Source organism: Miscanthus floridulus, chromosome 1, assembly GCF_019320115.1.
Source record: "Miscanthus floridulus cultivar M001 chromosome 1, ASM1932011v1, whole genome shotgun sequence".
In the NCBI taxonomy this organism is placed as follows: Eukaryota; Viridiplantae; Streptophyta; class Magnoliopsida; order Poales; family Poaceae; genus Miscanthus; species Miscanthus floridulus.
Genome location: NC_089580.1, coordinates 167,712,499 through 167,782,873, shown reverse-complemented (window position 1 = coordinate 167,782,873; position 70,375 = coordinate 167,712,499). Strand labels below are relative to the sequence as shown.

Below are 70,375 nucleotides of genomic sequence, written 5' to 3'. Positions count from 1 at the left end.
AAAGAATCTGCCAGCAATACCATCTCAAACATTAACTGGAGTGCATCTAAAAGGCGGTCTAGGAGACAATTTAGACAAGGAGGCACTGAGACTTCAACTCCAACCTTTGGGGGAAGCCCAGGCAAAGGGGTTTCTGGCCTCTCTATTGGCACCTTAGAGAAGAAAGGCACTGAAGAAACTCGCAGTGAGAACACAGGAGGCCCTCTCAGCATCGATGGTGTTAAGTCTGATTCTCCAGTACCTACTGCAGTAAGCCGTAACTACTGTAAACATGATTCCACAAATTTAGGGCTTTCTTTATCAAGTCCAGTAACAATCGCGCAAGGGCCACTCCCAAACTACAGCATAGACTCAAAGTCAAAAGAATCAAAAACAAGGTAAAAGATTAAGTCTTTTGTAACATTTAAGGGATCTTTCTGCAATAGCTGGTGAAAGGTGTTCTTTTACATGACATTTTGAAATGATACATAACCTACCTTTTCCTCAGGGATACCACTCTGCATCCACTGATTTTCAAGGAGGGTGGCCTTGCAGATAATACTTTGTTGACTTACAAGTTGAAGAGTGGAGAGGTGCTCTGGATATTTATGTGAACTATATTGGCTCCTTTTTCCGCAATTACCTGAATCTGTAGCACTCTTAAGAGGACTCATGCTTCACTGTTTTTTAGGCTCTAAAGCAAGGGTATAAGCGGGGAACAGGTATCATCTGTAACTGTTGCAGTCAAGAGGTACAAAACTAAGCAATCAGCGAATTTTGTTTCTTAGGGTCTAATTATTCTGCATGAGGACCAATTGATGTTTTTGCTGTTCTCTTTCGACTCCAGTTTACTCCTTCACAGTTTGAAGAGCATGCTGGCATGGGGAGAAGACGGCAACCGTAAGCACCACCACTTTTGGGAAGAAATTGTGCCTATGTGAACTTTATTACTCATAGAAGAGCTATAAGTTCAAAATGGCATTCAATTAACTTTTTGTAATAATCTAGACCTAAAAGAGTTCTTGGGTGTTTAAGTTCATCTAAGTGGTGAAAACTTTATGTTTCAGGTATCACAACATTTATACATCAGAAGGATTAACACTTCATAAGCTAGCTCTGCAACTGCAAGATCATCTGAATTCAAATGGATTTGACAGTGCTAGTGTTTCCAGCTTCAGTGACTACCCTAACCTTACTTCTTCATCAGGTAACTTAATGGGTATTTTGTAATGCGTACTCCAAGGTTCATTGTAATAACCAATACCTTATTTAGGTTTGTGTCTATTTCATCAAATTACCCAGTGCAGATTATTCGGTTTGCTGCATGTTGAGCGGTTATGGCTCATGATCTCTTTTGAATTAGCAGCTATGCCTGCACCCTTTGTGAATGCTCAGGCATATATTGGTTGATGTCTTTGTGTTGGTCTGTTTAAAAGTGGGTATCCTGCTGCAATGATGTACCATCAGTTCACCTTGTTGGAAGATGACTCTGTAGTTCCCTTGGCCATAGGACCTGCCTGCTAAGAGCCTAAGAGATTCCTTCCTTGTTTTTAAGGAATAAATTATTTGAAAGTTACATTCTATGTAAAATGACAAAGTAAAAAAAAAAAAGAGTTGTGGGGGGGGGGGGGGGGGGGGGGGGGGGGGGGTGAGGCATTTAAGTGCCTGCAGTCTTTGTAATGCTAAGACCATACCAGACTTATCTTTGCCCCATCCTGTTAACTAGCCCGAACCAGCCAAACTTTTGGAAATATTAATGATTGCCAGTTGTCATAACGAATTGCTTTCAAATGTCTGATTACTGCAGTATGAAGCTCAGTTTGTTGGGTTTTGTTCAACTTTTGTTAGAGATACGTAGATATTTATGTCTCTAACCATTCCAGTCGATGGTTTTGTGGCCTGGATCGTTGGGTTAACTAGAAGGATACCCCACGCGTTACTGCTTGACTCTCTTAGAAATGAAATAGTTGTATATATGAGTTAAATCATCTACATGTTCTTACATCCATTCTTATCAAAATTGGTTGCATTAACAGGTTGGAAGTTAGTGGGACATGGCTTTTAGTGGGAGATGATGTGGATAGTTAGTGGAAGATGATGTTGATGTTTTGCATGTTGAGATGGGACATGTAGTGGGGATTAGCTTTATAAGAGATATAGATTTGAGGAATTGGACTGTTTTAGGACTATGAGGATGATACTTGATGCCTTACGTAGATGGAACTTTAAGCATGGGGGCACTGCTGGTGTTCTCATGTTGAACTATTTGCACTGAGCACTTGCCATTCCTAAAGGATGGTAGGGGTAATAAGGTAATCCCCTCATGGAAGTTTTTCAAGGCAAGACATTAACTTGTGAGCAAAAAGTTCTGCAAAGGTCAGGGCATGGTACACACTACACAACAATCACACTTTACGAGGAGAATAGTATCTTTCTGCTAGATTCCCTCCTGCGGATTGGAAAGGTTGTATATCCTTACTCACAGGGCCTTTTGTCTAAGGAAAATACTTCTAGAGAGAAAAGGATGATGGGTAGTGACTACTGACTAAGCAGTGTTCCTGCGGCATCTTACCTGGCCATAGTGTTGAAGTGAAGGAGTTGTTGAATAGTGAAACTTTTTGGGATGGCGATGTGGTCTTCAAGCGAGGGCTCTCATATTCTTGGTGGATTTACTACTACCATCCTTCATTTGTTTTGCTTTACTACTACCATTCTTGCTGTACCCAGAGCTTGCAAAGTCATCTACTACTGTCTTGAGATGGATACGATATTGCTGTATATTGTTTGTTCTAGAGGGCGTTTTATCTGTATAAAGATTTAAAGTTTTTTTTTGGTTGAAATGAAGTTTCTTTTTCCTCCGCAATCATCGGTACCTCCTATCCTGGCTTCACAAAACGTTTTTTGTTTTTTACTTAATTGGTTTGATACAGTCTTGTCACTAAGTCTACTAAGTTGTATTATGACTTATGACCCCTGATTTGTTCCTTACCATCTTTGTTTTTTCACACTTGCATGAATGCACTGGTGATCTACTGTGTATAAATGATTCCTTCAATTTTCTGTTCTTGTGTGTTCAAAGTGTATAGTCGACTTGGTTTATGTACCTTCTGCAGATACAGTATTTTCCCAATATCTTTATAAGTGAGCAGAGTAATTATGCTTGGACTTCACACTGCCCTGTGAAAAGAACTGACTTGGCCTCAGTAGTCAGTAGCCCTTTTTTGTTTCTTTGGTCACATATAGATTTTTATTTGAAGGCTATGTTATTTAGATCTGATTGTATTACCTTTAGGCAACGAGGGAGTGATCGTTGAGCTTTATGTTTGCAAATAATTTAGAGCCTCTGCGTTGTGCCAATTGGTTTCTTTTATTACAGGTTGTGGCAGAGAACCTTCTACTACCAGTGGACCTATTGTTCCCCTGGAACGGACTTTACAAGAAAGAGTGGTCGAAACAGAGAATTGCTATTTCTGTGGGTAAGATACTACTAATAAATATTTTTTATCGATAGATTAATAGGATCAGTTGAGCTTTATATGAAAATTTGCATCTTTACATAATGTCAGGTATGGCCACACAACCATTGGAAATATCGATCCAGACACGATTATCTTCTGTAACCAGGTCTGTTCTGCTTAATGCTTATGCCCAAAGTATTGCCTTTGATAGATTGCTGGCTTGTGAATTATGCCTTGTTACTATTTGCAGTGCGAGAGACCATGCCATGTGAAATGTTACAACAATAGAGTTGTAAAAAAGAAGGTTTGTGACCTTTTCACTTATATGGGCGAAAGGAAGGCCTGCCATTGTGAATGATACATCTGAATGATTAAACTGAACATTTCAGGTGCCTCTGGAAATTTTGAAAGAATACATGTGTTTTCGCTTCTTGTGCTGCCAAGAATGTCAATCGCTTCGTGACCGTCTAGAAGAAGGATTGGACAAGTGTGAAGAGATTTCCTTCCTTAGACGGATAAGATCCAATATTTGTTGGCGGCTTTTAAGTGGAATGGACGCAAGTAGGGATGTCAAACTCTACATGCCTCAGGTCATTGATATCTTCAAAGTAAGTTGTTCTTTCGCTTATAAATTTTGCATCTGCCTGTCAGTAGCTTCTTGGCTGCTATAGTCTCACCTTGATCTCTGTACTTCATAGGATGCATTTGTGGAATCTACTGATGAGCACAGTGACATCTTCTCAGATATGGTTAATTGGTATGTTCTTGCTTATTTTGCCAACTCTTAAGTCATGTATGAGTGGGTTCATTGATCTGCGTTTACCTGTAGTCTTTTTTTTTCATAGATTGAAGTATGTAAACAATCTAAACTTCATTGTTGCAGCAAAAATGGAGACCAAGAGAAGGATTTTCGAGGAATGTATTGTGCACTGTTAACTGCAAGGTGGTTCTTTTCCGTGCCATGCCTTTCATTATTATGCCATTTTGTTCTTCTGGTCTTCATAGTGACGCCTCTATTATGCCTTCGATACTTGAATTTTTATGGTTCTGCGTGCAAACTTTACAATTTTTGTTGTTGCTGGTATTCTTACTTTTTTTCTCCTATTTTGATTTCATTGCAGCACGCATGTTGTGTCTGCTGCGATTCTGAAAGTGCGCATGGAACAAATTGCAGAACTGGTCCTTATTGCCACTCGTAGAGAGTGCAGAAAAAAGGTGGAATTGAACTTGAACCAGACACTCCATAGCTGATATTGTCGAATACCTCATGTAATATGATTCTACATGTCCCACTCCTAAAAAAAAAGAAAGCAATGCATAACTAGAGAATGTCGATGAGTCACTGACTACATTTTTTTCAAAAATAAAATGATTTGGAATATATTTAGTCATCAAGAATTAATTGTATCAGCAGATATTTTGGGTGCTGTTCCACTTTATGTTAATTCTCCATCCTTATATCTGATCCCTGGGTCCCTTCACCTACCCTTGTGTGAGTCCAATTTTTTTAAGGACTGGCATGCGATAATGTCGTTTTGTTTTGATAATTCCGAATGAAACCATTTCAGCTACTTTTACTATTGAGTCTTATTGTTTGGCATTTCTTTGTGCAGGGTTACTTCATACTTCTCCTAAAGTCAATCGAGGCAAATTTGAGAGCCTGGAATGTAAGCCTTCTTACTGCGCCTGTTGACCCTGAAATGGCGCAAATCTGGTCAGAGAAGCTCGGGTTCACCATTTTGTTAGCTGAAGAGGTAACCACATTATCTGTCGCATATTCTTATGGTTCATTAAATGGTGAAGTTATTTGATTAATTTTTTGAACCAAGACTAACCGAATATTACAAATTCTTTCCTTTGTTCTGCTAATGCTAACAGTATTACGCTCACTTGTTGTTCTGTTGACAGAAGGAGTCAATGCTGGAGTCGCAACCCCTGGTGATGTTCAAGAACCTAGTCTTGGTGCAGAAATCACTTGCTTGAGCAAATCAAACCTGTGTTTGCTTATACTACTTCAGAAATGGAAACCTAGTTTGTAATGTATGGAAGAGAATTTGCCTTTGTACATAATGTAGTTTAGTCTAGGAGATGATTCAGGGCATAACCTTTCTTGAGACGAGACAGTACGGACATGAGTTTGTTTATTTTTCTTATATTAGTACTCCTATGTAGTCTAGATGTGTACTAGGTGTGTTGTTAGTTGCGCGTGTGCAGGGCGTCATTTGCCATACAGCTTGGTGCGTGTGACTGCAGCAGGTGTTCTCACCTGTATAATCGAGTGATCACACGTGCTTATTATGACAATATAAGGCGGTCCGACACGTGCTTTTTAACATAAGGCAGTGCTGCCGCAGGAATTCTTGTGAGACAACACTGTAGAATGGCTGCCCAGCGCTGCTGTGATCAGCAGCCGCTGTCCAGCATAATCAACTTTGCATCACTCATCATCATGCGCTAGAGCAACGACGAGGATATCTTTGAATGAACACAGAAACAACGAGGCCAAGCATAGGAGAACTGTCCCCAGCTATCTGCATTGCCAGGCCATGCCATGCCAAGCCTACACTTTGGGTGTCTCTGATAGTATCCTCAAACCAGAGCTACTCTCGGGCGTCCATCATCCAAGTTTTGTGCCGTGAAAGATCAATCGCCTAGCCGCACCATCCTACGGTCTTGTTCGTCGTGAAGCCAGCATGCGAGGAACGGGTGTCCTGCTCAGGAAGTCAGGAGCGGGCTTTGGCTGCCTTGGCTTGGCAGGGTCAACGAAGATGACCCATCCATCCAGAAACTTGGCGTTCATCTCCTGCCGCGCTTTCTCAGCCTCTTCTATGGTGGCATATCTCACGAAATCGAAACCCTTTGACCTCCCAGAAACTCTGTCCGTCACTACTTTGGGTTATTTGGATCCACGCCATTATAATTCTTAAACTTTGTTGATCTACTATTACAATTCACCTATTCTGAAATTTGCCATTACAATTCTTCTTCTACCTGATACTTGCCATTTTCTACGTCTTCTGGGTGTCTGGGCCCACTGTTAGACCGTATACGTGTATATATCTTCCGTATGGACCAAAACACCCCCTGCCGCTTCTCTCCCTCCACTCACTGACGTGTGGGCCCCACACATCAGATTCTCCTTCAACCTCCAACCATCCTGGAAGGACGGCGTCCGGCGAGATGGGAGGGGCGGGCAGACACTTCGAGCCTGACCTCCCGCGTGGGAGCTCCGTCCAAGTCATGGCCGCACGGGAGCTTCGGGCAGGCCTCTCCCCGACGCCGACAGCCATGGCCCACGGCTCCTGCTCGCTAACCCACCGCTCGCTGCTTGTCGTGCTTGCGCGAGCGTGCCCTACTAACCCGAGCGTGCGCTGCCGCTGGCTGCTTGCCATGCTCCCGCAGGCGCGCGGGCGAGCAGCAGCAGCCGCCGCCGCCGCCCGCCGCGTAGATCCGGCCCATCCCTCGCGCCCTCCGCTCACGCGTCCCGGTGCGGCAGCCCTTGCTCGGGCGGCCTCGGCACGACGTGACGGTGGACCACCGCAGAAGGCCCCCGGCACAGCGGCCTCAGTCGTGGGCTCCCCGGTATGGGTGGGTCCCGGCGTGAGAGACCTCTCGTGTGGCTGCCCCGACGCCCCTCGGCCTGACGATGCACCGGCGCAGGCAGGCTCGTCAGTCTTGCGCTAATGGCCTAGGCGAGGGCACCCCTCAGCGCGGCGGCGCACTGGCATGGTGGCGCAGAGGCGTGGGTGGCCCTGGCTGTGGGCGACCTCGGCGCGGCGGCCCAGGTGAGGGCGTCCCCTGCGCGGGCAGCCCTCGCTGTGGCCATGGGCATGGGGCGTGGGTGGCCCTGGCGCGGCCGCACACCAGCGAGGGTTGCGCCGCTGCGGCGGCGGACCGGTGCGGCGGGATCCGGTGAGTGGATGGAGAGAAGCAACAGGGGGTGTTTTGGTCCATACGGAAGATGTGTACACGTATACGGCCTGAAGTGGGTCCAGACACCTGGAAGACGTAGAAAATGGTAAGTATCGGGTAGAAGAAGAATTATAATGGCAAATTTTAGAATAAGTGAATTATAATGGTAGATCTTCAAAGTTGAAGAATTATAATGGCGTGATCCAAATAACCCCACTACAAGCTTTTTTTACTGTCTCTCGTCTGGGTACAGCTGTAGCATCTGTTCGTACACACGCACGCCCACTACTCACACCACCCGTGTACAAACAAACCTATAACTACACCTAGATCAGAAGATCACGTCCTTCTTGAGATCACCATTGTGGCATCACGCGAAGCAGAAATCCTGGGCAACGGTGAGACACGCGAGTTGATCAGGGATCGAACTCAGGTGAGCTGCTCGCACATCGGCGCAGCTAGCCAACCGAGCCTTGCTCGGTCCTGTACTGGAAGAACGCTTTGTACCTTCAAGGAGCCTCCCGAAGGGAGCAAATGCACCCAGCTGCAGCTTCTCATCTGTCGTTAACCTTGAAAGGCCTGCGCCCAAGTGAATGTAAATCAGGAGCCTCAAAGCGATTTATTCTTATGGAAAACCTACAAGTGAATTGTTAGAATATAATAAGCCCATATTGGGCGTATGGCCCATTGGCCTGTGTACATTGTAACCCTAGCCTATTAGGCTATATAATGAAGGCCACCCCCCTGATTAGGGTGTGCGGTGTTATTCTACATGGTATCACGAGTTCTGGGGGCCTGATCCTGGGTCTTCCCTTTCCTTTTCCGCTGCCCCGTGTTCCTTCTCGAGGGGACGCGCAACCGCACCACAGGGCTGCCGCCGCCTCTGCCCCGCGCGCCCCTCCAGTCGCTGCCGGGCTGCCGCCGCCTCTGCCCCGCACGCCCCTCCAGCCGCTGCCCGCGCTAGCCCGCTCCAGCCGCTGCCGCCTCCGCGCGCGATTCACCGCGTCGCTCAGGCCGCGCCGCTCGCTACTGCCTTCAGCCGCGCGACGCACCTACAGGCCACCGCCTCTGCCGCCCGACGCGAGTTGCGCCGCACAGGCCGCTGCCACCCGCGCCCCTGCTTCTAGCGAACAGGCCGCGCGCGTCGACTTCGTCATGACGTCCTCGACGCTCTCCTCTGCTACCTCCGGCGCCATGGGGGACGGCATCGCCCCTGCCTTCTACGCCGCCTATGCCGCCGTCAACGTCAAGCAGCACGTCCCGATCGCCCTTAGCCTCGAGCGCCCCAATTACTCCAAGTGGAAGGCGTTCTTCACCGCCCTCTGCGCCAAGTACGGGCTGCTCAGCCACATCGATGGCACGGAGGCTGCCCGCCCGGCTGATCCCACGTGGTCTCAGCCCGACGCTTGCATCCGTGGTTGGATGTACGGCTCCTGCGACGACACCGTCCTCGACCTCGCCATGGAGCCTGATCAAGACGTGCGTGCCCTGTACGTCTCCATCGAGGCCCTGTTCCAAGCGAACAAGGAGCCTCGCGCTGTCATCCTTGGGCAGGAGTTCCATAGCATGCTACAGGGTGATCTCTCGGTCGATGCCTACGCCCAGCAGATGAAGCATACTGCTGACGCCCTGTGGGAGGTTGGTCACACCATCTCTCCCGCGCAGCTTGTGCTCAACCTCCTGCGCGGCATCAATCCTCGCTTCGCCACCACCGCCGACATCATCGCCAACATGTCGCCGCTCCCGGACTTCAAGGCTGCCACCAACATGCTCCGCGTCAAGGAGCTTCGCCTCGGCTCCGAGGGCAAGGAGGCTTCGGCATCAGCACTCGTCGCCTCCACCACCTCCTCCTGCACTTCGCCATCCCGCTGGCCCACTCCCGCGTCATCCAACCGTGGGGGTAGTGGCAAGGGCAAGGGGGGCAAGGGCAAAGGAGGACGTGGCGGCAACGGCAACAATAGAGGCGGCGGGCGCAACCAGCAGCATGGCGCCAACCAGGGCGCTCCAGGCGGACGTCAGGCTCCTCAGCCGGCCGGTCCTTGGGTCTGCTATAACCCTTGGCCCGTCCAGCAGTGGCCTCCTCAGCAGTAGCAGTGGGGCGCGCCATCCGCGCCTCCTCCACCACCGCCCCCCCCTCCGCAGGCGCACACTGCCTTCGCGCTGGCCCAGTACTCCACCGCATCGCTAGGGTACGGGTACGGCTCCTGGGATGCGACCAGCCTGATTGCCGCCCTCAATCAGATGGCGGTTCAGGGGTCTTCCCCCTAGGTCATGGACAGCGGAGCGACATCCCACATGTCCTCCAACGACGGTATACTCCTTTCCCGTCTCCCGTCACCACCGTCCTCCATTACGGTTGGTAACGGGCAATCTATTCATGTCTTTAGTCGTGGCACATCTTCCTTACAAATAGCTGATTGTTCTTTTCATCTTGATAATGTTCTTGTCGCTCCGCACCTCACCCATAACCTGTTATCTGTTCGACAGCTTACTCGCGACAATAATTGTTCAATTGAGTTTGACGCCTCTGGTTTTTCTGTTAAGGATCTCAAGACCAAGACAGTCCTCCTTCGGTGCAATAGCCATGGGGACCTCTACACCATTCCACATCGCATGCCACCTCGCTGTCACGTCGCTGTCGTCTCCCCGGCGCTGTGGCACTCCTGCCTTGGTCATCCTGCCCCTGCTGTCGTTGCTACTCTAAATAAGCTATCAGCTATCCAGTGTAATAAAGCAGCTCACCGCATTTGTCATGCTTGCCAGCTCGGTAAACATGCTAGGCTACCTTTTGCTAGTTCGGTCTCTAGTACATCAGCACCTTTTGAACTTGTTCATTGTGATGTTTGGACCTCTCCAGTTGCGAGTATTTCTGGTTATAAATTTTATCTTGTGTTAGTTGATGATTATACACATTATTGCTGGGCATTCCCTCTTCGTCATAAATCTGAAGTTCATGAACACATTGTTCAATTTGTTGCTTACGCTCACACACAGTTCAGTTTTTCTGTCCGCTGTTTTCAGGCAGATAATGGCACCGAGTTCCTCAACACTGCCACCGCCACCTTCTTGGCTGGCCGTGGCATTCTCCTTCGCACCTCGTGCCCCTACACATCCGCTCAGAATGGCAAGGCTGAGCGCATGCTCCGGACTCTGAACAATGGTGTTCGCACGCTTCTGATTCATGCCGCCATGCCTCCATCCTATTGGATCGAAGCTCTCTCCACCGCTGTGTTCCTCACGAACCGGCGGCCATCCTCATCCAAAAATAACGGTATACCATATCATCTTCTCCACCACAAGATGCCAGACTACTCCATCCTCAGGGTTTTTGGCTGCCTATGCTACCCCAACCTTAGTGCCACGACTCGCCACAAACTGTCTCCTCGCTCCACAGCATGTGTCTTCCTCGGTTACCCTCCATCACATAAGGGTTACCGGTGTCTTGACCTCTCCACTCGCAAGATTATCATCTCGCGACACGTCATCTTTGATGAGACTCACTTTTCGTTTGCGGCCTCCAAGCCTCGACCAGATTCTCTTGATTTTTTGTTACAGGACTTACTTCCCACGCCGGCCCCGTCTACCTCAGACGTTCGGCACTCGCGGACCTCGGTGGCGCCTGCCTCATCTGGCTCAGACGACGCTGGCGATGCCGGCGATCCCGTCGGCCTCGACCCTGCCATCCTGTGGCATGGCGCTGCTCACCGGCTGCCCTCGGCTCCTCGGCAGGCCGCGGCTCCAGCACCTCCTCCGCCAGCAGGTGTTGTCGCCCCTGCCCCTGCCCGGCAGCGGTTCGGCATCCACTACGGTCATCGTTTAGCTCCGCCGCCGGCGGCACCTTCGGTCCCACTGCAGCAGGCAGCGGCGGCACCTTCGGCCCCACTGTAGCAGGCAGTGCTGCCCTAGGCTCCAGCACCGTAGGAGCCTCTGAAAGGTCCTAATATGGCTAGAGGGGGGTGAATAGCCTATTTAAAAATCTACAAATCAACTAGAGCAATTTGATTAGTATGACAAATAGCATAATGCAAACTTGCTCTAGCTCTACAAGGGTTGCAAGCCACCTATCCAACAATTCTAGTTGCAATGATTACTTAGGCACACAAACTTGCTATGTAATTACTCACTAAGAGCTCTCAACCTTGCTACTCTAAAGAGCTCAACTAGATGAATATAAATAATAAAGCAAGCTCTCAATTCTAATTACACTAAAGAGCTTGTGTCAACTAGTTTGCAAGAATGTAAATAAGTGAGTAGAGTGATTATACCGACGTGTAGGGGATGAACCAATCACAAGATGAATATATAGCCAATCACCGGGAGAATGCCAAAGACAAGAGACAATCGATTTTCTCCCGAGGTTCACGTGCTTGCCAACACGCTACGTCCCCGTTGTGTCGACCAACACTTGGTGGTTCGGCGGCTAAGAGGTGTTTCACAAACCTCGTCCACACGATTGGACACCGCAAGAACCGACCCACAAGTGAGGTAACTCAATGACACGAGCAATTTACTAGAGTTACCTTTCGGCGCTCCGCCGGGGAAGGTACAACTCCCCTCACAATCACCGAAGGCGGCCACGAACAATCACCAACTCATGCCAATCCTTCACTGCTGCTCCAACCGTCTAGGTGGTGGCAACCACCAAGAGAAACAAGTGAAATCCGCAACGCAACACGAATACCAAGTGCCTCTAGATGCAATCACTCAAGCAATGCACTTGGATTCTCTCCCAATCTCACAATGATGATGGATCAATGATGGAGATGAGTGGGAGGGCTTTGGCTAAGCTCACAAGGATGCTATATCAATGAAAATGTGCAAGAGTTATCCCTTGAGCCGGCCATGGGGCTATAAATAGAGCCCTCATCAAATAGAGCCGTTGTACCCCTTTACTGGGCAAAACATGCTCTGACTGGACGCTCTGGTCATACAGACCAGACGCTGGCCCCCAGCGTCCGGTCACCCGATGGACGCCACGCGTCACCTGCTTCAAACGTTGTTTGTCAGATTTCAACGGCTACGAAGCTGACCGGACGCTCCGATCAAAACTGACCGGACGCTGAAGCTCTAGCGTCCGGTCGTTTCCAGTAAGCTCCCCGAGGCATATTTTTTCGACCGGACGCGTCCGGTCCACCTTGACCGGACGCAGACCAGCGTCCGGTGCTCAACCCCAGCGACTGTGCAGACCCGTCAGTTTGACCGGACGCAGAAACCAGCGTCCGGTGCATCTCAGGTCCAGCGTCCGGTGCAACACCGAAACTGGCGACCTCTCTACCAGCTCGACCGGACGCAGCCTTTCAGCGTCCGGTCGCTGAGTGACCCAGCGTCCGGTCAGTAGACCGACGCCAGCATCATTTCAACCAACTCCATTTCAACTCTAACTTCTTCACCCTTACTCAAATGTGCCAACCACCAAGAATTTTGCATCCGGCGCAATAGAAAATAGACATTTCATTTTCCTAAACCCATCTCAACCCTGCAAACACCTTGTGCACATGTGTTAGCTTATTTTCACAAATATTTTCAAGGGTGTTAGCACTCCACTAGATCCTAAATGCATATGCAATGAGTTAGAGCGTCTAGTGGCACTTTGATAACCGCATTCCGATACGAGTTTCACTCCTCTTAATAGTACGGCTATCTATCCTAAATGTGATCACACTCACTAAGTGTCTTGATCACTAAAATAAAATGGCTCCTACATTTTATACCTTTGCCTTGAGCCTTTTATTTTTCTCTTTCTTCTTTTCCAAGTTCAAGCATTTGATCATCACCATGCTATCACCATTGTCATGATCTTCGTCATTGCTTTATCACTTGGAGTAGTGCTACCTATCTCATAATCACTTTGATAAACTAGGTTAGCACTTAGGGTTTCATCAATTAACCAAAACCAAACTAGAGCTTTCAGCCTCCTACGCGGGCGACTCGTTCCCAGACGGGTTCCCTACCGCCGCCCATGCAGCGGTATGGCTTCACCGCAGCAGCCTCCGGTCTGGCTTCTCCGTTGCCAGGCAACTCTCACGGTGCGCTCGCCGATGCGAATTGGCGTGCGGCGATGGCTGAAGAATACAAGGCGCTCATGGACAATGGCACTTGGCGTCTCGTTCCTCGACCGCCTCGAGCCAACGTCATCACCGGCAAGTGGGTCTTCAAGCACAAGTATCATGCTGATGGCTCTCTGGCTCGTCATAAAGCCAGATGGGTCGTTCGTGGGTTCTTGCAGCAGTACGGCATCGACTACGATGAGACGTTCAGTCCGGTTGTCAAACCGGCCACCATCCGGGTCGTCCTCAGCATCGCCGCCTCTCGTTCCTGGCCGATCCATCAGCTGGACGTGAAGAACGCCTTTCTTCACGGCCATCTGAACGAGACCGTCTACTGCCAGCAGCCGCCCGGTTTCGTCGACCCGGCGGCTCCCGACCACGTCTGTCTCCTGCAAAAGTCCTTATATGGACTCAAGCAGGCGCCTAGGGCGTGGCACCAGTGGTTCTCCGGCTTCATTCAGCGGTCCGGCTTCACTGCTTCGACCTTCGACACGTCCCTCTTTGTTTACAAAGCGGGTGCCGACATCGCCTACTTGCTGCTCTACGTCGACGACATCATTCTGACAGCCTCGTCGACTACGTTTCTTCATCGCATCACCGAGCTCCTTCATTCTGAGTTCTCCATGACAGATCTCGGGGACCTTCATCACTTCCTCGGGATCTCTGTCATGCGTTCTGCTGCTGGCCTCTTCTTGTCTCAGCGCCAGTACGCTGTGGACCTGCTCCAGCGCGCCGGCATGGCTGAGTGTCACTCTACGGCGACTCCTGTTGACACTCAGGCCAAGCTCTCAGCTATGGACGGCGCTCCGGTGGTGGATGTCACTCAGTACCGTAGCCTCACCGGTGCTCTACAGTACCTCACGCTGACTCGTCCGGACCTTGCCTATGTCGTTCAGCAGGTTTGCCTCTTCATGCATGACCCGCGAGAGCCTCATCTTGCGATGCTCAAGCGTGTCCTGCGGTATGTTAAAGGCACCTTGTCTACCAGACTTCACATCGGTACTGGCAGCATCACAAGCTTGACTGCCTACTCCGATGCTGATTGGGCTGGCTGTCCCGACTCTCGGCACTCCACTTCAGGGTACTGCGTCTTCCTCGGCGACAATTTAGTCTCTTGGTCCTCTAAACGACAGACTACGGTCTCTCGTTCGAGTGCGGAGGCTGAGTATCGTGCTGTTGCACACGCTGTGGCTGAGACTTGTTGGCTTCGTCAGTTACTTCAGGAGCTCCATGCACCCATCTCTTCGGCGATGATCGTCTACTGCGACAATGTTAGTGCTGTTTACATGACCGCCAATCCAGTTCATCATCGTCGCACGAAGAATATTGAGATAGATATTCACTTTGTCCGTGAGAAGGTTGCTTTGGGACAGGTTCGGGTGCTCCATGTTCCTTCATCTCATCAGTTCGCGGACATTATGACCAAAGGGTTACCTGTACAGTTGTTCACTGACTTTAGGTCCAGTCTTTGTGTTCGTGACACTCCCGCTTAGGCTGAGGGAGGGTGTTAGAATATAATAAGCCCATATTGGGCGTATGGCCCATTGGCCTGTGTACATTGTAACCCTAGCCTATTAGGCTATATAATGAAGGCCACCCCCTGATTAGGGTGTGCGGTGTTATTCTACATGAATGAACTGGGAGCTACTGCTTGGTGCTTGCTGAGAGAAGTACTCGGTATTTATTACTCCTTCAAAGATGCAACCATGGGTTGCGTCCCTGAAAAAGCACTTCCCATGACTAAGTTTTCAGTGAATAATATTTATATTTATAGCTCTAATAAAAATATATTTTATAATTAATCTAATAATATTTATTTGGTATTGTAAATATTTATAATATTTTATCTATAATTGGTTAAATTTGATAGACTAAAATATAACACTGTGCTAGAATTGCATTCTTTTCTGGAAGGAGAGAGTACTGAGCAAAACCGCAAACTACAATCTAAATGGAACGAGGGTATTTTTACTATGATAAAAAGGAGGATTTGACGCCACAAGAGCTGCAGGATGGGATGTAAACTGGAAATCTGTAACAGGTTTAAATGCAGTGATTCATTGATAAAGCTCACTGGTTATCCCAGTTCCCCATTGGATTGCTCACAAACATAGCATAAAGGTATCCAAGTGCTCACAACAATAATTTATTCAAATTCACATAAACAGACCTGATTTTTTTAAAAGAGAAAAGGTTCACTGTGAAATTGTGTTCCCTTTTTATTTATAGTTATTGTGCAATGAGTTAGGCTAGGCGGGGCGGGGCGGGGCGAGGCGGAGAGACGTTACCGCTGATGAATAGCTTGGGTGTGGTGAGCAGTAGCATGTTAGCAACTGTAACAGAACCGACCAATTGTACGAAATTAAGTAAGAAAATCACCCGTCAGAGCAGGACGATTTAGCAAACTTAAGCCCGTATAACCCGGTAGTCCGTGAAATCACGAAGGATTTCAAACCAACTCACATACCAGCCAAGATCGTAATAAGTTTAGCGATCACCATCACATATTACATAAAAGTTTGCATCTCAGATACATCAGAGTTTAAACATAGTTATTACAAACGAGTTCAAATAAAAGTAACGGAAGCCATTTGTTCAAAATCACACACACTCACACGGAGTTCAAATACAGTGCCAGCTAATGATCATCTCCAACAAAAGCATTAGACGAGACATAAGGAATGACCATACCCATGGTCCTAAGCATCACCCATCGCAAGATAAAGGCAGTTGATACAGTAGCCGTAATACATCTGCCATCTGCAACAAGTGGGAATAAAACCCTGAGTACGAGAAGGTACTCAGCTAGACTTACCCGACATAACCGAAAATAAAATGACACCAAGGATTATGAAGAGCTTTATAGTAGGGTAGCTGACTCATTTGCAAAAAGAGGCATTTTTAGCATTTCAAGAATCTTTCCAAAAGCATTATTGTCAAGTTAATTATTATTAACCTGTCGACTATATTTGCACCTATACTAGAGCAAGCATGTGATTAAACAAATAATGATAACCAATGATCATTAACAACTTCCATAATGTCATATTCATTATAACTGTCCAAGTGTTCCATCAACATTACTACGATGAAGTCATTCAAGTCAAGTGCTCACTATCCAGGAGCGATGGCGATTCGAATCGATTCCTAACCAGCTGGTGATTTATTCCTTACACAAACCTCACTCACCCGCTAAAGTGAGGTATCGGTCACCGAGTCAACTATCCAAGAAATCTCGAGTTTGCCAGGAACCACATGTACCCGGGGGCCGACCGACTGTCCTTTGGTCTTATCATCGCGCCCCCGTGTCCTACCACACCTGCTTCGGCACAGTGCGCTGCGGGCAATCTACTCGGCCCGAATAATCTCCCAGCTTCGCGGTCGAAAGGTACTTTATTCGGCCAGCTAAATGTAAGGCATGCGTTCAACATGGCCTGAGGCCCAACAACGGTCGGTCCTTAATCGACACAGACGGAAAGCACTACAGTCCAAAACTCTGTAAGTCTCCGTCCGGTCTCAACTTCAAATTAACACTTAGTTATACCATGACTACATAGTTCTTCAAGCAGATCCAGGTAACCACATATAGCTCGTAGGTGACAGAAAATCACCCGACTTCTACCGGTCTAAGCCAGTTAAGCATTGACTCGACTGCGGATACCAGGGTAACAAGGATATAGTATAACAAAGGTAACAAGGTATAATGCAGCAACGGTTGCAAACAACTCCTGAACGTAATGCATTAATTAAAATAAAGCATTAATAAATAATTGCAAACCAGGGAGAAAAATGCTCCGGGACTTGCCTCTCTCGAAGGAGCTCGGACGGTGATCGGGGCACTCCAGAAGTTCTTCAACCTCCTCCTCGTCTGCTTCGGTCACTTCCTGCGGCTGCACCTCGAGCTGCTCCTCGGGCTCCTCGGGTATGACGACTGGGCTCTCGATTTGCGATCCTATATGATGCAGGTGTGTAAGTGCTTATGCAAAAGGTGCATCAGATGAAATGAACACAATGGATATGCTTGAATGCAAAGTAGTCAACATCATCTAAGAACATGTACTACAAGCACATGTCATCTACTGCATTCTCTTCTACTACTAATATGCTAAGTCAACACATCTCATTAAATGCTTCAAAGATACACCAAAGCTTCACTAATTTCTTAATCATACATAAAGCAACATTTGATTAAACCCTAATTAATAATAGGTTTGAATAGCAACATCTATTTTTATAGCTTAGAAAAATCTTAGAAAATTACCATAGCACAGTACTATCCTAAGTAGTCTACCATCAGATTTTTATGGCATTTGACTAAGTGGAGTAGCCTACACAAAAATGACAAGCTATGGCATAATTATGAACATGAAAATACTTTGTATTATGAAAAGTGTCAAACAACAGATGTAATATTTTTCCTATGTTCTATACAGTAAATAATCACTGCACAAAAATTATCACATGCATGTTTTATACAAATTTTGCTCTCTAGCAAAAATAACAAAAATAAGCCATTAAAGGCACTTGAAGTACACCTCACAATTTTTCTACAGGACATGCATGAAATATATTTTTCATAGGAAGTACATTATACAAGAAGAGTAACAAACTTGGAATCATATTTTTCTGATCTTTCTATGATTTATTATGACTTTCTCAAGAAAACAACAATTTCAATGATTAAATAAAACTCCACAAAAAAGTATCTCAAGAATGACATGCAATATTTTTATCATGTAGATCTGGTGACAAGAAGCACAACAAAATTTGTTTCACCATTTTTGGAGCCATATAACTGGAGATATACATTTTACAAGCTTTGTAAATCAATTTCTGAAATCATTTTCTTTAACCCTGAAATTCCACCGACCCAAAACCGCTAGGTGCACCCGATGCAATGCACCCAGAGGGGCTGCCAGGCGGGACCTGCGGGTCAACCGGCCCCGCTGGCCAGTCACCCGGAGATAGGGGACGGTCTTTGACCGGCCGGATCTCACCGACGATGAGGTCGCCGGCGGCGTGGTCGGCACCGTCGGACTCCACAAAACGATGCGCACACGCTGGTATGACTTTCAAGGCCAGAGGACCACCGGAGCGAGGTGGCCTGCGGCCATGGCGCGCGGCGGCGTGGGCTCGTTTCGGCGCACAGTGGCTGGAGCGATGACATCGACTCGTAACCGAGCTTCGCCATTGCGAGGCGGGCACGGTGCGCGCGAGAGGAGGAAGAGAGGGAGGCGGAGCAAGGCTAGCCACGGCGGCGTGCGCTGCGGGCGAGCGGCAGCGCGGAGGAAAACGCGCGATTGGGCCTCACCTCTGGTCGATTCGCGTGGCGAGCTGGTCGGCAGCGTGGTGCGTGAGGTGACGGTGCTTGTGGCGCGAGGAGGCGGCGAGTGGTGCGATGGCTGTGGCGAAATGCTGCGGTGAATGGTGTGGCGGCGCTGAGCTGCGCTGCTGCCGTTGCCTGCTGCTGCGGCGAGGGGGAGAGAGTGAGCGGAAGAGAAAATGGGATGGAGGAGGGGAGGCAGACGCTGCTCGGCAGATGTAGGCGCGCGCGTGGAGGGCGAGGCAGACCGGCTGCGACGCGCGGCGAGCTTCGCCGACGCATGGCGGCCACGCGGCGCGCGTGCTCTGTCGTAGGTCGGGCGCGGCGCGGGCGAGCCAGCGAGCGGGCCAGCGCGGAGGCAGGCCGGGCGAGCGGGCTGGGCCGAAGCGAAGGCGCGGGCACAGGCGCGGGAGGATTGCTGGGCCGGCTTCGGCTGGTGGGCCATAAGTGAGGCTGCGGCCCGTTAAAAGAGAGAAACAATTTTTCAAATTATGTTTTCGATGAATTTTCAAATATCAGTTTTCAAGTATCATTTTGAGCAAGAAAATGACTTCTTTTGACAATGTCCCAAAAATAAAAGTTGCTTAGAATTTAATCCTCTACAACTTTGCTTTAGGGACCTACTAAAAATTTTGCGTAGATTTTGAATTGGGAAGCAAAAGCTAAATAGAGAGGATTTTTGACCATTTTCAATAATAATTTCAAAAGCCTATTTTGTCAAAAGTTTGAATACAAACTTTGCTCCAAAAATTGTGCTAAATAATTCTAGATGATTTACAATTATAGCCAAACATGTTTTATTAACCTAGCAAGCATAATTAGGGCAAAAATAACTCTAAACAAGTGTATGCAACATTCATGTTTCACGAGCATGTTTCATATGTTTCGAAGCATGGTTTCAGTTATTATTTACATGATTAGGCATGGATACTTATGATGCTTGATGATGCACAATATGCATGATTTGCAGTGCCTAAATGCTTGCATAACACCAGGGTGTTACAACAACCCTTGGTGCTGTCGGCGATTATGGAGGACGGAGCAGACGGGTCGAAGTCGACGGAGGAGCAAACATCAACCACAACTCATACGAGCCACTTGGGTCACGTGGATCAACTTCACCCAGGCTATCAATAGGCTGGGGGGTGTTACAAGTCGCTACTTCGTCAAGGTTGTCGCCCTTCTTCACGACAAGCGGCTACGCCATGGCCGCGGCTGCTATCGGGGCAACGCTCGTGCGGGAGGGCGGTGGCCTCGCTGGATTTAGAGTAGAAGAGGCGCCGTGGACGGAGATGGCGTCGCGGAGATGGGAGCGCGAACGGAGATGGCGCCACAGAGACGGGAGTGCGAACATATTAGAAGAGTAGCCCCGTGAGGAGGACGGGCACAGGCATGGCGCGGCCAACATGTCTGCTCGAGCTCCGGCGGGCGAGGACGAGCAGTGAGGAGGGGCCGGAGCGGGGGTATGCTCGGCCGAGCTCCGGCAGGCAGAGACGAGCTGTGAGGAGGGCCCGAGGCAGCGGCCGAGCGCCGGCGACCAAGCTCGTCAGGCGAGTGGAGGAGCAGGAGATCTCCCGCGTGGAGGAGGAGCAGGGGATCTCCGCGTGGAAGAGGAGCAGGGGACCTCTGACAGCCAGCCTCGTCGGGAGCGTGGAGGAGCATAGGCGAGTGCCGACCGATGAGGGACACCAATGAGCTTAGCCAAGCCTGGTTCCGAAGAACGGCTGTCCATTGCGTTTTCCGGAGCCAGGCTAGAGGGTCGTTGGTGGCTTTCTCAAGCCTAGCTTCGGACTCCAAACGACCAATCAAACCATTTGAAGGTGGCTTCCTAGAGCCCGTCAGGGGTTAGTCACACGATCATCGCAACCCTTTAATTCGCCAACTTTAGCAAAAAAAAATTATTTTCCCCTCTTATAGAATACTATTAAATCAGTTGAAATGTATCAGGCGTTTACCTTTTTCTTGCTACGGTGATCGGTGAAGGTCTCCAGCCGTCCCCAACCTCCGTCCTCATCGTCCTCGTTCTACTCAACAGGAGCAGCTCACCTTTCTGTTCTCCATTCTGTCGCTGCCGCCAACCTCCTCTTTTTATCAATCAATGCAGAAAGTAACCAGGTGATCGTTCTACTACGCTCCCGTTTGGTTTCTACAGGATCTCCTAAAATTTCCATTATATCGAATATTTAGATACATGTATGAAGAATGAAATATAGACTAATTACGAAACTAATTACACAACTTACAACTAATTTGCGAGACGAATCTTTTAAGCCTAATTAATCAATGATTTGACAACGTGATGCTACAGTAAATATGTGCTAATAACAGATTAATTAGGTTTAAAAATTTCGTCTCGGAAATTAGTCTCCATCTATATAATTAGTTTTATAGCTAATCTATATTTAATATTTTTTTAATATCTAAATATTTGATGTCACATAAATTTTAGCAACAAACACCCCCACGGCGGCCGCGAATATCACTTGCGTTAAGGATCTACTGCCATTCTTCGATCGTACGGGTCACTTACGTTCTCGAGAAACAAAATGCGAGTACATCGAGTCACTAACAGTACGGGCCCCCTTCAGCCCCTGCGCCTGGACGGGGAGACGTGGTGATGCTGACCGAGGAGAAGGCCAGCTTGTGTCTGCCTGGTTCGAAGTGAGCCATTCCACTGATCGACGGCCTGTTTGGATCCCAGGCTAAAAATTAGCCCATCTTGTGACAATGGATTAAACATGAGCTAATTATGGGCTAATAGGGGCTAATGGACTCTAATCACAAATTAGCCCTCATTAGCTCTTGTTAGCCCAAAATACCCACATTTAGGTTCTAATTGGTATCCAAAAACATGAGCTAATTATTAGCTCTAGGATCCAAACACCCTCTTTGTAATTTCGTAGCGAAGGGTTAGACCTCAGAATCAGACTAGTATTTATGCAATTATTCCAGTCTTAGTCCCTTCTGCTTCTGTTTTTAAGCAGGGAAAACAGTTCCACAACTGAGTCGGACACTATGTGCGGCGTTGAAGGGCCTGCTGCAGAACAGATCAAAGATGAAGCAGGTGGTGACCATGTGATGCATGATGTTAAAGTGGGAGTGACAGAAACAAAGTATCAGCTAGACAGTGATCTTAGACATGTTAAAGGATTGCTGTCCACTGGACTTCTTGAAGGTTTCAGGGTGACCTACAGGAAGGATGAGGTGTGTGTTGTTCCTGCTGGCATTAGGATTGTTGATTCAGTAAACTGATTGAAACCTAGGGTTTTATATCTCAAGAACAACATTTATGCTTCATTTTGATTATCTTTAGGTGGAGAACGTTGGACGGATAAATGGACAGGGTTATTCTGGTGGCTGCCCACAGTGTAATTACAGTAGTAATGTAAGCTTTCTGGTACTGCTTGTGTTGCATCAATGATAAGTTCTACGCCTCTTTGTAAATTGTCTGATACCTGACCTCATGATGCCTGATAAATTTTAGATTATGAATGCATGCGAGTTTGAGGCGCATTCTGGTCAGTCATCTAACAACCAGAATGATCAAATCTTCTTGGATACCGGGATTTCTCTATTCAGGGTGGTGAAAGCACTAAAACCTTGTAAGTAACATGCTTGGGGATTTCATTGAAGAAAAGTTTGGTTTCCCTCCTAATTTTGATGAGTATAACAAGTGGAAAGGTATTTTAGCTTAGCACCTAATATAAGAATTTATTGGTTTTGTGTGTTGCTCAGAATGTGCTAATTCCCCCCCCCCCCCCCCCCCCCCCCCCCCCCCCCCCGTCCCATCTTCATTCTTGTTGATCATTTAGCTTCGTTTCAAAAGAGGAAAGATTATTTAGATGCTGTGGCTTCAGATGGTTGTTCGACTCAGAGGTAGGTTGCATTGCAAAATTTCAATAGGACTTAAGTTCAGATTTATAAATACGTTTATTCCGTGCCGTGCTATTTCAAGACCTATTTATCTTCCTATATTCTATATATGCATCCATAATTTTACCTACTATTGTTTTGGGGCTTCAGCCTCTGTATATGCTCGGTAAGCCCATAAACCTTGCAAGGATGGCTTGGGCTAGTGGGACGCATTTTCTGTGAGAATTGATTCTTAACATGGAAATGACCATCCCTATCCTTGCTAATTTATTGTTCTATCTCTTAACTGTTTTAGAAAACCATTTTCACCATTTCGATGAAGTGTACTGCCAGTTTGCAGTCAATTACATTTAAATCATCATCATTCTCCTCATGCTAACTTTACCTTGAAAGAATCTGCCAGCAATACCATCTCAAACCCTAACTGGAGTGCATCCAAAAGGCGGTTTGGGGGACAGTTTAGACAAGGAGGCACTGAGACTTCAACTCCAGCCTTTAGTGGAAGCCCAGGCAAAGGGGTTTCTGCCTCTCTACTGGCACCTCAGAGAAGAAAGCCACTGAAGAAACTCGCAGTGAGAACACAGGAGATTCTCTCAGCATCGATGATGTTAAGTCTGATTCTCCAGTACCTACTGCAGTAACCCCTAACTACCCTAAACATGATTCCACAAATTTAGGGCTTTCTTTATCAAGTCCTGTAAAAAATCGCGCAAGGACCACTCCCAAACTGCAGCGTAGGCTCAAAGTCAAAAGAATCACAAACAAGGTAAAAGATTAAATCTTTTGTAACATTTAAGGGGTCTTTCTGCAAAAGCTGGTGAAAGGTGTTCTTTTACATGACATTTTGAAATGATGCATAACCTACCTTTTCCTCAGGGATACCACTTTGCATCCACTGATTTTCAAGGAGGGTGGCCTTGCAGATAATACTTTGTTGACTTACAAGTTGAAGAGTGGAGAGGTGCTCTGGATATTTATGTGAACTATATTGGCCCCTTTTTCCGCGATCACCTGAATCTGTAGCACTCTTAAGAGGACTCACGCTTCACTGTTTTTTTAGGCTCTAAAGCAAGGGTATAAACGGGGAACGGGTATCATCTGTAACTGTTGCAATCAAGAGGTACAAAACTAAGCAATCAGCGAATTTTGTTTCTTAGGGTGTAATTATTCTGCATGAGGAGCAATTGATGTTTTTGCTGTTCTCTTTTGACTCCAGTTTACTGCTACACACTTTGAAGAACATGCTGGCATGGGGAGAAGACGGCATCCGTAAGCACCACCATTTTTGGGAAGAAGTTTTGCCTATGCGAACTTTATTATTCATAGAAGAGCTAGAAGTTCATAATGGCATTCAATTAACTTGTTGTAATAATCTAGACCTAAAAAAAGAGTTCTTGGGTGTTTATGTTCATCTAAGCGGTGAAAACTTTATCTTTCAGGTATCACAACATTTATACATCAGAAGGATTATCACTTCATAAGCTAGCTCTGCAACTGCAAGATCGTTTGAATTCAAATGGATTTGACATTGCTAGTGTTTCCAACTTCAGTGACTACCCTAACCTTACTTCTTCATCAGGTAACTTAATGGGTGTTGTGTAATGCGTACGCGGAGGTTCATTGTAACAACCAATAGCTTATTTTGGTTTATGTCTATTTCATTAAATTACTCAGTGCAGATTATTCAGTTTGCTGCGTGTTGAGTGGTTATGGCTCGTGATCTCTTTCGAATTAGTAGATATGCATGCGGCCTTTGTGAATGCTCAGGCACATATTGGTTGATGTCTTTGTGTTGGTCTGTTTAAAAGGGGGTATCCTGCTGCAATAATGTACCATCAGTTCACCTTGTTGGAAGATGGTGACTCTGTAGTTCTCTTGGCCATAGGTCCTGCCTGCTAAGAGCCTAAGAGATTCCTTCCTTGTTTTTAAGAATAAATTATTTGAAAGTTACATTCTATCTAATGACAAAGTAAAAAAAAAGGGGCATTGTCTGCGGTCTTTGTGAATGCTAAGACCATACCAGATTTCGCTTTGCCCCATCCTGTTAACTAGCCTGAACCAGCCAAACATTTGGAAATATTAATAATTGCCTGTTGTCATAACGAATTGCTTTCAAATGTCTGATTACTGCAGTATTAAGCTCGGTTTGTTGGTTTTTGTTCAACTTTTGTAAGAGATAGATATTTATGTCTCTAACCATTCCAGTCGATGGTTTTGTGGCCCTGGATTGTTGGGTTAATTTGAGGAATTGGACTATTTTAGGACTGAGGTTGATACTTGATACCTTACATAGATGAAACTTTAAGCATGGAGGCACTGCTGGTGTTGTCATGTTGAACTATTTGCACTGAGCACTTGCCATTTCTAAAGGATGGAAGGGTAATAAGGTAATCCCCTCATGGAAGTTTTTCAAGGCAAGACAGTAAGTTGTGAGCAAAAAGTTCTGCAAAGGTGCATGGTACACACTACAGAACAATCATACTTTATGAGGAGAATAGTCTCTTTCTGTTAGATTCTCTCCTGTGGATTGGAAAGGTTGTATATCCTTACTCACAGGGCGTTTTTGTCTAAGGAAAATACTTCTAGGGAGAAAAGGATGATGGGTAGTGACTAGTGACTACTGAATAAGCAGTGCTCCTGCGGCATCTTACCTGGCCATAGTGTTGAAGTGAAGGGGTTGTTGAATAGTGAAACTTTTTGGGATGGCGATGTGGTCTTCAAGCGAGGGCTCTCATATTCTTGGTGGCTTTACTACTACCATCCTTCATTTGTTTTGCTTTACTACTACCATTCTTGCTGTACCCAGAGCTTGCAAAGTCATCTACTGTCTTCAGATGGATACAATATTGCTGTATATTGTTTGTTCTTGAGGGCGTTTTATCTGTATAAAGATTTAAAGTTTAGTTTTTTTGGTTGAAATGAAGTTTCTTTTTTCCTCTGCAATCATCTGTGCCTCCTATCATGGCTTCACAAACCGTTTTTTTGTTTTTTACTTAATTGGTTTGATACAGTCTTGTTACTAAATCTATTAAGTTGTATTATGAGCCCTGATTTGTTCCTTACCATCTTTGTTTTTTCGCACTTGCATGAATGCACTAGTAATCTACTGTGTATAAATGATTCTTAATTTTCTGTTCTTGTGTGTTCAAAGTGTATAGTCCACTTGGTTTATGTACCTTCTGCAGATACAGTATTTTTCCAATGTCTTTATAAGTGAGCAGAGTAATTATGCTTGGACTTCACACTGCCCTGTAACAAGAACTGACTTGGCCTCAGTAGTCAGGTAGGCCTTTTTTCTGTTTCTTTGGTCACATATAGATTTTTATTTGAAGGCTATGTTTTAGATTTAATTGTATTACCTTTAGGCAATGAGGGAGTGATCATTGAGCTTTATGTTTGCAACTAATTTAGAGCCTCTGTGTTGTGCCAATTGGTTCCTTTTATTGCAGGTTTCGGCAGACAACCTTCTACTACCAGTGGACCTATTGTTCCCCTGAAACGGATTTTACAAGAAAGAGTGGTCGAAACAGAGAGTTGCTATTTCTGTGGGTAAGATACTAATAATAAGTATTTATTGTCGATAGATTTACAGGATCAGGTGAGCTCCTTTATATGAAAATTTGCATGTTTACATAATGTCAGGTATGGCCACACAACGATTGGAAATATCGTATCAGCAGATATTTTGGAATATATGTTAATTCTTCAATCCTTATATCTGATCCCTGGGTCCCTTCAGCTACCCGTATGGGAGTCCAATATTTTGAGGACTGACATGTGATAATGTCGTTTCGTTTTGATAATTCCGAATGAAATCATTTCAGCTATTTTTACCATCGAGTCTTATTGTTTGGCGTTTCTTTGTGCAGGGTTACTTCATACTTCTCCTAAAGTCAATCGAGGCAAATTTGAGAGCCTGGAATATAAGCCTTCTTGCTGCGCCTGTTGACCCTGAAATGGTGCAAATCTGGTCAGAGAAGCTCGGGTTCACCGTTTTATCAGCTGAAGAGGTAACTGCATTCTCTGTCGCATATTCTTCTGGTTCATGAAACGGTGAAGTTATTTGATTAATTTTTTGAACCAAGACTAACTGAATATTACAAATTGTTTCCTTTGTTCTGCTATTACTAACAGTATTACTGCTCACCTGTTGTTCTGTTGACAGAAGGAGTCAGTGCTGGAGTCGCACCCCTTGGTGATGTTCAAGAACCTAGTCTTAGTGCAGAAATCACTTGCTTGAGCAAATCTAATCTAAGTTTGCCTATACTACTTCAGAAATGACAACCTGGTTTGTGATGTATGGAAGAGAATTTACCTTTGTACATACTGTAGTTTAGTCTAGGAGATGATTCAGGGCACAACCTTTCTAGAGACTAGACAGTACAGACATGAGTTTGTCTATGTACCTTTTTCTTAAGTTAGATACTCCCATGTACAGTCTAGATGTATTGTGTACTCGGTGTGTTGTTAGTTGCGCGTGTGCAGGGCGTCATTTGCCACACATGCTTCCAGGTACCAGCTTGGTGTGACTGCAGCAGGTGTTCTCACCTGTATAATCGAGTGCTCATACGTGCTTATTATGACATGTAAAGCGGTCCTACACCTGAATATCTTTAAGCTGTGCGGCCATGTTACGCACGCTCCCACCATAATGATCCATTTTTATGCCTGGTCGTTTACGATGGTACGAGTTTGCAGTTAGTAACGTTTCTACATTTATATGCATCAATGTATATCAGCCTACGGAGTAGCTCTTTAGAAGAGTAGATCATCTCGACGTTGTGTCATTACTCATCACACTCCAAGTTTATCTACACTGAACTGAATGTTCCAACGATTGTGTTCTAGTCTGGAATATCAGCCAAATCTGTGGGTTAGTGTCTAATAAATTGCAAAAAACAGGTAACAGGACCGACGAGCAACCATGTAAAGAGAGGGTAGAAATAGCAGAGTCAATTTTACACTAATCAACATCGTGCGCTAGAGCAACGACGAGACCAAACATAGGAGAACCTGTACCCCCAGCTATCTGCATTGTCCGGCCATGTCCTACCAGGCCTACACTCGGGTCGGTGTCTCTGATAGTATCCTCAATCAAACCAAAGCTACTCTCGGGTGTCCCTGATAGCATCATCATCCAAGTTTTGTGCCGTGAAAGATCACGACAGTTCAATGCGCCTAGCCGCACCATCCTACGGTCTTGTTCGTCGTGAAGCCAGCATGCGAGGAACGGGTGTCCTGCTCAGGAGCGGGCTTTGGCTGCCTTGGCTTGGCAGGGTCAACGAAGATGACCCATCCATCCAGAAACTTGGCGTTCATCTCCTGCCGCGCTTTCTCAGCCTCTTCTATGGTGGCATATCTCACGAAACCGAAACCCTTTGACCTCCCAGAAACTCTATCCGTCACCACTTTTGCTGCACAAAGTAATAAAAGCACACTACAATTAGGAGTGAGGAACAGGATGAACAGGGGCCTTAATTTTCCCTCTTACTACTACTCCAAGAAAGCTTTCTTTGTACCTTCAAGGAGCCTCCCGAAAGGAGCAAATGCACCCTGGAGCTTCTCATCTGTTGTTAACCTTGAAAGGCCTGCGCCAGGTGAATGAAAATCAGGAGCCTCAAAGCGACTTATTTTTATAGGGAAACCTATATGTGAAATGAACTCGGACCAGCTGCTTGCTGAGAAGTATTTGTTACTGAGCATAGCTGCAAACTACTGTCTCCGTTCCAAATTATAAGTCATTCTGGCTTTTTTAATATAGCTTTTGATACATGCTATGTCTATATATATAACAAAAAAAAAAACAATGTATCTAGAAAATCAAAAACAACTTACAATTGGGAGTAGAGGGAGTACAATCTAAATGAAATGGGACAAGGCTATTTTTTATACAATGATAAAAAGGAAATCCGCACAGGTGCAGTAGGATTTGACGGGATTTGACGGCAGCCCGTTCGGCTGGCTTTAAGCCAGCCGGCTGGCTGGTTCTCGTCCTCACGAAATCACTGTTCACGTCCTGCCAGAACAGTATTTTTCTCTCACAACAATCAGCCGGAACAGTATTTTTCAGTCCTGCCGAACAGGAGAGCTGCAGGATGGCATGTAAACTGGAAGTCTGTAACAGGTTTAAATGCAGTGATTCATCGATATTGGATTGCTCACAAACATAGCATAAAGGTATCTAAGTGCCCGCAGCTCTAATTTGGGCAAATTCACATAAACATAAGCAGGCTGCAGGTCTGATTTTTTTTAAAGGAAAAGTTTACTGTGAAATTGTGTTCCCTGAGGCTCTCTTTATAAGTTTTTTATATAAATAATTGTGCAATGAGTTGGGCGGGGCGGGGCGAGGCAGAGAGACGTTACCGCTGACGAAGAGCTTGGGTGTGGTGAGCGGTGGCACGTTGGCGACCTCGGTGCCGTCGCCGAATATGGAGGACAGAGGAGACGGGCCGAAGCCGGCGGAGGAGCAAAAGGTAGCGCGCAGTACGGAGGAGGAGGCTGGGGTGGAGCGGCAGAAGATGCGGCGAAGCAGGGCCGGGGCGGCGGAGGAGCCGGCCATGGCCGCCGCCGGCAGCTAGAACCCTACCCGCGCTCTTGCTCCTGGTTTCGGGCTTTCGGCTTTTGGGTCGCCGGCGAAGGTTCCGCTAGACGCTGGCTCTGGCCTCTGGCTCAGAAGAGCCTGCCTGCTTGCCTGTTTGGGCTTGTCGGCCCGCCTATTGGCCTGCTCAGCCCCGTTTCCGCATTTCTGTATTGCCTTCTGTATATCAGACGAGACGATTAGGAGTACATGAACTTTGAACAAACCTGATTTCTAGCTCTCTCCAAAATTCAAATCGCCCCTAGTTTTTGTTTGAAGGCAAACCTGTGACTGTGAGTCGTCTTCCGGTAAAAACCCTAGCCCATAGCATCCACCGATCGACAGGTCCCATCGATCCATCGCCAGGCCAAAGCCAAACCAAGAGGGCCATGGCCTCTTCCTCGTCTTCCGGCACGGCCGCCGGCGCCGGCGGCAGGGTGGTGCTGTCCGAGGAGGGGGCGGCGGCAATGGCGGAATGCATCGGCCTGCTGTTCGGGAGGTGGACGGCACTGCAGCTGGCGGTGCAGAACCGGTGGGGCGGCCTCGACTCGCAGGCCAAGGCCGACCGGCTCGCCTCCTCCGTCCTCTCCTGGTTCACCCGCGCCGCCGCCAGAGGTCTCGACCGATCTCTCGTCTCCTGGTTCACCCTCGCCGCCGCATTGCATTATTGTTGTCTTTCAAACTTAATTAATCTGGAATCGAAATCATTCCATCTGTTTTGATGAATTACGATTGACTTTGTTTGTTTCGTTTGTGCGCTATCGGTGGATTGAATTACTGAAGGCACTGGCCCACTCGACCAGGACGAGCTGGAGGGATTGCTGTACGACGCCATGGACGAGTCCTTCAACGCCGACATTGAGGATGGGAGCGTCGAGGAGGTATTTATTCTTCTCCTGCTTTAAATTATCGTATAATGTAATCTCTCATCCATGAATCAAATCGATCTGTATGTAGTTAACACGATCGGAAACTAGAGAAATTTAGCATGTTATTCATAAAATGAACTTGGGGAATTTAATTTGTTGTCAGAATAGCTGCAGCAGTGTTGCCTTTCAAACTTAATTTGGATCCTGGCTATTTTATTATTAAGTCAAAGGTATATGCTCAGGGATAATTTGAACAATGTTGCCAAGATGCTTGAGGTATCATTAATATCATACCCGATGACACCAGAACCACATGATGATTTAACAACGAGACAGTACAGTACTAGATGAAGTGCAGACATACATATGTATCGCGAAACAGGACCAAAAAATAGTAGCAGACGTGTTGTTAACACTGGATTTTGGTCGATTCTGGAAGATGACAGGTAGACCCGCATGCGGGAAGAAGGGTATTCGGCAAACAAAGCAAGCGGTCGGCTAAATGCATTGCGGTCGGTTACTCCAGAAGGCGGTGACTCCATTCGGGAAAAACAGAAGATGGCAGGCAAGGCCGATCGAAAAGGTGAAAGTTGTAATAGTAAAGGACTCTAAAAGTTTAGGGTAAGGAATCGTGAGTTTCCAAGTTTATTTAAAGGTTCCTTTGTAAATCGTAGTCCTCTAGGACTCGTGTTTTGTCTAGGGTATAAATATTGACCCTCGACCATTGTAATAAGGGTTCACAACCAAATCAATACAACCGGCCCCGTGCCAACTTTCGAGTCCTCTTGTCGTGTCGTCGAGTTCTTCGAGAGGAATCATCGATCCGTCGACCTCCGTAAGTTCCGGCAACCTTGTTATCATGTTTAGTATCATGCGGTGGATTTAGACGTGATGCAAGTAGTCTTGTTTGTTTTCAATGGTCGTGCGGCGGATCTTTGCTTGACAATCAAGAAGTCTTTGCTTATGCTTTGTGTATGAGTAGATACCGTGCGGCAGGCGTTTACTCAATATGCTTAGTGAAAGCAAGATAGTTATCGGCTCTTTTAGATATGGCAAATCTAAATAGATTCATTAAGTTATCCAGTGTTGCATGTTACGGAACATTTTATATATATATATATTTGTAACACACTTCTGCCCAATCTAGATTGATATTGTTCGGCCTTCTCTCTCTTGTGGTTTTATTCGTGTTTCAACGATCATTGCTTTTTCATAATATCTTTGCAACTAGATAGTGTGCTCATAATGGCCGAATTATTTTAATCTAGGTTGTCACATGTCGCGGGTTCATGCATGTTAATCATGTTTAAGCTTTAACAAAACCAGGTGTCGTGCGGCAGATGCAGGTTTTGGATTAGTTTAATCGTTTTTATTTGCACGTTCCTTCTTCATGGACCCCAATTCGGCTAGGACTGCCGAGTTTGGTTATGCGTTAACTCATAATTAATTTCACTTGTTCAAATATGTCTTCCATGCATGTGTATTCGGCGCTCAGGTTTCCACGTGCATTCATCTTACGATTAGCCGAAACGGTTTATGAACTCATTGGCAGACAGCTCTCTATAGCTGTATGTCGTTGTAAGTGGCTTCAGGGCCGTATATGTGGAACTGTCTGGTATTACCCGACATGTTCCGGTTTGACATTTAATTGTTTTATCCCTTGTTAGTTTTCAGGTCAAACTGACTGGCACGCTTCCGGATAACGAAACACCCGGGAACCCAATTGAAGCTACGCTTTTCGGCTTGCTGTGTGTGAGGCACAGTGCGTCACATTTTGTGTCAACACACTTTTTGGCACGCCCGGTGGGACCATCTGCTAGTTTAAGATGGCATCTGAGATCAACAATGATCATGTTCTGGATGTAAGCATGGCAGAATTGCCAGATAATTATAAGGATTTAGTGCTACAAGCATGTGAGCAATACCAACGGAAATGCTTGATGTCTTTTTCCAAAAACAAGAGCAATAAAGTATTTCAAAAGCAATCAATGCCAAGGGTTCTTCTTCCGCATCAAACTGATTACACTGAAGAGGAGGATGCTCAGAAGATGGCAGCCCTGGTCTATAAAGCTATGGGAGAAACCATGACAAATCATCACACAGCTTTTCTGAATACCTTTCGGGCAATCATGATCAGTACTTTTGGTCCAATGGTTGATAAATATTTCGAAGAAAATGTTGGACCACTCAGTGGGCCGACGCTTTTCAATGTTCCAAAGCATCAAGAGAAGCCTGTTGGAAAAGAAGTAGCGTCGCCTTCAAATATAGGTGGATTGACTCACACTGAAAAGCAATCACATCCCACCTATGGCCAAGTAACATTTGGTACCACGGGAGAAGTGCCACCTTCAGCTTATAGAGTTTCTCCAGCATCAAACAGATTGCAGAAGAATATGTATGGAGATGGGTATCAAGAATTTACTGATTACAGTGCTATCAATGCTGTGCCAAATCCAGGGTATAGAAGTGTTTCAGGATTGCCTTCTGGAGTGCAAGTACAAGGAAATCAGGATCCAGGCATTGATGTTTTGATGCATAGGATGGCTGATATGATGCAAAATCAGTTCGGCTTGAAGCCAAAGAATCAATCCTATTCATACAAGTCTCCTTATCCAGAATGGTATAACAGAGTGGCGTTGCCTCCAAGGGTGAAGCCTCCAACAGATTTGACTAAGTTTTCTGGTCAAGATGATACTAGTACCATAGAGCACGTCAGTCAGGTACTTTAATGCAGCTTGGAGAAGCTGCTTCAGATGAAGCTTGGAGAATTCGATATTTTCCTTTGTCTCTTACAGGACCAGCTTTCACATGGTTCACGTCTCTACCAGCTCATTCCATTGGTACGTGGGCAGAACTAGAGCAGAAGTTTCATTCATATTTCTATACGGGTACTAATGAGAAGAAGTTGGTTGATCTCATGAGTCTGAGGATGAGAACAAATGAGACACCATTGGAGTATCTTCGCAGATTTAGGGAGACCAAGAATATGTGTTATTCTCTAAATTTACCAGATGATCAATTACCTGGAATAGCTATAGCAGGAATGTTGCCGAATATCAGGGAGAAGTTGTTCGGTTTAGAGTTTGATGATCTTGGCCAACTTGCACAGCGTTTAGCAGCTATGAGTAATCAAGCCCAAGGATTTAGGAGAGATAATCGCTTTCAGAAGAACAATGCCACTAATGAGGTGTATCAAGGCTTTTTGGATGAAGCGACTGAGTATATTGATGAAGATGAGATAGCTGCAGCTGAGTTAAATTGGGCAAAGGAACCCACCCAAGTTAGTCAACGCTGGTTGAAACAACAAAAGGGAACCTATGATTTTGATGTTACTAAAGCAGACAGACTTTTTGCATTGTTGATAAAGGAAGGACGCATCAAGTTGCCAGAAGGACATCCTATGTTACGTCCTGAAGGAGTGAAAGACAAAAAGTATTGTGGCTTTCATAACACTAATTCTCACTCTATCAATGATTGCCGAGTGTTCAGAATACGAATCCAGAAAGCTATCCAAGAGGGACACTTGAGGTTTGATGGCAAGATGAAAATTGATGATCAGCCTTTTCCACAAAATATGATTTCTTTCTCTGTGAATATGGTCTCTGCCAATGATCTCAAAGGTAAAGGCAAGGTGAAAGTGTTGACTTCTGATAGAGCAAAGGAGAGTGGTGCTGTTGACCCGGATCGGCAAGTCACCAGTAAAGAGTTGCAGCAACGAGTTCGGTTTCAGAGTAGCCGAACCGAGAAAGGTCAAACTTCCAAACCCAGAGTTACATCACGTATTTTGCTAAACAAGTGGCAGAGGGAACAAGAGAAGGAATACTGTAAGAAACAATGGTTTATGGAAGAATGCCGGAGGTATGAGGAAGAAGTATACCGAAGGGAGCAAGAAGAATACATGACAGAACAGGAGCAGTCTCATTGGGGTTGTTCGTTCTTTAGGCATTGTTGGAATGAAGGCTTGAGGTTGCCTGCAAGAAATAATTGTCCGGAGTGTAGTGCTCAGTACTCCGAGTATAGGCAATCTCGAGTCAACCGCCGTCCCGTCTATGAAAGACTTGGAACGAAGGTTCCTGAAGATGATCGGCGCTTAAAAATAGATGACTTTGAGAATCAGCAAAGGAAAAGAGTTGCAGGTTCAGGTTGGATTCATGATAGAGTGCATGATGAAGAAGCTGACTTCTATAAATACGTATGGCAAAAAGGACAGTGGTGTCCTCCAGGCCTGAGGAAAAGTCAGAAAAGAAGAGTGCAACGGTTGAGGAATAGGGAGTTGGAACTGGAAGTTACCGAAACAAAGCAAATATGGCGTCCTAAAAAGAAGCCTGATGGATGTGGTCCTTCGGCTAATGCTTGCATGGCTTTCTTCCTCCCATCAGAGTTTATAGCTCCCGAAAGCCAAGATGTCCAAGAAGAGGTGTATTCTGATTTTGATGAAAGTGAATGTCAGGATTTGATGGCTCAGCTTGTATTAACACAGCAAGCTGTTTTTGACAAACCAATCAAGAATCGTCACTTGAGACCACTCTATTTAAAAGGATATGTCAATGGCAAGCCTTTGACCAAGATGTTTGTTGATGGAGGGGCTGCTATCAATATCATGCCTTATACTACCTTCAGGAAACTTGGGATGACTAATGAAGAATTGTTGAAAACTGACATGGTGCTTAGGGACTTTGCTGGCAATCCTTCTGATACCCGAGGTGCTATCCATGTCGAGTTGACTATTGGGTCAAAAACTCTGATTACCACCTTTTTTGTCATTGATGGCAAGGGGGCATATAGTCTACTCTTGGGCAGAGATTGGATCCATGCTAATTGTTGCATTCCTTCAACTATGCATCAAATTCTCATTCAATGGATTGGAGATGATGTTGAAGTTGTACATGCTGATAATTCGGTGAGTGTTGCTGCCACAGAATCTACCTATTGGGAGTATGAGGGCATCGATTGTTTCTCTGGAAAAGTGTGGAAAGAAGGTCCTGTAAATGTTTTCAGCGAAGGCCAACAGCCGATCCAAGCAGTCGGCTCTCATAGCAATTTTTAATGGGAAATCCCGTCGATGGCAACAAAGGAAAGTTGGGACGTGGTTTTATGTCGGCTGATAAATTGGAAGAAATTAATGTTGGTGATGGATCTAAGCCAAGGCCGATGTATATTAGTGCAAAGTTAGACCCAGAATATAAATCAAAGTTGATAGATTTGTTGAAAGAGTTTAAAGATTGTTTTGCTTGGGATTACACGGAAATGCCTGGATTGGATCGTTCCATTGTTGAGCATCGATTACCCATTAAACCTGGATTTCGTCCTTATAAACAACCTCCAAGGAAGATATACAAAGAGGAAGTATTGGCCGATGTGAAGAAGGAGGTTGAAAGGTTAATAGAAGCAAACTTCATTCGGCCATGCAAGTATGCAGAGTGGATTTCAAATATAGTACCGGTATACAAGAAAAATGGAAAAATGAGAGTTTGCATAGATTTCAGAAATCTTAATAAGGCTACTCCCATGGATGGTTACCCAATGCCAGTTGCCGATTTGCTGGTAGATGCAGCAGCAGGTTATGAAGTCATTAGTTTTATGGATGGTAATGCTGGCTATAACCAAATTTTTATGGCAATAGAAGATATTTCGAAAACAGCTTTCAGATGTCCTGGTCATATTGGTTTGTTCGAATGGATAGTCATGACGTTTGGGTTAAAGAATGCTGGTGCAACTTATCAAAGAGCTATGAATTATATTTTTCACGAGCTGATCGGCAAGATTGTAGAAATCTACATCGATGATGTAGTAGTCAAATCTAGAGATCATGAAAGACATTTAGCCGATTTAAGAAAGACTCTGGAGTGCACAAGAAAGCATGGCTTGAAGATGAATCCAAACAAATGTGCCTTTGGAGTTTCGGCTGGTGAGTTTTTGGGATTTTTAGTTCATAAAGGAGGAATTGAAGTTGGGAAAAAGAGCATGGAAGCAATAGACAAAGTTGTGCCGCCAACTAATCTCACGGAATTACAATCATTGTTAGGCAAAATCAACTTTGTAAGAAGATTCATATCCAATCTATCAGAGAGAGTTTTACCCTTTTCTCCTTTATTAAAGCTCAAGAAGGATCAAAAATTTGTATGGGGTGACATACAACAAAAGGCTTTTGATGAGATCAAGCAATATATGAAGGCACCACCTGTGCTGGTACCTCCACAACTTGACAAGCCTTTTAAGTTGTATGTGGCGGCCGATAGCCTAACGATAGGATCGGCCCTTATGCAAGAGTTTGAAGGAAAAGAAAGAGTCATAGCTTATCTTAGCCGAAAGCTGTTAGACCCGGAAACAAGGTATTCGGCTGCAGAAAAACTTTGCTTATGTGTATATTACTCATGTACCAAATCTCGGCACTATTTGTTGAATTCCGAATGCGTGGTGGTTTCTAGTTTTGATGTAATCAAACATATGCTATCAATGCCGATTTTGAATGGAAGAATTGGCAAATGGATTTTAGCGTTGTCGGAATTTAATTTAAGATATGAATCGGCAAAGGCGGTAAAGGGTCAAATTATTGCCGATTTTATTACCCAACATCGGGATCTTTCTGTTGAGGCGATAAGCATTGTGCCTTGGGCCTTGTTCTTCGATGGATCATCTTGTAGCAAAGGTGGTGGTGCTGGTATTCTTTTGATTTCCCCACAAGGAAAAGCTTTTGAGTATGCAGTTCCTATTGAATTTCATGTTACTAACAACCAGGCAGAGTATGAAGCATTGCTTAGAGGGCTTCAGCTTCTTATAGAAGTAAAGGCCGTTGCTGTTGAAATCTTTGGGGATTCTGAGTTGGTGATTAATCAACTGAATGATCAGTATGAATGCAAGAACAATGTGTTAAGAGAATATTATGAAGAGTGCAGAGAACTTTTGAAGAATTTTCTAATGGTGACCTTGCATCATATCCCTAGAGAGTACAATGAAGAAGCAAATAAGTTAGCTCAAGCTGCTTCTGGATATCGAGAGAGTCGGGAAGTTTTTGCTATGGAGGAAGATGTTTTAAATACTGATCCAGTAGATGGTGATTGGAGATGCGAAGTTACCAATTATCTGAAAAATCCATCTCAAAAGGTTTCCCGAAAACTCAGGTACAAAGCTCTCAAATTTGTGTTTCTTGATGATCAGTTATATTACAAGTCCATCGATGGAGTATTGCTCAAATGTTTAAGTCAAGAAGAGGCCTAAGAAAGTGATGTATGAGGTTCACGAAGGATTGTGTGGTGCACATCAGTCAGCTTATCGGATGAAGTGGATAATTAGGAGAACTGGTTATTTTTGGCCAACTATGTTGGAAGATTGTTTTGAATATTACAAAGGGTGTCACAATTGTCAAAAATTCGGCAATATTCAAAAAGTTCCAGCGTCTGCTATGAATCCTATAATCAAGCCTTGGCCGTTCAGAGGATGGGGTATAGATTTAATTGGTCAGATCAATCCTCCTTCTAATAAGGGACACAAGTTTGTACTCTTGGCCACGGATTATTTCACCAAGTGGGTTGAAGCTATCCCGTTGAAGAAGGTAACGTCAGAGAATATGATCAGTTTTGTTAAGGAACATATAATTCACAGATTCGGGATTCCTCAAACTGTAACAACTGATCAAGGAACTCAGTTTACTTCTTCAGAATTCTGTGATTTTGCCTAAGGATATGGGGATTAAGTTGTATAATTCTTCTCCTTATTATGCACAAGCTAATGGACAGGCAGAAGCATCAAATAAGATTATGATTAAAATCATTCAGAAGAAGATTGATGAAAAACCAAGGAGATGGCACTTGGTTCTTAGTGAAGCACTGTGGGCTTACCGAATGGCTTGTCATGGATCCACTCAAACGTCTCCCTATGAACTGGTTTATGGGCATCATGCCGTACTACCATGGGAATTACGGTCAGATTCAAGGCGAGTTGTGTTACAGAAAGAATTGGCAGAAGAAGACTATAAGAATCTGATGATGGATGAATTGGAAGATTTACATTTGATTCGTCTCAAGGCATTAGAAAATATTGAGAAAAATAAAATGCGCGTTGCCAAGTATTATAACAAAAGGGTTAGGCTGAAGCAATTTGCAGAAGGAGATTTGGTTTGGAAAACTATATTGCCAGTTGGAACAAAGGATAGAGCGTTCGGCAAATGGTCTCCAAATTGGGAAGGTCCTTTCCGAATTGTAGAATGTGTACCTGGCAATGCATACATATTAAAGACTTTATTTGGAGAGGAGTTTACCAGAGCTATTAATGGAAGATTTCTTAAGAAATACTACCCCAGTGTTGAGGTTGGTTCATGAATGTAGATCAGAAAAACCGACAAAGAGAAAATCGCCTTTGGCCTAAAAATCGAATACAAGACTGAGAACAGCCGATATTGTTCATATCGCCTTTAGCCTAAAAATCAGATACAAGATTGAGAATAGCCGATATCGTTCATATCGCCTTTAGCACAAAATAGCCGATGCAGTTTGCATCGCCTCTAGCACAAGAATGTTTATCCAAAACTGGGTTGTTTTCAGCATTTTTCTGACAGTCGCAAGTGGAATTTTACCGAAAAGAGTCAAAGAAGTAAATATTATTCCAAAGGACGAGATTATTTATAAAAGTTCATCCTAATACAAACTACTCCTCAAATAACTTGTTGAGGACGGACTGGGGGTTTGTGATTTCAGCAAGGGCAGCGGCATGATCATCGTAGGCCTCCAGACGTTCATCAATGTCGTCGATCTCGTCCGGGCGTCCTCCAACGAAGCCAACTGGCTGGGAGGAGTAGTCCTCGTTGGTTTGGGAGGTCATTGCCGCCAGCCCGAGAGAAGCGCCGAGGTGCACACCTTGGATGACGGCCTGATCAATGCGGCCGTCCACAGCATCAAGGCGTGCTTCGGATGTCTCCCCCTGGGCATTCACCTTGTCGGCGATCTTGTTCGCCGCCGCCTTCAAGCGGTCATTCTCCGCGGAAAGAGCTGGGCAGAAAAGAAGAAATGGGTCGGCAAGCAAAGGAAGCCAGGATGATAAAACTAAATGAGGATATCAAACCGGTGATGGCGTCGCAGAATTGCTTCCGCTGGTCCTCCCATTCGGCTTGATCGATGCCGAACTTCTTGGAGACGTCGCCTAGCTCCTCCCGGGCTTCGTCTCTCTCCTGGCGAAACTTGAGCGCCTCCTCGTGAGAGTATGGATGGTGTGCATCTGCTGGTTCTGCCGAACCCCAAGGATTGGAATGGTAAGAGCTTGAAGAGCTGGAAGACCCGGAGGAGCCGGATGATGGAGTTCCCGGTTGAGCTGCCGTCACCGGAGGAAGGAGATGGTATTGGCTGGAGCTGATGACCCTTATCCTGATGAATGAGGAAGGAAAAATCGAAATTAAGAGATGAACAAGGAAATTGCAAAGGGGGCAAAGAGCCGAATCATACCCACGACGCCGGCAGCGCGATGCTCTGCTTCCTTCAGCCTCTCCGTCGGCAGGACGCTTGCCACGGTTGCCACTGTTCGTCATTTGCTTTGATGGAGGTTAGGGTTTTCTTCTGGAATGAATCGAACGAAGGAAGTGGAGGAGACGGATGTGAGAACGCTGAGGCGAAGATAGCGATGAAGGCTAACGGAAGGGTCTATTTATAAGCCGAAGCGAAGGATCGTGGCGAATTCCACGGGGTTGTGGGGCGAGAATCCCGAACGGCGGAGTAGGTTTTTTCCCTTTCGGCTGGGCCGTTACTGGGCTGGGCCAGGCATGGGTTAAGTCGAACGTCGCTTGAATATCTCCCTGGTTTGTTGGAGCCAACATTGTTCGGTTATACCCTCACAATATTTGAATTGGATTCGTTCGGCTATCGGAAGAATGGAGACAATCGGCTACATTCTAATCGAGTAATTTAAGGGAAAGGGGCCGATTGCTTTCGAATGAATAAAAATAAGTAAACATAAAGCTGGTTAATCAAGGGAAAGAAGATATCACACTTAAGTTTATTACAAACCCAATGTCTACTGGTTCAGAAGATGATTGATTGCCTCTATGGCCTCAGTCCTGATTCGGCTAACATTATCTAGCACTTTTTGATCTTCATCTTCAGAACTCTGGATGCTGGATAACTTAGTTTTGATCTGCTGATCTTCTTTGATGGTCGAAGCTATCTTTAGTGAAGCTGCTTCTATGTTCTTCGGCAAGTTAGTTATATGGGCCCTGTGAGACTGAATTTTGGCATTCAGTTCGGCTAGTTGAGCTTCTAGTCTGCTTTTTTCATCCTCCATGGCTTTCAGTTCAGGCTCCAAGGTTGCCAAGGAATTTCTCGTAGTCTGGATATGAGAGTGAAGATCTTTAATCTCTAGCTTTTTCAGAGATCTATCCTTCTGCAGAGCGGTCCTCGAAGATATATTTTTGGTTGCCCTTCTCACCATAGCAAAATGGTCAGTCAAGATGGGCTGCAGATTCTAGGGGGGCCTTGAGAGCAGAGGGGATATCTTGATCAATGAGTTCAAGGAGGTCTTTTATCTGGTCTGCATCCTGAACTAGACTGATGGTATCCTTGTTTAGCAGAATGATCACCTCTTTTAGCCGGGCCTGATTTTCCAGCGATAAGGTTTGATGGGAAGTAATCTCTTCACCTTTCTCAATGATGTAATCCTCAATAGAGAAGGAGTAACTGGTGGTCGGTTTAGTGATGTTCTTCTAAAGAAAAGAAAAGAAAGAAGGTGTTAGCCGACTTGGGTAATTTTGCTAAAATATAGTGTAAAACAAGGAATTACCTGCTGAGCTGGTTGATCATCGGGATGGGTTATACCCTGGCTTGCTGGGGAACTTGGCTGAAGAATCAGAGGGGACAGGTTTGGAGCTTGATCAGGAGAGGTTTCCCTTGCCAGTTCATCTAAGATTTCATCTATTTTCAGTGAAGTAAATGATAATGAGCATAAGAGAATAGATGTTATTAAAAAGAAAGAAAAGGAGAATTGGTTGAACAATGTTACCTATAGTCTCATCAGGTTTATGAGCCTTTGAACCTTCAGCTTCATGAGTCTCTGAAATTTCGCTATCATGAATTTCTTCATCTTCAGTAGAAACTTCAGGGGTTGGTTCTGCAGGCGCTGAGGTATTGCCCAGTGTGGGAATTTCGACTTGTGGCTGCAATGAAGTAATGAATATAGAGGTAGTCAGGCTTACTGCTAAGTGAGATGGTTGACCTGATAAGAAAATAAAAGATTCATGCCTTAAGGGATAATCTGGCTTTCTTGGTCCTTGGTTTTTTGGGTAAGAGAAAACTTTCAGGTGTTTTCCTTTTGCTTTTTCCTCTCGAAGATGCAGCAGCTGAAGTAGCAGGAGTTCTCATGAGTGCCTTTAGAGGTGCTGAATCCAAAGTTGCAGAAGTTTTCATGAATTCCTTTAAGTTTGGAGCATCAAACCCCAGAGCAGGCTTGGGACCAGCCGAATAGTACTGGATTGCTTTGGCTGGGGGAGTAAACTCAAGATCCTGTGCATGACCAGATGTTAAAATAAGAAGTGGATTCAAGAACAAGAAATGATGGGCATAATGAAATTACCTCACTATCAGAAGCAGAATCGGGTTGCAAGTTTTTGCATAAAGAATGGACTGATATATTGAAGATATGAGCATGCCATTCTTGCCACCAAGAAACAAAGAAGGGATGAGCAACATCTATTAGCCCAAATGGAGATGGTTCGTATATTGGCAATTCCCATCCTAATTCAAAGACCTTCTTGGCTTCCATTCCTTCTGTTATTACTTCCCTTGACTTTATGATTGTTGAGAAGAGGAATTTTGGAGGCAGTTGGCCAGCATCCTAATTGTCTGGCCACCATGTTTGGATAATAGAATTCATAGGTGGATTGTACTAATCTCCCATGATGAAATTCAGGCTGGCAGAGTGCAAGGTTTGATAAAGGAGTTGAAAATCTCCGTGGATTCTTGGCCTGAACAACCGATTTCATAGCTAAACTTGCAGGGCAAAGTCAGATTTTCATTTTCTCTGTAAGGAAACCAGAGCACATTGCCGAATCCCTTGAAAAATAGCTTGAAGAAATGACCAATGTCTATATCAATGCTTATAGATGATGCTGCTTCCCCATAAGTCTGACAAGCCTTAACCTTTGCTGTGCTGCCTTCAGCATAGTTAACTGAGGGAAAACTTAGGTTGAAGAGGCTCACAGGGGTTATCTGATGCATATATAGCTGGAGCCACATTTGAATTAGCCACCAGGGACCATTCACACAAGAAATTTCTCCACCTTGGCGCATCTGAAGGGTGATCTGATGCATCATATGATAAGCAGACCCTAAGAGATATTTGCCTAGTGGGATCTGAGTACCTGCAGCTAAGTCTTCAGCCATTACCATGTGATTCAGGGTTGGTTCATTGGATTTTCCACAGAAGATGAATCTGCATAGCCACATATTCATGAAGGCTTTCAACTCTTTGTCAGAAACGGCGCCAGATGCATTCATGTAGTTCTGAATATGTTTGACCCATCCACATCCAGAGCTGACGGCCCTTTGATTACTTTTGCTCTTGTACTTGTAGGGATATACTGGCAATGACACATTCAAGCCAGTCATCATGAATACGTCGGCTAGAGTGATGGTCATAATACCATGACCAAAGATAAAGGCATTGATAGCGTCAGACCAAAAATGAGAAGCTGCTATCAAAAGGGAATCATTCCTGGGTGTCTCTGCTAAAGATAACTCTAGACAATGACTGATGTCCTGACTTTCCCAGTGGCTGCTGCTTTTCTCCAGCATTCTCCTGTACCAGTTACGCCATCCGGTGATTGGGGGAAATGGCCAATTCTTGAACGTGTTTGGCCATCGGTTTGGACGAGGTAATCCCAGACTTGAAAGGAATTCTTTGGGTTTCCTTCTCAATAATTTCAGAAGGGTCAGGATTTCCCATTGGGCCGAGGAAATAGGAGTCGGGGTTGGCAGCATAGGGGATCAAAATCTGGCTCTTGTATTCCTTTAGAAGATGATTGAAATCAGAGGGGAGTAAATCAAAAGAGGAGCGGGAGAATAAAATGAAGGTTGCCGAATATAAGTAAAGTTTACCTCTGGGATTTCATCCTGGGTCGCCATTGAAGATTTGAAGGAGGTCCGAAGTTGCGCTGAAAGCTTGAATTTTTGGGCAGCGGCTGCGGTTTTGAACGGTGATGACCTAGGAGGATGAAAGAGCTTGTGGTCAATTTCAGAATAAAACAACTTTTATCCCGAAATTGAGGGGGCATGTGTTAACACTGGATTTTGGTCGATTCTGGAAGATGACAGGTAGACCCACATGCGGGAAGAAGGGTATTCGGCAAACAAAGCAAGCGGTCGGCTAAATGCATTGCGGTCGGTTACTCCAGAAGGCGGTGACTCCATTCGGGAAAAACAGAAGATGGCAGGCAAGGCCGATCGAAAAGGTGAAAGTTGTAATAGTAAAGGACTCTAAAAGTTTAGGGTAAGGAATCGTGAGTTTCCAAGTTTATTTAAAGGTTCCTTTGTAAATCGTAGTCCTCTAGGACTCGTGTTTTGTCTAGGGTATAAATATTGGACCCTCGACCATTGTAATAAGGGTTCACAACCAAATCAATACAACCGGCCCCGTGCCAACTTTCGAGTCCTCTTGTCGTGTCGTCGAGTTCTTCGAGAGGAATCATCGATCCGTCGACCTCCGTAAGTTCCGGCAACCTTGTTATCATGTTTAGTATCATGCGGTGGATTTAGACGTGATGCAAGTAGTCTTGTTTGTTTTCAATGGTCGTGCGGCGGATCTTTGCTTGACAATCAAGAAGTCTTTGCTTATGCTTTGTGTATGAGTAGATACCGTGCGGCAGGCGTTTACTCAATATGCTTAGTGAAAGCAAGATAGTTATCGGCTCTTTTAGATATGGCAAATCTAAATAGATTCATTAAGTTATCCAGTGTTGCATGTTACGGAACATTTTATATATATATATATTTGTAACACACTTCTGCCCAATCTAGATTGATATTGTTCGGCCTTCTCTCTCTTGTGGTTTTATTCGTGCTTCAACGATCACTGCTTTTTTCACAATACCTTTGCAACCAGATAGTGTGATCATAATGGCTGAATTATTTAAATCTAGATTGTCACATGTCGCGGGTTCATGCATGTTAATCATGTTTAAGCTTTAACAAAACCAGGTGTCGTGCGACAGATGCAGGTTTTGGATTAGCTTAATCGTTTTTATTTTGCGCGTTCCTTCTTCATGGACCCCAACTCGGCTGGACTGCCGAGCTTGGTTATGCGTTAACTCATAATTAATTTCACTTGTTCAAACATGCCTTCCCATGCACGCGTATTCGGCAATCAGGTTTCCACGTGCATTTATTTTACGATTAGCCGAAACGGTTTATGAACTCATTGGCAGACAGCTCTCTATAGCTGTATGTCATTGTAAGTGGCTTCAGGGCCGTATATGTGGAACTGTCTGGTATTACCCGACACGTTCCGGTTTGACATTTAATTGTTTTATCCCTTGTTAGTTTTCAGGTCAAACTGACTGGCACGCTTCCGGATAACGAAACACCCGGGAACCCGATTGAAGCTACGCTTTTCGGCTTGCTGTGTGTGAGGCACAGTGCGTCACATTTTGTGTCAACACGTGTTTAAAAAAACACACAGGGCATTGCCTTCAGAATTCAGATAATAATTCTGACCTACATCCAAGCAGAAACAAAGAATAATTGTTACCATCACACAGTTATGAGGATAGTACTTGCCTACCCCTGCACGACTTTGCTTATTATTGCAACTTAATTTGCTTTCCTGACAAATAAAAATTTTATGGGGCCTCTCCCCCCGGTTACAATTGATCTTCTGTTTGAAGCAATGTTTTCAACAGAAGCTGTATGTATGCCTGTAGGTATCTCAAAGTATATATTAATAGAGAAGAATATACATCTCAAAATATAAGTAGATGACTACTAATAAATTGGATGAGTTATATTGCATTCTTCCCCTCAATTGCCAAAAGATGATGTTGGTTATTGTTCATTGTTGTGTGGAGTCGACTTTAATTTCATTTGCATGCATGTGACTGCATCATCCAGTTAATTTGTTTCCGTTTAAAGCTGCCGAGACACTTAACCTTCTCTCTTCTCCCAAGCAGGTTACTAAGCATCTGATGATTATGTACACATGCTGTCTGCGACAGAACTATTCATACATCGATGAGCTTAGGAAGATACTGCTTGCTGGCAGCGCCATTACCCAGAGCAAAGAGGTAATAATTATGAATGTTTTGAGCTTTTGATGCATTATATGCAATATCCCTCAAAGGCATGAGCTTTTTATCGATGCATGTATATGCAATTTCAGAGACTTTTGGCTGCAAAATCTTGTTGTGCTCTGTTTCTCTTGTGCCTTTCCATTAGCGGCCTAAAAACTGCCCATCAGCGTTCAGTGCTCATGCACCCTTTAATTTTCCCCTGCTTCAGAGTCACAGTTATTTATTATTACGTCGACGACAAGTGTAAACATGAGTGGCGGTTCTTTAGCCTGTTCGCTTGTTGGTTTCAGCCAGAACTTATCAGCCATGGTACAGTATTTTCCTCTCACAACAAACCAGCACCAGCCGGGCTTATCAGCCCAGAAACCAACCAACGAACAGGCTCCTTATGTTAACAATGGCAGCATTCCTCGCCCATGGTCGTAATAAATTAAATGAACTCATAGTTGGTCTCCTCTTCTGAAACAGGTGTTAAGAGGTTACGAGAGTAGCAGCGATGAGATCTCACGCTCAGAGGAAGATGATGATGATGAGTAAGAACACATTGAGGCATGATGGTTGCAGTTGAAGATCTGAGATGGTTCGAGAGTGCCCGGAACATGATCGAGCTTTGAACTTGGCTCAAGGCCTAGAACGAATAGTGAGTAAGCCGAGTTACAGATTACTGCCAAATGTACAATCATTTGGATTGGATATAACTTAAGATTTAATAGTTGAAATCACTAGGACGAAATGTATCCTATGGTTTTAATGGTTGAAATCACTAGTTGCACAAGCGTATCAAGTAACCTCGTTGCGAGTCTGCAACAATCCAACACAGCACCATCCAGCAATCTTTCATGAGTAGTTGAGTACAGAGTCTGAGATTTCATCAAAATTATCATTCATTTATAATGTTCATGCAATTACAGTCATAAGATAAGGCAGGGCCGCGGCCGCCCATGGACGGCAGCCCGACAAGCGTATACAAACTGATCAGAAAGCTAAGAAAGGAACGCCCGCCGGCCCGGTTTGGTTCCCTCACGCGGATGGGAGCACCTTCTTGACGATCTCATCGCTGAGCGAGGCGATCTGCGCGTCGAGCGCCTTGACGGCCTCCTCCTTCTGCGCCTCGAGGTTGGCGAGCGCCTCGACGAGCTCGGCCTCCACGCGGCTGCGGCCCTCCTGCAGCTTGGCCTCCAGCTCCGCGGTGGTCTCCTTCTTCATCTTGTTGAGCGCCGCCGCGATCTCGGCGCGCGCCGCCTTCATGATGGCGGCCGCCTGCTCCTCCAGCTGCTTCACCTCCTCGGAGGCGTCCTTGACGTCGCCGAGCTCGCCGCGGATCTTGGCGTCCCGCTCGTCCATGAACATGCCCAGCGGCGTGAAGTAGAGCTTATCCAGCGCCACCATGAGCAGCAGGAACTCGGTCGCGATCGCCGGGAGCGTCAGGTTGAAGTCGAACAGCTGGGCCTTCTCCATCTGCTCCGCCAGCGCCGGGAGCGGCGCGGCCGCCACTGCCACTGCCACTGCCGCCGCCGCCGTCGCCAGCAGCCGCGGGAGCTGCTGCGCCAAGGGCCGCCGCGGCCGCGCCGAGCTGCTGCTGGAAGAGGAGGAGGACGCCACCGGCTTCAGGAGCGGCGCGGCGCGGCGCGGGGAGCAGGAGGTGGTGGCTGCAGCCATCATAGCCGTGGCCATGGGTGCGAGGCCGGGGAGAGGTGGGGTGGGGGTGGAAGAGCGGCGGCGGCTTGTCAGTGGAGGTGTGGTGGGGAGAAGGGAGGGAGGCGGGCGAGCAGCTATCTATCCGAACGGGTTGGGTTGTGGTGTCCCGACGAACGGCGGCCACACGATGCAGATGCTCGCTTCGCCACCACGAATGCCCTCCCCGATATTCTATTTTGTGCTTCGTCAGAAAAGGCCCGTGTCATTTTTGGCCCCAAATCTCTGAAGCCGGCGGCAGTAAGCCAGAGCCTCATGGAGTCATGGGCCATTGTCACTGACTTGTAAAGCAAAGAGCAGAAATGGATAGATTCAGGCCTAGAACAAGAGGGAATCTGGGATATAATTGAAGAATAATAGTAGAGTTAACAGAATTTGGACGAGGCAAACCTGGGTGATTTTGGATGTCGCTTTACCAAAATACCACTCTCTTGTGAAGTGCCATAAACTTGTCTGCTTGGCTATCTTAGAGAATTTTGTTAACAAAGTTGATTCAGCAACAACTGTTAAGAGCTCAACGAAGAATGAAGCACCATGCCGATAAACATAGATTGGGGAGAGAATGTCAAGTGGGAGATCTGGTTTATTTGAAACTACAACACATTTGCAATCTTTATTCTGTTACACGATACTTATTGCTTAACGCCTCCATATCCAGTACAAGGCTTTATAAGCCACACCTCTCGGCCTCTAAGATGGGCCGAGCCACACACACACATATGGGGCACGCTCAGAACTCATGTGCCTAACTATTCAAACCACGCGCCTTGAGCCATGGCCCACGGTTGCCAATTTGCCATACTTGCTCTTCCTGCTTGGGTACCTGACATGCCTCCCCCTTTGCAGCTTATCCCAAGCTGTGGGATACCGACGCTGCATGTCTTGAGGGTCTTGAGCGGGGCAAGTTGTCCCACAACACTAGTACCTTCGGCACCAACCCTTAGATTCAAATAGACCAGATCTCCCACTTGACATTCTCTCTCTCTCTCTCTAATCTATGTTTATCGGCATGATGCTTCATTCTTCGTTGAGCTCTTAACAATTCTCGCTCAATCAACTTTGTTAACAAATTTCTCTCAGATAGCCAAGTAGACAAGTTTTATGGCATTTTCATTGTCACACAAGAGTGACATTTTGGTAAAGCGACAACCGACACGAATGTTTTGCCTCGTCCAAAAGTAGTTGAGCACAACATGCACCGGCTGCAACATATTCAGCCTCGGTTTGGCGTGTGCACTAGATATCTCAAGATTCTCTTAACGGGCACCAAGTGACACTCTTTTGGGTTAGCTCGAAATCTTGCACACGTGCACACGCTAAGCATAATATCTGGTTTAGATGCGCACAAATAGAGTAGAGAGTTGATCATGGAGCGGTATACCTTTTGATCGATGGCTTTTCCTTCCTCACTGAGATCAAGATGTCCATTGGTTGGCATGGGAATTTTGATAAGCTTTGCATTCACCATGTCAAACTTCTTGAGCATATCATTGAAAATCGAGGAAGAACTTCAATTCACCAATCATGAACATCTCCAAACAAGTTGCACATATAAGCAAATGAAAGGGTACCATGAAAGGGTATTGTAGGTAGAACAATTAATATATGCAGTGTCACCTTTGGTTTCTTTAGCCAGTTTAGATTCTGTCGGTGTAGAAAATGATCAACACGTAAATACTTGTAGTTTTGCCGTACGTTGTGATCGGATGTGGCCTAGCACTCAATGACATAGGGTTTATACTGGTTCAGGCAACGTGCCCTACGTCCAGTTTGAATCGGCCAGTGACTTTATTCCTGAGCTCAGATGCTTGAAGTTTGTTGTGGAGTTACAAACGAAATGGAGAAAGATGGGGGTACAAGAGGTCCGTCGGACTCTGGTCTGAAGGGCCGAGAGTGATGGGAGCTCCGCTATGTGCTAAGTGTTCGAACATTTGTTGTTCGTTGGGATCCTTGGTTGTTCGGATCGTGTGTGTTGTTCGAGTTGTTGTGGACTGATTCTGCAGGAGTTGATCGATGGCCCTCTGTTGGGCGAGAGCGCATCCCCTTTTATAGATAAAGGGGACGGCCTTACACGAGAGAGAGAGAGTATATATGCTACTAAGTCTTATTGCCCATGCCGTCAGGTACAAGATGATGGTAGGCGCCCACAACACTATTGTTGTTAGACGCATGTGGGAGGTTACGTCGTCTTCTTCCGATATGGCAGATGTCAGTGCCTGCCATACTGTTGATGCCTAGAGGCACGTAGGGGGTTTTACCGCGTTCGCCTGATATGGGAGTTTGAGGGTGCCCACAACACTGTAGGGCAAATGTCGACGCCCACAACACTGCTTTGGTTCTGACATGCCTAGAAGGTTGCAGGGCACCCTTCTAACATGTCCTATCGGTATTGCCTTGCAGGTGTACATGGTATGGTTCTTGGTATTGTGGTTGACTTTGTGCGTCCTGTTTTACTTGCTCTGCCCGTTTCCTAGGTCCTTACCGAGCGGACGTCCCCGGTCGGTTGGTCCCAGTCGTCTCCGACTACGCTAGTCGGAGAAGAGTTGTAAGCAGAGGTTCGGTGCATCCCCGGTCAAAGACGCTGGTTAGAATCGGAAGCGAGCGTTGTTCCTCCTCGGCCAGGCCTTCTGGTCGGAGAGGCGGGCTAGATTCGGAAGCGAGGCCTTCCGGTCGGAGAGGCGGGCCAGAGTCAGAAGCGAGGCCTTCTGATCGGAGAGGCAGGTCAGAGTCAGAAGCGAGGCCTTTCGGTCGGAGAGGTAGACCAGAGTCGAAAGTGGGGGCCCTTCCTCCTTGGCTAGGCCTACCGGTCGGAGGCTGGTTCGCCCTTCTGCCCTGTTGTTAGGTTTTTGGGACGGCCCAGGAGTTATGCGTCATTCGCAACGTCGTCTACTGGGTTGAGCCTTTGCTGGGAAGCTGGTCCATGAGGGACCCTAGGTTTATGAACCCGACAGGAGCCCCCGAGCCTCCAGACGATTCGGGTAGAATCGTCTGGGGGATTTTTGCCTTGATGGCGGGTGCGCGTGAGCACACCCGTGGGTGTAGCCCCCGAGCCCTCGGGTGATTTAGGTAGAATTGTCCGAGGGGGTTCATGTTGCTAGCGGGAGATTTTTTTTGTTTTGTCAGCGGGTGCGCGCGAGTGCACCCGCTGGTGTAGCCCCCAAGCCCCCGGGTGATTCGGGCAGAATCGCCTGAGGGTTTTGTTAGCGGGCGTGAGTGTGTGCTCTTTGGTAGGCATCAACTGGGGCGTCGGGCGTGCCGAGGGTATGGGCAAATCAGAGTCACGGGTCCAAGGATCAGGCGAGTCGGAGTCACTAATCAAGGCGTCGAGCGCGCCGGGGGATTGGACGAGATAGACTCGCAGATCCAGGCATCGGGCGCACCGTGGGATCGAGCGAGTCAGAGTCGTGGATCTAGGTGTTGGGCGTGCTGTGGGATTGGGCGAGTCAGAGTCACGGGCCTAGGCACAGCCGAGGCGTTGGGCATAGCTGATGTATAGTCTAGGGATCGGGCAAGATGGACTCGTGGACCTAGTCGTCTAGCGCACCGATGGATTGGGTGAATTGGAGTCGTGGATCTAGGCATCGAGCGTGCTAAGGGATCGGGCGAGTCAGAGTCATGGACCCAGGCATCGGGCGCGTCGAGGGATCGGGTGAATCGGAGTCACGGATCCAGGCGTCGGGCACGCCGAGGGATCGGGCGAGTTGGAGTCACGGACCTAGGCGTAGTCGAGGTATTGGGTGTCTTGAGCCCCTAAGCCCCGTTGGGCTTTGGTAGAGGTCAGTTGAGTTTTGTGCGTTACTCCATCTGCGGTCTCTCGCAACCAGAGGGGCTGAGCTAACATCGCTTACCTCGATGGCTCGAGTGACACGCTCGGTGAGCTCGCTAACGGGCATGTTCGAGTAAAATCTGAGTCCGTCGTTCATGACGGGGTTGGTATAGCCCTCATGTGGCATTCCACTGCTCATTAACCTACAACCCAACAGATGCCTAGGTCATTCCGGAGACCAACTCGGGTGGTCCATTGGCCTCCACTCAATGGAGATTCTATGGGTTTGGCTCGAGGTTAGGATCGAACGAGAAGATTGAGATGACCCTATCTGCTTTAGGGTAGACTGGGCAAGGGCCACTCAGGGCTCATCTGCATTTTCTCCTCTGGCTCTGTTTGATGTGAGGCGGCCTTGAGCCCTTCGTAGGCTGGTCTTCGAACCTCGGTCGGTTGTTGCTCATGTTGAATGAGGCAACTGCCGCTTCGTGACACAACACGGTGCGTTGTGATGCATTTAACTACATATGCGATGCTTTTGGATGTATGGAATGAATGAATGCATGCGTGGATGAATGAATGTTCATATAAATAAATAGTGGGGGTTGGTAATGTTACCTTAATGACTCGAGTGATGGGGATTGAGGAGCTCCTATCAGATATGTCCGACCAGGATCCACGCTCGTCGTTTATGATGGAGTCGGCATGGACCACATGGGGCGTCCCTCTGCTCCTTACCTGTCTCTCGATGTTTGCCTGAGCCATCCAATTGACTCAGGAAGCCCGTTGGTCTCTCCTGATGGAGATCCCATCGTTGGGCCTTTCCAAGTCCCGCCTGGGAAGGCGAAGGGCCACCTGTGCATAGTGGTGCCTTGTTTCTTGTGCCTAGCGTGCGGTAGTGGTGGGCCATACCTAGGCAACGTCCTGTCTGACCAGGCGTCGCTCCATCGGGCAGGGTGTGTCCCATCAGTCAGGGTGCATCCCATCGTATCCCATCCGCATTGAATGGGGGAAGGGAGAGGGGTTTTCGCCCCTGTTGTTTTGCCTTTCCCCAATCGCTGCGCCTTTCCCAACTGATGTGCCTCTTTCTTTAAGTAGGGGAAGGGAGAGGGCTTTCGTTCCATTCCTTCGCATATTCCTCATCTGCCGCCTCTTCTCCTTCTTCCATCTCACCAAGAGCGTTTGAGTGCCACGGCGGTTCTTAGGAGAGAAAAGGGGAGAGCGAGGGAGAGGACAAAACTCACAGATCCATTCGTGAACTGAGAGCGCAATGTTGAGCTGGAGGTCATCCATCGTGAGGGAGTCGGTGCTGGATGCCTTCGCTGAGAAGGGGTTTCTACCACCGAAGGAGGTGGCGCGCTAGAGGGCTCCTACGGGGGAGGATTTCCCGCAACCTTAGGCTATCGAGGTTGTTTCCTTCCTCACCTTTCATGAGCGTGGGTTAGGATACCCCGCGCACTGGTTCCTACGTGGGCTCCTCAATGAGTGGGCCCTAGAGCTATAGCACCTCAATCCGACTAGGGTGCTGCATATCGCAAGCTTTGTCACCGTGTGTGAGGCCTTCCATGGGATGGAGCCACACGTGGACTTCTTCCGACAGATGTTCTCTAGGCAAGCTTTGTCGAAGGGGAAGCCGCTCGTGATCATGCCGGTGGGGGGCTTCGCACAGTAGAAGAAACCCCCTGTGACTCCAATCAGGGGTGGCATGGGCAATGGTTCTACATCAGGAACCTAGCGGACGCATTGTTCTCGCCTTTTACCGGCAAAAGGCCAGAGAGGCAAGAGAGCTAGTCATGGGACCCCACCAGCCGATAGAAGAAGAAGGTGGAGATTATCGAGGTGGATCTCTAGAAGCTCGTGCAGCACGGCCTTGATGAGGTGCGGGTGTTCCACACCTTTTTCCACCGATGGGTCGCTCCACTGGTGGAGAGGACATGACCTATATGGATGTACAGCGGCTCGATGGACCCCGACCGTGCGTCGCTAGAGGAGCTAGCGAATGACGAGGTCTAGAGTTGTCTTGATCGAGTGGTGCAACTAAGTCCTAGAGAGACCCTTGATGGAAAGCCTAGAGCTCTCAATGCAGCAAAGCAGTCCAATCTGGTATGCTCCCCTCTTTATTTTCGTGTTCTTTTCCCCTTTTGCTCTCTCATACCCTGACTTTGAGTCGTCCGTTCCGTAGGGACTTGGAGTTTACAAGTCTCGGCAGCACCTTCCAAAGGGGTCGGAGGGCGTGGCCTGGTAGGCCACCCTGAAGGAGGCGGTGGTTGAGAGGAAGAAGAAGAAAGCTGAGGAGGCTCAGTAGAAACATGAGAAGGAGATGGAGATCGCCCGGCGTGTGTGGCCCGGGGAAAATAGGAGCGACATCAAGTCAGAGCTCGAGTTGGAGGACCCCACAGAGGTGGGCGATGACGTGATCTTCTCCGAGAAGGAAGAAGGCCAGGAGGTTGTGACCTTAGTAGAGCAACGGGATCCTATGGCCATGTCCATGGGCGGTGAGTGGGAGGTGGAGAGGCGCGATGATGTTCCCGTGCCGAGGAAGCGCGCCGCAAGCTCAGACGCCGTTGGTGAACGGGAGGCAAAGCGAACATGGTCACCGCGCCCTTTGGAGGCATCGCCGACCTCATCCCCGCCTACTATGGGTGCGGTAGGACAGATTAGGTGGTCGGAGGAGATTGCTCGCACCCACGCGTCGTCGGGGCCGGCACCAGCATGTGACCCACAATGAGAGGATGCCCCGCTAGCTACTCTGGTCGATGTGCCCCGAGCCGAAGGTTCTGGTGATTCATGGGCTGAGTAGGAGTTGGTTGGGTTGACTCCCCCCGGTTGAAGTGAGGGGGCGTGGGTCACGGCTAAAAGGATCAAGATGCCCAAGAGGGGGGTGAATTGGGCTAATTCTAAATTTTCTTGCAATAATCAAATCCTACGGATAGCCCAATTAACCCCTTGTACCTAGAAAAGTGTTTCTATCAAACTAACGCACAAAGGACTTGCAACCTATGTTCCAAACTTACTCTAGCATGGCAATTCTATGAATGTAAAGACAAATATTGAATTGCTCAAAATAAATACTCAAAGTAAATGCTCAAAGTAAAGAGAGAGAGGAACACGACGATGTTTTGCCGAGGTATTGGAGAGTTGACACTCCCCACTAGTCCTCGTTGGAGCACCCGCGCAAGGGTGTAGCTCCCCCTTGATCCACGCAAGGATCAAGTGCTCTCTACGGGTTAATTCTTCGACACTCCATCGCGGCGAATCACCCAAAGCCACTCACAACTTGAGTTAGGTCACCCACAAGCTCCGCCGGGTGATCACTAAGCTCCCAATCACCACCAAGCCATCTAGGTGATGGCGATCACCAAGAGTAACAAGCACGAACTCTCACTTGACCACGCGAAGCCTAATGAGAAGATGGATGCATACTTGTCTACTCTTGATTCACTAATGAGGCTACTCTCTTGGATTCTCAAATCTCAATCACCTCGCTAGGACCTTGCTCTTCTTGGCACTCACAAACGTGTTTCTCAGCTGTTGGAATGAGCAAAAGTGACTCCACACATGAGTGGAGCTTCTATTTATAAGGCAGCCTGAAAAACGAACCGTTATGAGCTTCTACGGGGTGATCAGATGCTCTGGTCATGTTGACCGGACGCTCCGGTCAGTTCAACCTGTGAACCAGTGAAAATAAGTTGACCGGACGCTGGCAGGGTCCGGTCAGCACTGACTGGACGCGTCCAGTCGCATTAAACCCTTATTGGAACCTTACTGGACTCGACCGGACGCTAAACCCTTAGGGTCTGGTCAGTACTGACCGGACGCATCCGGTCGCAGATTCCCTTCTCTGGAACCTTACTGGAGTCGACCGGACGCTGCCTTTCAGCGTCCGGTCACTTGACCTCTCCAGCGTCTGGTCATACCGAATGCAGTCTGTTGATCAAATGAACTGACCGGACCCTGCGGCCAGCGTCCGGTCGCACCGGGGCCAGCGTCCGGTCAGCATTTGACCCTTCATTCACTTCCAACTCTCAAACATATGTGAATAAAGTTTGCTCCAAAGGATCTTAGGCATTTATAGGAGCTACCTAGAGCTAGTTTTAACAAGTGTGCACCACACCTAACTCACTAGACTTGCCTAGGTCAAGCTACCCATTCATACCCCCCTTAATAGTATGGCCAAAGGAAAAACAAAGTCCTAAACTACTCTAAGTGTCTCTCCAACTCCAATCGACACTTAGAACTAGTCATCCTTAACCTTGTCATCCATCCTTTGAAAACCGAAATGATTTTCATCGTAGGGGTATGACAACTTTGATTGCCCAATCGATCTCCATTACCATGACCTAACTTAATTGCATCTGTAAAACACACGTTAGTCATAGTAATCTTGTATTATCATTAATCACCAAAACCCAACTAGGGGCCTAGATGCTTTCAATCTCCCCCTTTTTAGTGATTGATGACAATACCACCTCGAGTATGTGAAAGAGTAAGGTTTTTGACAGGCTTGGTTCATATAAGCTTGTGTTGATAAGAACAAAAGTGTTAGTCAAGCTTATATGACCCAAGCCAACACAATGTACTCAAAGGATATGAATTAAGCATGAGTACGAGTAACAAAGCTCATTTGCATCGGAGTATAAACACGGAAGCAAAGGCAAATGGGCATAACACAAGTGATATGACATGTAAATAATGTAAAGTAGCAATTACACATGTCTTATATCACAATCACATAGATAGCACTATCACATAGATATAATAGTATGCATGAAAGTAACACACAAATGCATAATAGTAATAGTGTATCACACAGATAAAACTCCAAACGTATATAATAAGCTAATACTAGATAACTAGCTCCCCCTAAAAGTCGCTCCCCCTGAGTCTACATACTCAAACCCTCTCCCCCTTTGGCGTCAAACACCAAAACCTAAGGGTCGGACGATGGAGCTACAGCGGATGAGTCAGGCACTGAAGTATGTGGAGCAAGCTGGAACTGGGCACCATCATCATCTGACCCTAAACTCTGAATAGACTGACCCTCTATAGCAGGAAGTGTCGCTGAAGCAGTCCGGGTCTGAGCTAGGGCAGGTGCTGTCTGTGAAGCTGCTAGTACGTCTATCGTAGGATCTAAAGAGGCGATAGACGAGGGGAGCCTCTGAGTAGTCACTACGACTAGGGCTGCTGTAGAAGGACTGGCGGTATGCATATGAGGCGGTGTAGGCATGCCGGTCAACTCACTGAAAGATGCTCCAAGACTCCTAGAGACTGATGTGTTAGGCACAAAAAGCAAGGGTGACTGCTTCGGTGAGAAGCCCATGTGATATGGAGTGAACTGCAGGGCAACCACTAGTGAGGACAACCACTGGGACACCTGAACTATAGGTAAAGCAAACTGAGCTGGAGGCTATCCCTAACTCTGAAGCCCACTAGGCTATATAGCTAGAGTCATCGAAGTGGTGGTAGGCTGAGCAAGCTAGGGCAAAGGCTATGGTAGTGGGGCCCCAAGTGATGTCACTACATGCTGCATAAAGCCCATAAGCTGCTGCTGCATGAGTATCTGTTGATGATGCATCTGTTGCTGCTGCTGGAGAAGCTACTGCTGCCTCTAGAACTCGTCCTGACGAGCCTAGAATTGTGCGAAGTTGGTAGCGATCTCCTGTGCCTGTCATGCCTGATCCTACTGCATCCGGTCAAGAATGGCAATCAATATGGGGTCCGTCTGTAGTGCTAGTGGAGCTAAGCTAGAACTGCCAGCCTCTGCATCATGTTTGCATGGAGGCATCTGAGGAATCAGTAGATAGTCATCATTCGAACTATCACTGGACTCGGTCATCCCCTGCTGTGCCTCAAGTTGCTCCTCCTCTATAGCGGCTATGCCTCTAATGATCTCGTCCTACTGAGTTGCTGACTCTGGAACATCTAGATGATGACTAGGCTAAGCAGGTGCCTATGGAGTGTTGTGCCTGATCCTCTATGCCATGTTATATGCAGGAAACTCTATGGTGGCAGTCTTGTACTCAGCAACCATCTCAGGGGTCCTGACCTGCACACACTTGAGCATCAAGAATATGACCCAATGTGCATAAGGAAGCTGTCTGTGACCCTTGAAGCCCTCAGTAATCGTATCCTCCATCTCTGATAGAAGGAGGTCCCAAATGTCAAACACGGTCTGCTGTATCAGGGCATTAAGGAGCCAGAGTTGTAGGCGAGTCAGACCCTCTCTGTAACCCAACCTGGGAAGTAGTGTCCTCTTGATAATAGCCTCTAGTACTCGAGCGGTAGGAGTCAGGTCACTGGGGTTCCTGCTCGACCCCTTACCAAAGGGCTCCTTAAAGCAATGTCGCACCAGATCTGTAGGGGGCACCAACCCTCCATGAGGATGCCTGGGAGGCTCCTACTATCCATAACATACCTCATGCAATTTGATAGGCTGATCCTATAGCCTCAGTATCTCCCGGGCCCTGAAACTCAACACCCTGTAATCTCTGTCGTTGAATGCAAAGTGAATGAAGTTGTGATGCGGATCAACGTAGAGTGAAGCATAAAACTACCGAACCCAAGATGGTACATATACTCTTGTCCAGCCAATCAGATCTGCAAGCCCTAGCAAATATGACAAGTAGGGGTGGATGTGCTCTCCAGCTGCTACCACGATAGACTCTAAACTACAGACCTCTAAGATCTGAACACTACCCCACTGTTGAGATAGGCATTATAGAAATCCTCCTGGAGCGGCGTGTAGAACCCCTCAGCTGCTCTCTCATCCCTCCTCGGAGGAAACCACACATCGAACTCAACAAACCATAGCTGGTGAACCTGTCTGGCTGTGGCGGCCCTCAAGTCAAGGTGAACCACTAGAGGCGGACCCTGTGGTCTGGGCAGTGGGCGTGAACCCCTACGCTGTGTAGCTAGCCTCGGTGGAACTGTAGCACTGGTATGACCAGAGCGGCGTAGCTAGGGTGCCGGCTCGGTCTCCTCAGCCTACTGGCCCTCCTGAGTGTCCTAAGCTAGCTAGGGCTCTGCTAGTGGGGGCTATTGCTGTGGCTCCTACTGAGACTCCCCCTGATGCTAAGGCTCCTCAATAGCTAGACGATGACCGGCCATCATGATAGTCCTAGGTGGACTACCATGAAGTCGCTCAATCTCCCTCAGTCTGTCCTGCGCATCTGGTGCCAGCTGATCTGCTATGACAACTCCACTACGGGCACCACCTCTCTCAGCACGCTCTACGGCCTCAGCGACTGCAGCTGCTCTCACTATCTCTGCATCAGGGTACTTGCGCTTCTTGGATGTCACTTGCTTTGTTGCTTTGCCTTTCGGTCTTGTAGGCTTGCGAGGCGGGGGCCTCCGGTCATCATCACCTGGGCCACCACCAACATTCTTGGTGCAAGCCATCTGATCTAACAAGAGGATGAACTACCGCTGATGAAGATCAACTGTCAAACTGACACTCCCGAGGCTTAGCCTCGATCCTTACTCACGAGCTTGGCTCTGAGTTGACTGCCAACTGCCATAAGAACCTCAACGGCACCGACTCGCTGCACAATAAAATAGATGGATATACGAATAAATACAATATATCTAATAGATGCGAAAGACCTAGGAAGCAAGCAATGTAGGTGCAAAATTGAGATGATGGGCAAGCTACCTGACGATCAATGATCCAGAAAAGGAAGAGACGTCATGTGGGGGAAACCTCGAAACTAGCTGGATCTAGGGTTCGCGAACCACTTCGATGACACGGTGGCCCTAGATGATTTGAAATCAGTGCATTGCCATGGATCTAGGTCACAAGCAAGGTAGATTCAACACAAGGATTAGGCCTTACCAAGCAATTGACGAGGCAAGTGCTAGGGCACTAGAAACAGCCTTGAGTGGTGCTTGGTGCTTGGGGAGACAACGGCGGCGCTGACACAGAGGGTGCGTGGCGGCTTGGATGCGTGGAGAGGCTCGGCTGTAGGCTCAGCTGTGGCGGCATGGTGGCGAGCGAGGCTAGCGGATGTGGTGGCGCAAGGGGCTCGGCACAGGGCTGCGGCGGTGCGGTGAGCTGTGACGGCGTTGGCACAGGAGGTGTGCGGTGAGCTGGCGGCGGCTTAGGCTAGGGCAAGGTGGGATGCAGCGATGTACGGGTTAGGTCTAAAAATGTGATGGCTGTGGTTAAACGAGGACCCCAACACGACAGGAAAGGAAACGGAAAAGAGTCCTGAAGCCGCACGAAATCCACTGACCAGACGCTCCGGTGGTAGTGACCGGACGCTACCACCCAGCATCCGGTCGATTCCAGAGAGGTCCAATTCCTCTAGAATCGCAACCAGACACGTCCGGTGGTCCATGACCGGATGCAGGCAAGGTCCGGTTAGTATAGCCTATTTTTCCTTCAATCGACCTGACGCTGGATCCCTTCCTGATCGGACGCACAAACACAGCGTGCGGTCACTCCTTTAGCAGTAGTTCACCTCTTGTGAACTGACCAGACGCTAGACAGCAGCGTTCGGTGTAGCATCCGGTGCACCTTTTCTAGTAAATCTTCAAAGTTTCTTCGCGCTGCCTGTTCCCAATCAAGTCCTAACTTGAATAAGATCCAAATAAACACCAATTGGGACTGATGTGAGTGACCTCTCTCAAACCTTCATATTTTCAAAATATTTTGCCTTAGACTGTAATTTTTTTAAAGAAAATAGGCAATAAGAGGGCAAATGGAACAAAATGACAAAACAACATTTATGCATATGCAATACTTGTAAGTAAATCTAGTTGCTTATCAAGTTTGATCCAAGGTTAAGCTTCTTCACACGCTTGCAAAGGTCTCTCCAAAATCCAAACCTTCAACTTGAGAGAACCCCTTTACAACTAGTCTTGCCTTGTTCCTCACAACAACACCTTGATCATCTTGCTTGTTGCGGAACACCCACTTTGTTCTAATAACTCTTGCACCTTTTGGTCGCTCTTCAAGAGTCCAAACTTCATTGTGAGTGAAGTTGTTCAACTCTTCATGCATGACATTGATCCAATCTGAATCTTTAAGAGCTTCTTCTACCTTGGTAGGCTCATAGCAAGAGACAAAAGAGTGGTAAGCAATAAATGAAGCAAGTTTTTGAGATCTAGTCATTATACCCTTTGATGGACTTCCTATGATGAGATCTTATGGATGATCTTGTAGGAGAGGTGTATTTCTTCTATTGACCACTTGATGGGGAGGTTGTGGAGCATCAACATCTTGTGCTTGTACCACCATTTGCTCATAGGAGATATGAGTATCTTCATTTTCTACTCTCCCATCTTTTTCACCATCTTATGGTACACTTGATGAAGAAGGTTGATCAATGATTTGTACATCATCTTCATCATCTTTTGGCTTGATGTCTCCCACCGGAATATTTTTCATAACCTCCCTCAATGGTTCATCACCTACATCATCAAGATTCTCATGTGCTCCTTGGGAGTCGTTAGATTCATCAAATTCCATATTATATGTTTCTTCAACCAAGCCGGTGGCATGATTAAATACTCTATATGCTTTGGACTTCGATGAGTAACCAACAAGAAAACCAATATCACAACATCTTTGGAACTTCCCTAGGTGTTGCCGCTTCTTGTAGATCTAGCATTTGCAACCAAACACCCTAAAGAAGGAGACGTCCGGCTTCTTTCTATTGAGCAACTCATAAGGTATCTTGCCAAGGAACTTTTAAAGGAATAGGCGGTTTGATGCATAGCATGTGGTGTTGATTGCTTCTGCCCATAGAGCTTCAGGGGTGTTGTACTCATCTAGCATTGTCCTTGCAAGAGTGATCAAAGTCCGGTTCTTGCTCTCAACTACACCATTTTGTTGAGGAGTATAAGTTGCGGAGACTTCATGTTTGATTCCAACTTCATCACAATAGGCTTCAATGTTTGTGTTGTCAAATTCTTTGCCATTGTCACTTCTAATCTTCTTGAGCTTTACTTCAAATTCATTTTGAGCTCTCTTGACAAACTTCTTGAAGCAAGATGCAACTTCGGATTTGTCATGAAGGAAGAACACCCATGTATACCTTGAATAGTCATCCACAATCACAAGACAATAGAGATTCCCTCCCAAACTCTTGTATGTTGTAGGTCCAAATAAATCCATGTGTAGGAGTTCTAGCACTCTTGTGGTTGACATGAAAGCTTTGGTTGAACGAGTGTTTGCAACTTGCTTGCCGGCTTGACATGCACTACAAAGCTTGTCCTTCTCAAACTTCACATCCTTTAACCCTCTCACCAAATCATTATTCATAAGCTTCTTGAGTAAGCTCATCCCAACATGAGCAAGTCTTCTATGGCATAGCCATCCAAGTGTTATTTTGGTGAATAGGCAAGTCTTCAAATTTGCATCTTCGGAGGTGAAGTCAACTAGATATAAGTTGTTGTATCTAAATCCATTGAATATCACTTGATTGTCATCTACCTTGGATACAACAACCTCCTTCTCGGTGAACAAGCATTGGAAGCCAAGATTACACAATTGCCCAATGGATAGCAAGTTGAAGCTCAATGAAGCAACATAGAGCACATTGGAGATGGAATGATCATTTAATATTGCAACTTTGCCCAATCCTTTAACCTTGCCCTTTGAATTGTCTCCAAATATTATTTTCTCTTGTCCATCTACCTCTTCATCTAGTGAGGTGAACATATGAGGATCATCGGTCATATATTGAGTGCAACCACTATCAATAACCCAATGACTTCCACCAGTCTTGTAGTTCACCTACATACAAGAGATTCAAGCTTTAGGAATCCAAACTTATTGAGGGCCCTTCACCTTCTCAACAAGTGACTTAGCCACCCAAATCTTCTTAGGCCTATTCTTGTTAGGGGGACCTAAGAACATGACTTTTATCTTTCCACTAGAGTCTTTTCTAAGCATGTAGTGAGCATTGAAGGCAAAGGGTCTAGCATGCTTGGGCAAGGGTTGTGGCGGTGGAGTTTGACACTCATGAGCAAAGTGGCCTTCTTGTCCACAGTCAAAACATCTCTTTGGCTTTGGCTTTGGCTTTGATTGTTGTTGTTGAGCTTGAGCCTTCTTCTTCTCTATACTTGCCACATATCCAATGCCACTTCTATCCATCTTCATGACGGTGTTCATAAGTAGCTCACTTTGGAGGTGCTTGCCTCTAGCAAACTTACTCAACCCAATCTTGAGATGCTCTTTCTCTAACTTGAGTTTCTTATTTTCTTCCTTTAGAGCATCATCTTTCTTCTCTTCCTTGAGCTTTTTGTTTTCTTCTTTGAGCTTCTCATTCTCAAGGATCAACTTTTTGTCATGATCTAGAGTTTCTAGTACAATGATGGTGTGGCTTTTCATCTCTTCAAGATCTTTCATGAGCTTCTCATTATCAGTCTTGAGCTTGACATACTCATCATAGTCATTGCACTCAACCACTTGCTTGCCTTTGCTACTAGATCCATGCTTAATGCTCTCATCAATTAAATCATCACATGAAGTAGCTATATCAATCTTGACAACATGGTTAGTAGCATCATGTGGCTCATTTGGTAAAAATTCTTAAGCAATAACAAGAGTATCATGATTAATCTTAAGAGTGGTGAATTTATCTTTTAGCTTGTTGTGACTAGTGATAAGTTCATTGTGCACCCACTCAAGTTTATCATGTTTATCTTTAAGCTCTTTCTTGGAAGATTTGAGCTCCTTGAGTTTGGATGATATAGCATCATTAGTTTCTCTAAGCTCATCATTAGCCTTTTCCAATGTATCACACTTAGCTAAGAGTGAATCATTTTTAGCATCAAGCTTTTCATTTGTAGCTCTACTCTTTCTAATGATCTTAGTGTATTTTCTTAGTATTTTGATAAGATCATCATAGGTAGGTGAATCATCATCATCGCTATCACTATCATCATCACTAGCTTGCTCATCATCACTACTATCATCACTCTTAGTTACCTTGCGTTCACCATTGGCCATAAGGCATAGGTGTATAGAGGATGATGGCGATGGTGGCGGTGAAGATGCAAGCTCAATAGCAATGGCGGCCACCTTCTCATGTCACTATCATCATCGGATGATCCACTTAATGAATCAATGTCCGTGAGCCAATCACCGACGATGTAGGCCTTTCCACTCTTCTTCTTCTTGTGGAAGTCCCTCTTCTTGTATGGCTTGTTTTTTTTCTTCTCATCTTCATCTTTATTGCTTAGTCATCTTTCTTGCCCTTGTTCTTGTTCTTGAACTTGTCTTTCTTGGGCTTTGTGCATTGATGAGCTAGATGGCCAAGTTTGCCACAATTGTAGCAATCCATCTTGGAGATTGGCTTTCTTCTTGAGCTAGTGAAGAACTTCTTCTTCTTGCCATCAAACTTGATGCCACTCTTGTTTAGCTTCTTTAGCATCTTGGTGGTCTTCTTCACCATAAGAGCAAGACTTTCTTCATCATCTTCTTCATCACTTGAGCTCTCATACTCAAGTCTTGCTTTGCCCTTATCTTGGCTAGCTTTGAATGCTAAGTCCTTCTCTTTCTTCTTTGTAGAGGATGGGCCATCTTGCGGCATGATGTGCATGTACATCTCATGAGCATTGATCTTTCCCAAGATTTGTGTCGGTGTAGCGGTGGAAAGATCACCTTGATGTAGCACGATCACAATGTGCCCATATTTGTCAATGGGAAGGACACTCAAGATCTTTCTCACAACGTCGGATGGTGACATTTGAGTAAGTCCAAGCCCATTGACTTCCTCTACAAGAACATTTAAATGAAAATACATCTCATTAGCACTTTCTTTGGGAAGCGTCTCAAAAGAATTTAGCTTTTTAATCACAAGATGATAGCGTTCCTCATGCTCACTCTTGGTTCCCTCATGGAGCGCACAAATGTCCGACCATAGTGCATGGGCGTCTTTGTGGTTCCTTACACGGTTAAACACATCTTTACAAAGGCCTCTAAAGATGGTGTTTCGAGCCTTTGCATTCCATTTTTCATAGTTAACTTCATCGCCTTGTAGGTTAGTAGCATCCTGAGGTTTTGGGAAGCCTTGAGAGGCGGCTCTAAGAATACCAACATCTAGAGCTTCTAAGTACGCCTCTATGCGGATTTTCCAGTATAAAAAGTCATCTCCCTCAAAGATAGGAGGAGGTCCATCCCCGTGAGACATCTTGCTCAAAGCGATTAAGCTTAAAATGTGAGCACGAGGCTCTGATTCCAATTGAAAGGATCAAGATGCCCAAGAGGTGGGGTGAATTAGGCTAATTCTAATTTTTCTTGCAATAATCAAATCCTATGGATAGCCCAATTAACCCCTTGTGCCTAGAAAAGTGTTTCTATCAAACTAACGCATAAAGGACTTGCAACCTATGTTCCAAACTTACTCTAGCATGACAATTCTATGAATGTAAAGACATATATTGAATTGCTCAAAGTAAATACTCAAAGTAAATGCTCAAAGTAAAGAGAGAGAGGAACACAGCGATATTTTGCCGAGGTATCGGAGAGTCGCCACTCCCCACTAGTCCTCGTTGGAGCACCCGCGTAAGGGTGTAGCTCCCCCTTGATCCACGCAAGGATCAAGTGCTCTCTATGGGTTGATTCTTCGACACTCTGTCACGGCGAATCACCCAAAGCCGCTCATAACTTGAGTTGGGTCACCCACAAGCTCTGCCGGGTGATCACCAAGCTCCCAATCACCACCAAGCCATCTAGGTGATGGCGATCACCAAGAGTCACAAGCACAAACTCTCACTTGACCACACAAAGCCTAATGAGAAGATGGATGCACACTTGTCTACTCTTGATTCACTAATGAGGCTACTCTCTTGGATTCTCAAATCTCAATCGCCTCACTAGGACCTTGCTCTTCTTGGCACTCACAAACGTGTTTCTCAGCTATTGGAATGAGCAAAAGTAACTCCACACATGAGTGGAGCTTCTATTTATAAGGCAGCCTAAAAAACGAACCGTTATGAGCTTCTACGGGGTGACCGGACGCTCCAGTCATGTTGACCGGACGCTTCGGTCAGTTCAACCCATGAACCAGTGAAAATGAGTTGACCGGACGCTGGCAGGGTTCGGTCAACACTGATCGGATGTGTCCGATCGCATTAAACCCTTACTGGAACCTTACTAGACTCGACCGGACGCTGAACCCTCAGGGTCCGGTCAGTACTGACCGGACACATCCGGTCGCAGATTCCCTTCTCTAGAACCTTACTGGAGTCGACCGGACGCTACCTTTTAGCATCTGATCACTTGATCTCTCCAGCATCTGGTCGCACCAAACGCAGTCTGTTGATCAAATAAACTGACCGAACCCTATGTCCAGCGTCCGATCGCACCGGGGCCAGCGTCCAGTCAGTATTTGACCCTCTATTCACTTCCAACTCTCAAACATATATGAATGAAGTTTGCTCCAAAGGATCTTAGGCATTCATAGGAGCTACCTAGAGCTAGTTTTAACAAGTGTGCACCACACCTAACTCACTAGACTCACCTAGGTCAAGCTACCCATTCATACCCCCCTTAATAGTACGGCCAAAGGAAAACAAAGTCCTAAACTACTCTAAGTGTCTCTCCAACTCCAATCGACACTTAGAACTAGTCATCCTTAACCTTGTCATCCATCCTTTGAAAACCAAAATGATTTCCATCGTAGGGGTATGACAACTTTGATTGCCCAATCGATCTCCATTACCATGACCTAACTTAATTGCATCTGCAAAACACACGTTAGTCATAGTAATCTTGTATTGTCATTAATCACCGAAACCCAACTAGGGGCCTAGATGCTTTCAGCGGCCTAGGAGCGATGCTTGCCCAGTGGGCCCATTGACGTCGGGTCGGGGCTTCAGAGCCCTACCGCTTACATCCCGGCATGCCTTTCTTTGTTTCTTTTTGATCTTGCTATTTGTGTTTTTTTGGAGTGTGACTGACCTGTATTTTTTTACAGTGGCCAGATGCTGACGGGGCCTAGCATCGCCCCAACTCCCATGTGGGAGGATTGGAGGCCCGCCTTGCAGTGCACCATGGTGAGCAGCGGGGAGAGCAGGGTGGTGGCGGTGGGTCCTTCCCTTCTAGGGGTGATGTCCCTCGGGTCGATCGCTAGTACGACGGCAGCGGCGGTGATGGTGTTGGTGGTGATCCTAGTGGTGATGGCAAAGGCCATGTTAGAGGTAACCCTTATGGCCCCTCCTCCACCATCTACGATGGAAGAGGAGAGGGAGACCGAGCTCCCTGCCTTGCCTAGCGGAGGGCCGCACGGCTCACCCTCCCGGTCGGAGCTAGAGGTGCCGAGGGGAGATGTAGTTGGGCTAAAGCCAGAACACGTATCGGTGGCCTGTGAAATTGAGGTGGTGGAGATCCCTTCTAACGGTGAAGCAGGTGACGAGGTGGAGCCAACATCATAGGAGCTAGCAGTGGTTGGATCATTAACTAGGCCTTCCAGTGGGCTAGGGGCCACCGACCTGGTGTGGCCCTACCCCGAGGACCCGAGGATGGTTTGGTTCATCCTTCGAGATGAGCAGGAGGATCAACTCTAGGACATGCTTAGAGGGAGAGGATTTACCATGGAGTCTGATCTCGCCCAACTATCGGTGAAGCTTGAGGAGGACAAGGAGCGGGTTAAGTTCATCTAGCAGGCGGTCACAGTCAACCTGCCCCATGTCGTAGAGGTGAGTTTTCTACGTTCATCCTTGACCCCTTGGTCTTTCATTGGTTGCCTCAGTATGCTTGCTTCTCATTTTTGTAGGGTCTAGAGGAGATGTCAAGCCGCAAGTCCTGTTTCCTCTGGATGGAGCACGCCTAGGTCACTGAGCTCGAGCACAAGCTGGAGTCCACTACCGTGAGTCCCAAGACCGGGCGACGGAGGTGACTGGGGCATGGGCGCCGGAGCTGCTCACGGTGGAGTGGGCGACTACCGCCAAGTGGGGGCTTGAGGCGACAAAGGTCCTTCAGGCGGAGACCAAGGTGGCACTATAGAAGTCCCTAATGGAGACTGAGGTGGTACTCCAGAGTACCCTGGAGACCCTAGAGGCGGAGTGGAAGGCCCTAGAGTCAGAGCGGAAGGCCCGATCGGAGGCCGACCAGGAAGTACTTGCGCTCTGAGGGTGGGTGCTTGGGACTAAGGAGTGAACTCCCGGTTGTGCGAGCAGGTGACTCTATAGGAGGAGGGGCTCTCCATCCTCAAGAACACCCACCTCGGTATGTACCCTTTCTGCTTTTGGTGTCTTGGTTTTTTTCTTTAGCCTACTTCTGAGCTTGTCATCCTTCTTCTAGAGCTGGGCAGAAAGGTGGAGTCATTGGAGCGGGACCTAGAGATGGCCAAGGCGATGAATGGCCGGAATGCGAAGGCGCTGGCCAAGTCCCTTGAAGAGCGACATACTCTCGAGGGAGAACTTGACCAGATATGCAATGTTGCCTAGCTTGTCATCTCGGAGGTCTTTAGGTCAGCACCAAGTACCAGCGCGCCCACCATCCGACTTTTGGAGGTTTCAGATGAGGTTCGAGCCCTCATCACCGATGGGCTATTCTTTGGGACGTCGGTGGTATTGACTTCGATGGCGACGTACCACCCGGACCTAGACTTCGTCGCCATCTTCAGCGGGTATGCCAATGGCTAGAGCGCGGAGGACATCTAGTCACTCGGGGAGAGCTTGCTGCCACATGTAAAGTTGGTGGCCGAGCAAGTCTCCACGCAGTAGTTGATGGATGCTCGCTGTGTGGACACGGCCGAAGGTGCACATCAGGAGGATGTCGCCGAGCCTGTGGATGGCATGGAGCCTGGGTTAGAAGCGTACATCGCCCCACCTCCGACCGAGCTGAACGTTGCCTAGACAAAGGACAAGCAACCCCTACCCTCGCCGGTAGTCGATGCCACCGGGGAGCCATAGTAGAAGTTTTAGAGTAGAAATACTTTAGCAGATGTAAAAGATAATGTCATGGGGGAGCCCCCTATGTAAAGTGTTTTTGTGTATTTGTGAATAGAGCAACTTTGTTTTTGTGATGGAACTACTTCGTTCGGGGAAGCTTGTCATGTTCGTTCCTTATTTTTACCTTAGCATAACTTTGTTTTTTATTCTTTCTTTTTTGCACCTGCCTGTTCGTCCTGTAGGCTGCAACCTTAAGAGCCTGGGGTGGCCCGCAAGGCTCAGCTGCTCGTAACTGTAGGTAGAGGCGGGGTGTGATCGGTCGAAATATTTAAAGCAAAGTTATGTAAGGTAATTAAAGGAATGGACTACCCTTTCATTTGGGCAAAAACAGTATTTACCATATGATAGTAAAAAAGAGAGGTGGTATTGCACCCCCGTGGAGCCCCCTGAGTGACCTGGGCTGAAAGCATTCGGGTCAGGGCGCTTTATAGGAGCAAACATTAAGTAAAAAATGGTAAGACCAAATTTTTAGGGGAAGAAACGACGTAGCTATTCGTTGTTCCAAGTGTTGGTGAGAACATTGCCATTGTCATCCTTCAGTCGATAGGCACCCGGTCGGATCACGTCGGTCACCGTATAGGGACCTTCAGTCGTCTGGATTTTTGCCCGCCATGCCCCCTTTCTTGGCTGCTGCCTCCTTGTCTTTTCCTTCCTTCGGCCCGCTGGCCTATCGCAGAAAGCACTTGAGGAGCTCGCAGTCCTTGTAGAGGTGCTTGATGGGATAGGCATGGTTGGTGCATGGGCTCTCCATGAGCTCGTTGAAGTGGTCAGGCAAGTCCTGCTGGGATGCTTGCCCATGTGATCAGCCACGACGACCAACATGGGGTTGGCCGGTCGGCGCCGATCGTTCTTGTTCTTTTTGCCCCTCTACATGGAGAGGCCCTCGTCCTAATCCTCACGCTTGGCCTTGCCTTTGTCCCGGCCTCCGTTGAAGACAGCTCCGACCGCCTCCTCACCGGAGGCGTGGTTCGTGGCGATGTCGAGCAGGTCGCGGGTGGTATTGGGCTTCAGGCATCCAAGCTTGTGGATTAAGGACTCGTAGGTTGTCCCGGAGAGGAATGCGCTGATAACGTCCACGTCGACAACATCAGGAAGGGAGTTGCACTGCTTCGAGAACCTATGGATGTAATGCCATAGGGATTCGTTGGGCTCCTATTGGTAGCTCTTGAGGTCCCAGTTGTTCCCAGGGCAGACATACACCCCCTGGAAGTTCCCGATGAAGACCCTCTTGAGGTCCACCCAGTCGTGGATGTTGTCACGCAGGAGGAATTCAAGCCAAGCTCAAACATGTTCCCCTACGTAGATAGGGAGGTACTAAATGATGAAGTGGTCATCATCCACTCCACCGGCTTGACAGGTGAGCCAGAAGTCTTTAAGCCATATACTAGGGTTCATCTCCCCAATATATTTGGTGATGTTGGTAGGCAGTCAAAAGCGCTGTGAGAACAGTGCTCTCTAGATGCGTCGGCCAAAGGCCCATGGTCCTGGCCCATCCGGGCTGGGACTCCAGTCATTCGACCGACGACCGTGCCTAGGATGCGTTTCACCACTCCCCGCGATGGTTCGGTCGAGGTCTATGTTGCCTACCCTCACTGCCGCTAGATGGACGTCATCATCATGGTGGGCCTGACGCTGGTTGCTGATGATGCTATGAGCATCTTGGTTTGGCCTGAGCCGCTCATGCATAGGGGGCTAATGTGGAGCGGGCGCCAGGTCAGACCATGGCGTGGCTGCGGCCTCCTACGCCGCACTCGGTGCCCATAGCGGTGAGCGGATGGAGCGATTCGTCTAGTGCATCCCTACTCCCCTGGTGGGGAGAGAGACCATGAGTTGGTGTCATGATATGGAGCTCTCCGCCTTTTGAACGGCAGTGGTTTCCACCAGTGCTTGAAGGTTCCGGTGGATCACCTGTTCCTAGGGGTCGTTCTGCTCGGGAAGGCCGCGCAAAAGCATTGTCGCCCCAGTGATGTTTTGGCCAGCCCGAGCAAACTATGGGGGATCATTCCCCCTGTCCATGATGTTGCGCTGGACCTGGCGGGCGCTACCCCGGGCGCCGCTTGCTGGGTTACACGCACAGTGCGCAGCATGGTGCGCTAAGCGTGCCGACGTAGGTGGCAGCTGGTTCTGCCACCTTTGTCATAGCTCTTCGCTGTGCTTTTGTGCGATTGTGAGGGCCCTCGCATGAGGGTCTAGAATGGTGTGAGTCTACAAGGACTTCGCTACCACCGGTGGCTATCCCAGAGCGTCCACCATAGCGCACTCCCGGGACGGATGGTGGCTAGGTGCCACATCGCCGATGCTGGAGCTGTCACTCTCAACCTCGTCATCTATGAGTTCATAGAAATAGGTGGGAGCGTAGCTCGCCATCCCCATGAATTCAGATGTGAGAGGAGGCAGCGTCAGCATCTTTCGGAGCCCTTGGGCATACGCATCCGTAGGAAACGCGGGGGCATAGGGGGACCGGTCGAATGGCGGTTGCGGTAGGGACAATGGGGTCCCTCTAGAGAATCGATAGAAGATAGTAAATAATGAGTAAATAATAGCATGTACATTACTCACAGCAGGGTTTGAGCAGAGCGTTTGCTCAAAATGAAGCGCATGCGCCTCGTCATTGAAGTCATCGGGTGTCCCAGAGCCGATCAAGGGCACCTCTTCGACGGGCGTCGGAACAAGTGCCTCCTCGTGGAGGTGTAGTACACCGAGCCAGTCGGCGAC

General features: G+C 46.9%; 4 protein-coding genes and 2 pseudogenes across 6 annotated transcripts; 4 read left to right on the top strand and 2 right to left on the bottom strand.

Annotated features, from left to right (window-relative positions):
- LOC136501278 (uncharacterized) overlaps nt 1-5,772 on the top strand; it is a 7,634-nt pseudogene extending 1,862 nt beyond the window's left edge.
- Nucleotides 5,773-21,336: 15,564 nt separating this feature from the next.
- On the top strand, nt 21,337-24,424 carry LOC136501255 (uncharacterized; annotated as a pseudogene).
- Nucleotides 24,425-25,217: 793 nt separating this feature from the next.
- Nucleotides 25,218-26,961, top strand: LOC136501264 (uncharacterized). 3 transcript variants are annotated; one of them, XM_066496765.1, is made up of 4 exons: nt 25,218-25,875; nt 26,042-26,141; nt 26,462-26,602; nt 26,758-26,961. In XM_066496765.1, exons 1-4 carry the CDS (start codon nt 25,763-25,765, stop codon nt 26,830-26,832), a joined length of 429 nt encoding a protein of 142 aa, XP_066352862.1. In that variant the 5' UTR covers nt 25,218-25,762; the 3' UTR covers nt 26,833-26,961. The 3 variants fall into 3 exon arrangements, 1 of the variants encoding a protein (XP_066352862.1); XR_010770214.1 differs by having other exon boundaries at nt 25,218-26,141; nt 26,235-26,602; nt 26,761-26,961; XR_010770215.1 differs by having other exon boundaries at nt 25,218-26,369; nt 26,761-26,961.
- A 534-nt stretch (nt 26,962-27,495) lies between these two features.
- Nucleotides 27,496-29,284, bottom strand: LOC136547380 (organelle RRM domain-containing protein 2, mitochondrial-like). Its single transcript, XM_066539339.1, has 3 exons — nt 28,956-29,284; nt 28,112-28,180; nt 27,496-28,006 (listed from the first exon to the last, which is right to left on the bottom strand). The coding sequence occupies exons 1-3, from the start codon at nt 29,149-29,151 to the stop codon at nt 27,771-27,773; spliced, it is 501 nt and encodes a 166-aa protein (XP_066395436.1). The 5' UTR covers nt 29,152-29,284; the 3' UTR covers nt 27,496-27,770.
- A 119-nt stretch (nt 29,285-29,403) lies between these two features.
- LOC136547370 (uncharacterized) lies at nt 29,404-46,031 on the top strand. Its single transcript, XM_066539329.1, has 4 exons — nt 29,404-29,784; nt 29,953-30,050; nt 45,178-45,291; nt 45,766-46,031. Exons 1-4 carry the CDS (start codon nt 29,559-29,561, stop codon nt 45,832-45,834), a joined length of 507 nt encoding a protein of 168 aa, XP_066395426.1. The 5' UTR covers nt 29,404-29,558; the 3' UTR covers nt 45,835-46,031.
- A 132-nt stretch (nt 46,032-46,163) lies between these two features.
- Nucleotides 46,164-47,054, bottom strand: LOC136547359 (ATP synthase subunit b', chloroplastic-like). Its single transcript, XM_066539320.1, has one exon. It carries the CDS (start codon nt 46,969-46,971, stop codon nt 46,318-46,320), a length of 654 nt encoding a protein of 217 aa, XP_066395417.1. The 5' UTR covers nt 46,972-47,054; the 3' UTR covers nt 46,164-46,317.
- Between the last annotated feature and the right edge of the window lie 23,321 nt (nt 47,055-70,375).

What these genes read in the sequence shown, in the direction of transcription:
- LOC136501264 (XM_066496765.1), top strand. Translation starts at nt 25,763, where the DNA reads ATGTACCTTCTGCAGATACAGTATTTTTCCAATGTCTTTATAAGTGAG. An exon ending in GACTTGGCCTCAGTAGTCAG is followed by an intron (nt 25,876 to 26,041) that starts GTAGGCCTTTTT and finishes CTTTTATTGCAG; the next exon opens with GTTTCGGCAGACAACCTTCT. An exon ending in GAGAGTTGCTATTTCTGTGG is followed by an intron (nt 26,142 to 26,461) that starts GTAAGATACTAA and finishes TTCTTTGTGCAG; the next exon opens with GGTTACTTCATACTTCTCCT.
- LOC136547380 (XM_066539339.1), bottom strand. Translation starts at nt 29,151, where the DNA reads ATGGCCGGCTCCTCCGCCGCCCCGGCCCTGCTTCGCCGCATCTTCTGC. An exon ending in ACCCAAGCTCTTCGTCAGCG is followed by an intron (nt 28,181 to 28,955) that starts GTAACGTCTCTC and finishes CACCTGGCGCAG; the next exon opens with GCCTTTCAAGGTTAACAACA. An exon ending in TTTCGGGAGGCTCCTTGAAG is followed by an intron (nt 28,007 to 28,111) that starts GTACAAAGAAAG and finishes TACTTTGTGCAG; the next exon opens with CAAAAGTGGTGACGGATAGA.
- LOC136547370 (XM_066539329.1), top strand. Translation starts at nt 29,559, where the DNA reads ATGGCCTCTTCCTCGTCTTCCGGCACGGCCGCCGGCGCCGGCGGCAGG. An exon ending in CACCCGCGCCGCCGCCAGAG is followed by an intron (nt 29,785 to 29,952) that starts GTCTCGACCGAT and finishes GAATTACTGAAG; the next exon opens with GCACTGGCCCACTCGACCAG. An exon ending in CCATTACCCAGAGCAAAGAG is followed by an intron (nt 45,292 to 45,765) that starts GTAATAATTATG and finishes CTTCTGAAACAG; the next exon opens with GTGTTAAGAGGTTACGAGAG.
- LOC136547359 (XM_066539320.1), bottom strand. Translation starts at nt 46,971, where the DNA reads ATGGCCACGGCTATGATGGCTGCAGCCACCACCTCCTGCTCCCCGCGC.